Genomic DNA, 55,101 nt, shown 5'->3' with positions numbered 1-55,101 from the left:
TATCAAAACAAAATCTTTTTACATAACAGAAACAATAAGCTATTCCTATAAAAACATTCAAATACAGTAAATGTTTACAACATCTTTCTTACATCACAGCGGTAATTCCAAATGTCGTTTTCATCTCGTAATAGAGATTTAGTATGTTTTTTTTTAATTCTTTGACTGGAGCAATGTAGTCAACTGTACTTTGTCTATCATCATTGATTTTACACTTTGAAATAGTACATTACAAAATTAATGATAGCATTCGTTGACTTTTGGATACTTTATTTCTGTTATAACACTTTGCGTAGATGAGCATTTCCATAGAGGCGAAAGGACAATGAATTATTTAACGTTTATATCTAGTGTAGACTCCATTAATAGCAATCTCAGTGACAGTTTATAAGCAATTCGATGAGTATTGGTTACGCTGACTCTACTGGTGCGCCTGTTCCATGTTCAAAGTTTCTAGTTCTGGTTGCTCATTTACTTATGTTTATATATACGTTTTATATTTGCACGTTATTTTAGTCATTCCATGTTCTTTGTTGTGTGTGTCTGTATCCAATGTGTGGTCGTTGTCCCTGAATTGTATATTCTAATACGGGTTTCCTTGATTTATCTTACTACTGTATACCAAAAGATGAGACAGTACTAAGTTTTGTTTATAATAAAGGTTTGGTTATCCTATACGTTATGAATTGTTTGTATATTTTATGTTGTTTGTATATTCAGGTTATTATATATTATATTATATTGCTGAAGGAAAATGGATTACCATGTACTAGTTAACTAGAGAACTATTTTCCTCGACGGTTTTCTTGTCATTCATTGAAGACCCATTGTGGCCTTGAGCTGACATTATTTTATTTTTTTCATCCAGGTAGGGGGTTAACATATTCACCGTACCTATTCTCGTTATATTCACGTGAAAGCATTCACTGCAGTGAATAATACTTTTTTTTAACTTGATATCTACAATGGGAAGATAAAATCTTTTCAAATTGAAGATTTGTTAAGTTTTTATTTTGGTTGCTGTTAAATTAAAAAAAAAGTATTTAAAAAAGAATGATAAATACATCCTGTGTGAACCCAATTGACTTCATATTGGACCCAATAATACGAAAATGGCCACTGACAAGTCAGATAATATTGTGTAACGTTTCCACAGTCTATCACCTTGAGACAAATCTTGTCTGTTAAATAGGTTTAAAATATGTTTACAATAAAATAACCAAGTTTAAAAAAAAACCGAAAGAGGCTGCATCTGACAGCCCGCAACGACATGACGACTAGTCGTGAGTTATCAACATTATAACGATTAAAATAAACGGAGAAACACAGCATGATACCATAAAACAATTAACTTTATAAATCACGCGACTGTTTTCCTTTCCACTATTCTCCCTTTTCAATATCAAGAAGGATTATAGAAGAAAACTTTATATATCACTTATTGAATTTTTAATATTCAATCACTTACAATATTGAGCGTTTAAACAGAGTTAGATTTATGCTCACATGTACTTATAACCAATACATTTCATTTTTGCGATGTCGCATGTATATAGTACTTTACCCACTTTTAAGTTTGTTACTATACCTTACAATATTGATCATTGTTCTAGTTGGTCACAATGAATAGCTTACTATTATCAATGTTCGTATTAGAAATGGCATTCATAAAGGTACGTTAACACACATGAAAAGTTGCGAATTTCTTTACAATGTATTTCATGATATCTCAATGTCTTCATAGTATGCTATATTCTCATTTGATCAACAATGAAAGTTGTATCATTGAAATGGATGTTTTTAAATTACTGTTTGATAAAAGTAATTTAAAGTAAATATTTAAAATGGTCTCATTACTTCACTTAAATAAGAATACCACTATGATGAAAGAGGATGAAATCCTCATATAGGTAATCAATTTAACTTTTGACCTTAGAAGCATTGAGACCTTGATTTCAGTTTGACAGGAAGTTACTTACTACGAGATCACCGGGACTGCATAATTCCTCTGAATCAGCTTCTTGTCAATATTGTCTAACAGTAAAAATATCAAATAGAGATTCTTCCAAAAGTCTAACTGTTGGTATCAAATTGACCGTTTTTTTCTTCAGTTATTGTTAATAGATTCTACTTTATAATAATAAAACATTCGTCATTTGTGCTGAAAACCAAAATAGCTAAGTGACGTTATCATTTCCACTGTGATTACATATCATGATGAAAAAAATACGGAATATTTCCTTTAAATGTCATTGAATAGCCATTAATTATCGTTATGTCCAACAGATGTAGACAATCTAAACGTGCCGCCAACAAAATGTCCCGGTCTTAAACTGATTATAATGTCATGGGACTTCCATTCCTACAATTTTATAAATACGGAAAACTAATTGGCTTCGTTGGCGTTATCTGTTTGAAACATTGGAAATATTTGTTTGCAATTGAGGATTTTAATGTCTTTGGAAAAATATCCATTTAAAACGTTACAAAAATCATACCACCTGCATGGACTTTTTATTCTCCTTTAGCTATCTCCCCGAAAATTAGCTGAATAAAGAAACTTTGTATAAGCATGTAATTCATCCACTTAAAGCTAAACCTAACAATCACCGTTGTTTGTTGAAGAATTTACAGGCATGAGCGTGAACAACCAATGCAACTTTGTAGATCCCTCCTTATTCTCGACTTTGAAATGTTTCATTTTTTTTTCATTTCTCATAACCTTTTTTGGATCCGGACCTTCATGCAAAAGTTTCACATATTCCCAAAATTTATGGTCCTGAAAGAAAATATTGTCAAATAGCGACATCGCCATTACATTAACTTGCAGTTGTAAAGAAATCATTCAAATAAATATTGTACACCTATAAGAGTGAAGTCTAATACAACAAATCTTAGTGACATAACCTGACATTTTCCTCAACGTTTCATTTAGGTTCATCGAGTGTTTGAGGAAGAAGAGGGGAGGGAGTTGGTACTACAACCATTGTGAATAGAATGGAGAGTTCATGCTATGCTAATTGTAATTTTTTATTCATTTTAAATTTAAACAATAGTAATACAAGTAAATCATACAAAGAGTATGATGGTTTTTACAGCAATCCATAATTTTATTGAAAGGAACTGTTGATAAAAATGGGTACCGCCTAACAGAGACAAAATTAGTTTGTGTTATTCTTATCTAATTTCAAAATTGTTTTTAATACAATTTTTTAAAAATATGTTTAACCAACTAAATAGTCATTTCACAACAAAAGATTTTACATGAGATTTGATGACAAATGGCTCAATCAAATTCATGCATTAAAAACTCATTTGCTTTTGTTGGTTTGTGTGTATGATTTTAGTTACTTTGTGTTTTTTGTTGTGTATGTCTGTTCTTTTCCTCCGGCTTGCATTCTTTTGATTACCGCTATAACCTTGGTTCCATTGATTACTCATACACGTGAATCTTAAACGTGAGTTTAAAACACACACGCACACACACACAGACACACACATACGTATATTTCACAAACAACAAAGATTCACAACAAAGGCGAAGCAGCAACATACAACACATCTTAATGTAATACGTATCGCGTACTATAAAAAAATAACATAAACAACAATGCCGGTAGACAGAGCAAAACTGTTTTAGTGCATGGACATTTAAAAAAAAATAGAGCAATAGTGAGCGTGGGTAAATTCGGATTTAACATGTTTTGCTGCAAATACTTGGGACTTTTAATAATATTTAGTTTCACAATTGGAATGTGAGCACATTACGTAACCAAATTAAATGATGGTCCTTACAAAGCCTAATATTTCTCAAGGTTTTTACAGATAACCAATATGGAGTTACAATACCTCAGTATATATGTATGTATTACAAAAAATGCGGTATAATTTATGTAACTGTATACAAAGCTTAAAAATATTGCTGCTTACAACCTGGACAAAATTTCCGTTTCTACGGATGCTTATCTGGGAATCCAACATTTGTAAAAGTCAAAGTTTTGACTTTAACTAAATTTTGACATTTGAAAACTAAAATTAAGATTTATATTAACTGGAAATTCAAGTTCAATAAACTCAAATTTAAGTTCAAATTAAAACTTTTGACAATGCTACAGTAAAAAATTTATGATAGCTCAAACTTTCGATGTTTATAAATCTTTTAATTTAAAAAATATTTTTAAATTAGATTAAGACTTTTTAAAAATAAATTTCAATTTGATAAACAAGTGTATGTATTTGGATTATGAAAGGCAAACCACCATATTTGGTAGCATAGACATTTGAGGCGGAAAATGTGAATGGAGTCCCTCCAACTGAAACATAACAATACTGAGTTATTTGGAGTTATATTTGAAGAAAATTGTGCTGTTATATTGAAAATTAAAAATGATTTATGTTTAAGAGGAACAGCTTAAATGACTATAATGACGAAATCTTGGAATGATAATTTTTTTTTCAAATAAAAATGGTCATGGTCCATACAATAACGATATAAAGCAGATTGAAGAAAATTTGACTTAAAAACCTCGAATTAAGATTAAAATCAAAACATTGAAAAGTTTAAGTTTATGAGACTCAAATTATGACTTAAAATCAAAACATTTCAAGTTAACCTTAAAAAAGTTACAGTTTCTAAAAAAAAAAGTCAAATCAGATTAGTGGTAGTGAACAAATGGTATTGTTCATTATAGAAAAAAATAACATTTGTAAGAACTTTCAAAAACTTAGTTTAAGTACAAGGATCATAACATAACTGAGATTAATGTTAAGGAGCTTAAAAACTTTTGTATAGGGAATTTTGATCATTTTTACTTCATATTATACGTGCATTGAAATCAATCAAATTAATTTTAGATAAATTTATGAACAATAATCCCATAACTAATGAACCATGCAATATGAATATCTCATAAGATACGATCATAGTTCCTTCATTTATTAAAGATAAAGATGTTATATATATATATATATATATATATATATATATATATATATATATATATATATATATATATATATATTATTTTATTTATTGTTATGTTTCGCATCGTTTTTAACGATCCATCACCCCGAAAGAGTGATTGTTGACTATTATTTAGGCGATTATATATATATAGATATTTAAAATTATTATCGAAAGTATAACATTGAAAATTGACTCGACGATCCAATCGAGATATCCTATAGGACAACATAGAATTCAAATTTACATTGGGTAAAATCCAGGGCAAATTGAAATTCCAAATTAACCTAGGGTTCTGGATCCTACTGGTTTGCCCTATAACATTTTTATGCCCTGAGTTTAAAACAATACATCTTATGGAATATTCTAAATAATTTTACCAAAACTTTGCAGCATATGCAGTCAAAACATAAGTGTAAAAAACTTCCATTCAAATTGAATGTTTTAAATCCAGAACTGGTTCACAATATACACTTGAAACATTTATTTTTCCCATTTTAGCATTCGTGCATCGATTATAGTACGTTTGCTGAGCGTTTTGTGTCCTTTTAAACGCACAATTAACCCACGATAAAAGCGTGTTTTTAAACGCACAATAGAAGCATTGTTTTTTTTTGTATACATTTGCTTTCTCCAGTTTTTTTTTATATTTTCACTATTACTTTTTTTTGTAGTATTTCTATTAAAAATATTTTTTAATCTGTCTTCATTAATTGAAATATTAATACTTTTTATTGTTGACCTATTTTGCGTTTAAACACACTATAAGCGTTTCCTTATCGTGGGTTTCAACACACACTTAGCGCGTTCATTTATTGGCGTTTTGCGTGTATCTAAATATCTTGCATGTGGGAAACCTAAACGACTCAAGGAGTGTATTATTTCTTGAAAGTGAAGTAACTGAAAAAAAAAAAACTAACCACAAATACATTTCAGCAAGATGCTGTATAAACAGAGCCGATAAAACAAATATTAAAAAAAAATTAATATAATTAGAAATGTGCATTGAAATAACAAATAACCTAGTCATTAATTAATTTGGAAACCAGTCTCAAAATCGTTGTAACCTCCTTCACGATAACACTTCCAACAGAATGGGAAAAAAACGGATATGGTGAAACGAAACAAATGCACCAGCGTATAAGCTAAATCAAAAATAGTAAATACTTTCAGAAATCACAAAAAGGTCTTCAACACCTAAAATAAACGCTGGTCCCAATAACAGAACTAAGGTTCCTAGATACATATTTTTACATACAACTATGTCTAATACATTGCCTTTTTACAAGTAGACAGTGACTTTCTCTGTAATATGAACAATACAATGATCAGGCAGGGTTGCCTACAGATTTTGTGTTTTACTTCTGATGTCTGCCACAGAATCTATTCCTCGTATCATGTCTGAAGCCTTTTCCCCAATCATAATGGATGGAGCATTGGTATTACCAGAAACTATATCCCTCATTACTGAGGCATCAACAACACGTAAGCCAGCGATTCCCTTTACCCTGTTTTAAAGAAAGGTTCACAATATACTCATCAATATCCAAAAGGACAATGTTTTAACATACTTAACAAATTGACTGATGTGAAGTCATACACATGTCAGAAAGATGAAGTACAACAAATTTTATACTAATGTTACCATTTTTTACATTTCACAATAATTTCCAAAAACAACCTGGCAAAAAGACATAAATGATGAACAGCATCTACAATGAATACTTTACTTTTCTTAAGTGTTCATTTAATGAATTTGCAAATATTCAGATACAAACCATTTTTGAAAGAATTTGCCTATCATATGAGCCTGGAGTAGCAAGAACTGTCTGACTAAAATGTCTGAAGAAATTCTATACTGAAGACAGCAAACTTCATGTGTCAACTGAACAATATCGTTAAGATGACAAAAATCTTGACATATCAAATATATATCTGAAAGGTTAAATTTCATGAAGATATATCTAACATGTTTTCCATATATATCAGTTGCAGAAAACTTGTCCTTGGATTACCGATTTTTCTCGTTTTCTAAGACTGACCTAAACACAATTCACTGCTTCATGCATAGATCCCAATACCAAATATCTAACAATAATCTCCACTATAATCTAAAAAAATCCCTAATCCTACAGGTAAGGTGTGCAATATCTATGATGGGTTTTGTAACTACTATTTCCAGGCGCGTAGCTGAGGCCAAAATGAAGTGTAGGCAAAATTACGGCAGGTCCAGGGGGCGAAGCCCCCCCCCTTCCCGAAGCTCCGCGGAGATAGCGTTTTAGAGCTACATTTATGCCTCTCCTAGACGTATTACAAAAAAATGGCAAAATTAAGTGCAGGCAAAAGCGGTTTTGCCTAACGGCAGCTACGCGCCTGATTTCACCATTTAAAACCCCAACCCAAATGTACAGTAATATGTTCTCAAGAGCAGTCAAATCCTTCATGTACTATACAACCCACAGTTCCAAAACTACCCATAATACATGAACAACACAACCCACTATGTAAAGGTTACGTAACTACCAAATTCTACATGTATTATGCAGCCCACTAAGCTGGGGTCCATTATACCCAATCCTACATGTACTATACAGCCCACTAAGCTAATGTTCCATTACTACCCAATCCTACATGTACTATACAGCCCACTAAGCTAATGTTCCATTATACCCAATCCTACATGTACTATACAGCCCACTAAGCTAATGTTCCATTACTACCCAATCCTACATGTACTATACAACCCACTAAGCTAATGTTCCATTACTACCCAATCCTACATGTACTATACAGCCCACTAAGCTAATGTTCCTTTATACCCAATCCTACATGTACTATACAGCCCACTAAGCTAATGTTCCATTACTACCCAATCCTACATGTACTATACAACCCACTAAGCTAATGTTCCATTACTACCCAATCCTACATGTACTATACAGCCTACTAAGCAGGGAGTCCATTCACACCCAATCTTACATGTACCATACAGCCCACTCAGCTTATGTTCCATTATACCCAATCCTACATGTACTATACAGTCCACTAAGCTAATGTTCCATTACTACCCAATCATACCTGTACCATACAGCCCAATAAGCTAATGTTCCATTACTATCTAATCATACATGTACTATACAGCCCAATAAGCTAATGTTCCATTACTATCTAATCATACATGTACTATACAGCCTACTGAGCAGGGAGTCCATTCACACCAATCTTACATGTACTATACAGCCCACTAAGCTAATGTTCCATTATACACAATCCTACATGTACTGTACAGCCTACTAAGCTATTGTTCATTACTACCCAATCCTACATGTACTATACAGCCCACTAAGCTAATGTTCCATTACTACCCAATCCTACATGTACTATACAGCCTACTAAGCAGGGAGTCCATTCACACCCAATCTTACATGTACCATACAGCCCACTCAGCTTGTTCCATTAAAACACAATCCTACATGTACTATACAGTCCACTAAGCTAATGTTCTATTACTACCCAATCCTACATGGACTATACAGCCCACTAAGCTAATGTTCCATTACTACCCAATCCTACATGTACTATACAGCCTACTAAGCAGGGAGTCCATTCACACCCAATCTTACATGTACCATACAGCCCACTCAGCTTGTTCCATTAAAACACAATCCTACATGTACTATACAGTCCACTAAGCTAATGTTCTATTACTACCCAATCCTACATGTACTATACAGCCCACTAAGCTAATGTTCCATTACTACCCAATCCTACATGTACTATACAGCCTACTAAGCTGGGAGTCCATTCACAACCAATCTTACATGTACGATACAGCCCACTAAGCTAGGGTTCTATAACAACCCAATCCTAAATGTTCTACACAACCCACTATGCTTGGGTTCCAAAACTATCCAACCCTACATTTACTACAGGACCCATTAAGCTAAGGGCCAATCCTATATGTACTATACAACCCACTAAGCTAGGGGTCCATAACTACCCAGTCTTACATGTTCTATACAACCCACTAAGCTAGGGTTCTATAACTACCCAATTTTACATGAACTACACAACCCACTAAGCTTGGATTCTATAACAACCCAATCTTACATGTACTATAAAACCCACTTAGCTGGGATACAATGACTACCCAATCCTGCATTAACTACACAACCCTGTAAGCTAGGGGGTCCATAACTACCCAGCCTTACATGTTCTATACAACCAACTAAGCTAGGGGTCCATAACTACCCACTCTAACATGTTCTATACAACCCACTAAGCTAGGGTTCTATAACTACCCAATTTTACATGAACTACACAACCCACTAAGCTTGGATTCTATAACAACCCAATCTTACATGTACTATAAAACCCACTTAGCTGGGATACAATGACTACTCAATCCTGCATTAACTACACAACCCTCTAAGCTATGGTTCCATAAGCACCAATCATATATGTAGTATACAACACATTAAGCTATGACAGCATAACTTCCTAATTCTACATGTACTACACAACCAACAGAGCTATGGTACCATAACTACCCAATCCTACATGTACTATAAAACCCACTTAACCTGGATACAATGACTACCCAATACTCAATCCTACATGTACTATACAACTTAACCAATATTCCATAACTGCCCATTCCTACATAAATTAGGAATTGGTAGTTATGGAACATTAGCTAAGTTGATTGTATGGTACATGTAGGATTGCGTATTAATGGACCGAGATTAGTCTGCTGTATAGCCCTATAAAACCCTCTAAGCTATCCTTCATGTTCTATACAACTCACTAAGCTTAGGTTCCATAACTTCCAAATCCTACATGTACTAAACAGCCTACAAAGCTAAGGTACCATAATTACTCAATCCTACATGTACCAAACAACCCACTAAGCTAATGTTCCATTACTACCCAACCCTACTTGCACTACATAACCCACTACGCTAAGGTTCCATAACTTCCCAATCCTACATGTACTTTAGGATACAGCCCACTAAGGTAGGGTCCATTACTACCCAATCCTACATGCACTATACAGCCCACTAAGTTGGGGATACAATGACTACCAAATCCTACATGCACTAAACAGCCCAATAAGCTGGGGTCCATAACTTTACTATATAACCCACTAATCTAGGCTTCCATAATTATGCAATCCTACATGTATCAAACAACCCACCATTACTACCCAATACTAAATATACTATACAGCCCAATCAGCTTGGGGTCCATAACTATACTGTATAACCCATTAAGCTAGGGTACCATAATTACTCAATCCTATATGAACCAAACAACCCACTAAGCCGGGGACCATTACTACCCAACCCTACATGTACTCAACAGCCCACTAAGCTGGGGTCCATTTTTACCCAATCCTACATGTATTATACAGCCCACTAACTTCATACAAAACATGTAAAACACAACATATCTAAGCAATTTGTCCACTACTGTAGTATTGTCACCGAAGAAATTAGTATCCCATCCAACCGATATTCCATTATGTATCTGAGCTTGAAGTACCGTCCTGTAGTTAAATAATGGCCAATTACCATTGTACAAATACTATATAATACACTTTATTACTACAGTTAATGCATAGCAAACCTAAGCTAGGGTTCACTACTATAGTTTTATCATTGATAGACCTCATCCATCATGTACTATATAACCTACCTGAGCTGAGGATCTACTACTGCAGTTTTGTCATTGATAGACCTCTTCCAACATGTACTATATAACCTACTTGAGCTAAGGGTCTACTACTGCAGTTTTGTCATTGATAGACCTCTTCCATCATGTACTATATAACCTTCCTGAACTGAGGGTCCACTACTGCAGTTTTGTCATTGATATACCTCTTCCTACATGTATTACAAAACCTACCTGAACTGAGGATCCACTACTACAATTTTGTCATTGATAGACCTCTTCAATCATGTGCTATAGGCTAAAAACCACTAATTCCACTTCCCATAGGCTTCTATGCTAATTTCACAATATTCAATGGCTTCTCTGGACTTTACCTTAACTTTAACCTGCAGAGGACTATATATCAGCATGATTCTACATATGTCAGCTCACAATCCTCAGAATGGCATGTGGGGTTAGCAGACTTGCAGTGCAGTACTGGTCACCGGAAGTGAAGTGTCTATAAATAGCATGGGAAATCCCAGTGTTTTCACAAGATAGGGGTATATTTAGAAATCATTATGGAGATTAGGCTTCACATCACAAGAAGCAAAATGCACCTATAAAATGTACAGAAATGTTTTTTCTTTCAGAAACTGTTTAAATTTTTCAAATGAGATGAGAACTTTTTTCACAGCACTATGAGGAACAGGGGTAATTTCTGCGTAGGACTATTTTTGCGTACGTTCCAAATGCTCATTGGTTGAATTGGTGGTCTGTAACCTAAAGAGTCAATATCTGTCCTAGAAAAAATAAAAAACTATACAAGTGTCTTCCTACACACATACTGAATGCATTTGCAAAGTTTCAGTGAAATGTGACAAGCACATTTTTAATATTTGATTTTTAAATATAGGGTAACCAAGTTGTGCGAGCAAAAAAGTGACAATATTCTACCATACTTAAATGCATTAAACATTTGCAAAGAACTTTTTCTGACTTTTCAAATAAAAAAAATCAATCACAACTTGTTTTTTTAACAATATTAATAAAGAGATACCCTTTAAAAGTAGTCATTTTCTGAAAAATTGGTCTATTTTTAAAAATTTATGCCTGACATGCCTCCCCCTTTTTCTTGATCACAAGTCAAAAACCCTAAATCTTTAAATTTTCGCAAAAGGTGATATCTTTGGCTTTAAATTAGTAAATACAGTGTTTTCACAATAAAACATGACAAGTAAAGGGCACCTAAAGCAAAAAAAGTACTCAAAAATGGATTTTCCATGTTGCCATAGAGAAATCCTTATATGTCCTTAACCGCAGTAATGGAAGTGAGTTTTTCCTCATTTCTAATCAAATTTTTGCTCAAACTTACACAAAACTTGATTTCAAGTGCTGATTACCACCATATTTAGGTAAATATAGCCCTCAAAGTTAAATATTTGATATTTTTACTTAATTTTCTACACTTTTCACAAGATAGGACATAAAATTCAGCCAAAAAGACCAATTTTCCATAATTTGAACCTATAACTTAAAAAAATTATTGAATTGGTGGTCTGTAACCTATATAACCTACCTGACTTGGCGATCTACTACTGCAGTTTTGTCATTGATAGACCTCTTCCTACATGTACTATATAATCTACCTGAGCTGAGGATCAACTACTGTAGTTTTATCATTGATAGACCTCTTCCTACATGTACTATATAATCTACCTGAGCTGAGGGTCTACTACTGCAGTTTTGTCATTGATAGACCTCTTCCTACATGTACTATATAATCTACCTGAGCTGAGGGTCTACTACTGTAGTTTTGTCATTGATAGACCTCTTCCTACATGTACTATATAATTTACCTGAGCTGAGGGTCTACTACTGCAGTTTTGTCATTGATAGACCTCTTCCTACATGTACTATATAAGCTACCTGACTTGGGGATCTACTACTGTAGTTTTGTCATTGATAGACCTCTTCAATCATGTACTATATAACCTACCTGACTTGGGGGTCTACTACTGTAGTTTTGTCATTGATAGACCTCTTCCTACATGTACTATATAACCTACCTGACTTGGGGATCTACTACTGCAGTTTTGTCATTGATAGACCTCTTCCTACATGTACTATATAATCTACCTGAGCTGAGGATCAACTACTGTAATTTTATCATTGATAGACCTCTTCCTACATGTACTATATAAGCTACCTGACTTGGGGATCTACTACTGTAGTTTTGTCATTGATAGACCTCTTCCTACATGTACTATATAATCTACCTGAGCTGAGTGTCTACTACTGCAGTTTTGTCATTGATAGACCTCTTCCTACATGTACTATATAACCTACCTGACTTGGGGATCTACTACTGCAGTTTTGTCATTGATAGACCTCTTCCTACATGTACTATATAATCTACCTGAGCTGAGGGTCTACTACTGCACTTTTGTCATTGATAGACCTCTTCAATCATGTACTATGTAACCTACCTGACTTGGGGATCTACTACTGCAGTTTTGTCATTGATAGACCTCTTCCTACATGTACTATATAATCTACCTGAGCTGAGGGTCTATTACTGCAGTTTTGTCATTGATAGACCTCTTCCTACATGTACTATATAAGCTACCTGAGCTGGGGATCTACTATTGTAGTTTTATCATTGATAGACCTCTTCCTACATGTACTATGTAACATACCTGACTTGGGGATCTACTACTGCAGTTTTGTCATTGATAGACCTCTTCAATCATGTACTATATAACCGTAACTGACCTGGGGATCTACTACTGCAGTTTCGTCATTGATAGACCTCTTCCTACATGTACTATATAATCTACCTGAGCTGAGGGTCTACTACTGCAGTTTTGTCATTGATAGACCTCTTCCTACATGTACTATATAATCTACCTGAGCTGAGGATCTACTACTGCAGTTTTGTCATTGATAGACCTCTTCAATCATGTACTATGTAACCTACCTGACTTGGGGGTCTACTACTGCAGTTTTGTCATTGATAGACCTCTTCCTACATGTACTATATAATCTACCTGAGCTGAGGATCTACTACTGCAGTTTTGTCATTGATAGACCTCTTCCTACATGTACTATATAACCTACCTGACTTGGGGATCTACTACTGTAGTTTTGTCATTGATAGACCTCTTCAATCATGTACTATGTAACCTACCTGACTTGGGGGTCTACTACTGTAGTTTTGTCATTGATAGACCTCTTCCTACATGAACTATATAATCTACCTGAGCTGAGTGTCTACTACTGCAGTTTTGTCATTGATAGACCTCTTCCTATATGTACTATATAACCTACCTGAGCTGGGGATCTACTATTGTAGTTTTGTCATTGATAGACCTCTTCCTACATGTACTATATAATTTACCTGAGCTGAGGATCTACTACTGCAGTTTTGTCATTGATAGACCTCTTCCTACATGTACTATATAACCTACCTGACTTGGGGATCTACTACTGCAGTTTTGTCATTGATAGACCTCTTCCTACATGTACTATATAACCTACCTGACTTGGGGATCTACTACTGCAGTTTTGTCATTGATAGACCTCTTCCTACATGAACTATATAATCTACCTGAGCTGAGTGTCTACTACTGCAGTTTTGTCATTGATAGACCTCTTCCTATATGTACTATATAAGCTACCTGAGCTGGGGATCTACTATTGTAGTTTTGTCATTGATAGACCTCTTCCTACATGTACTATATAATTTACCTGAGCTGAGGGTCTACTACTGCAGTTTTGTCATTGATAGACCTCTTCCTACATGTACTATATAATCTACCTGAGCTGAGGGTCTACTACTGCAGTTTTGTCATTGATAGACCTCTTCCTACATGTACTATACAATCTACCTGAGCTGAGGATCTACTACTGCAGTTTTGTCATTGATAGACCTCTTCAATCATGTACTATATAAGCTACCTGAACTGAGCTTGAAGTAATCTCCTGTAGTTAAATAATGACCAATTACCATTGTACAAATACTATATAATAAACTTTATTACTACAGTTACTGCATAGCAAACCTAAGCTACGGACAACTACTGCAGTTTTGTCATTGATAGACCTCTTCCTACAAGTACTTTATAACCATAACTGACCTGAGGATCTACTACTGCAGTTTTATCATTGATAGACCTCTTCCATGATGTACTATATACTGTAAACCAACTAATGTTCTTGTTAGTAATCTTTCGTGAATTTTAGTCAATGGACTGATTCGCAAATACTAATTTTCCCGATATTGACATCACTGAAAATTAATATTCACGCATCTACAACTATCTTGTCAAATAAAATACAAATAAAAATGAGTTATCTTTCTTTGTCTTGTCATGTCTTCCTATGGCTATCCCTCCTATATGTTGGGGAACCACCATTTATTGTATAGTTAATGTTATTGACTTTGTCTTTTCAACTGCATATCGTTATTTATGGGTGAATGATTTTAATGCTATAAAACATTATTTTGTTGTATTTTTGTGAATTAAAAATAAATATTTTATATACCTATCTTACGTTTTTTCAGGTATTAAGATGAAAATTAAAATCAAAGAAAGATAACTGTATTTGATCAACCAGAAGTTGAAAATGTGATGGAAAAAATTGTACAAATGACACCCAACCTGATCAATCCAATTCCCCCGACTTGTTTGCAGATATAAACTTTCATGATTTTCACTGCCTCAGGAAAACCATGAAAGTTTATATCACGCGAAATTTCTTGGTTTGCAGTAACCTACCTGAGCTGAGGGTCTACTACTGCAGTTTTGTCATTGACAGGACCCATCCTACATGTACTTGTTGGATGATATACAGTCTGTGCAAAATGGCGTATACCACATTCAATAAATTCATCTGAGTTTTCCTTTAGATGTGAGCAGTAGTCTATCATATCATTCAGTGTAACCTCGGAAACACCTATTTTCTGTAAGGCTGGAGTTTGGGCCAACTTCTGGCATAATCTTACAGCTAAATGAAAATCAATACTTAATATATACAAACTGAAACACAAAACAGGGCTTCACATGTACCAGTAATATACATTTTTTTTTTAATTATGCATTATTTAAAGGATTGTACCATATATATAAAAAAAATCATAATTTTAATTTTCCTAAATTAAGGGAAGTATACTTATTAGCTTTGTCACTGTACATCAAAGAATATATATTATGTTTTTATTATGTGAGACTTAAAAGAGGAAAAAAAAATTATTCATTTTAACACAATAAAAAATGTGAGTAATGCACACTAACTTGATACCCTCACTGCCCAATTTGATGACATGCATTTTTTTACCGAAAATAAAGATATGGATCGAAATCTCAAATAGGAGGAGCACAATGGGAATACATATTGAAGATTCTGTAAGTTTTATTCAATTTCATTCAATGGTACAGGAGGAGTAACAGAAATGACAGGAATCCCCTGTGTCCCCATATTAACAAATTTGCGAGCAGAATAAGCAAATATGGTAGAACTCTATATCAGATGGAGACCAACTTCCTTATTTAAAGAGGAAAAGAAGTAATAGCCAACACCCACTATGAGGGACATGATGATGAATACCTGGATTTTTCCAAGAAACCAACCTGCTATGAGTACTTCAACATCTTCTTTTTTCTCCAGGTAATTAGGGTCTATAGCAGGGTAGACAAATGGGTCCTTACTTTTCAGTCTTATAACACCACGGCTCTTTGGATGGAGCAAGGTGGGGAACAAGGAAAGAGATATTTTAACATTGGATTTCAATATTTTCTCCATAGTCTGGAATAAAACGACATTTAGAATTACAAATAAATCTATTTATGTGCATGAACGAAAATATAAAATGTTATAAAGTTCTTTAATAATTTGATGAGTTGGAATAAAAAAAGTAGTATAACCAACCCAAATCAATTTTACCTTGTAGCTTTAACTATCTTATCTCAAAGAAAAAATGTGATTGCAACAAGTGACAGAAACTTCAAAACCATAATAACTCTTGGACTTTAAACCAATACACAGGTTGACAACCCTATGGATCAAACTAAGGAACTCAAGCCCCTGTGGTCTTCCTGTGATCTTCTGTGTAGAAGACTTGTTATATAATGAGTAATGAAGGGAATCAAGAATCTAGTGGAAATCAAAAGAATGTAATCAAGAAACAAAAACCAGACATGGAAAACAGACACACCCAACAAAGAACATAAAATAACCAAAATAATACATACAAAGTAACAAAAGTAAATGAGCAACTTGAACTCCACTAAAAACTGGTACATAAACCAGGTGCACTGGTAGGGTAAGTGTCCTCTGCTTTTCTAAAAAAAAAACCACCAAGTTGCTCTTAAAAAGTCAAGTCCAGGGTAGAGAAAAAGAAAACTATGACACATTAAACAAATCAGCTTTCAAGGTGCAGATAGATACACCGTAACCATTAACAAGTTCGTGATGACAACCATAAAACTTCTGTAGTGATGACTTCAATCTTGTAGCATTGTAGCAACATAACCCTGTTCCAGAAGCCTAATTGTAAGAAATCTAGCGTGATACAAAAAGTCTGCATAGTTATGGTAAGCTCTGGCATAATGTACGAGTTTTGATATGAAAACTCCACACACAGGTGCTGAAGGGATGTTGCCACATATGTGATAAAAGTTGACAATTCTGAATGAAAAGTCATTGCTTTTGTCATACAGTTTGGTCAATAGATTTCCTTTACCATCGATTTCAAAGTGTAGGTCAAGATATGAGGCTGACTTCACAGTGTCTGTAGTATCCTTTATCTCAGGTTCTTTGGATGGATGACTAAGATGCTCTCTATTGATGAAATGATTCTAGTTTCAGGGATTTGATATATCACATCTATCAATATAATCATTTGGGCATTTACAGATACAGCATGATACAACTCTGGATTGGATTGTAATTAAATACTTAACACAGCAAAAGTATCTAATCAGATTATAAAGAACTCTTAAAATGTGTGATATATAACTACTTCATTTAAGAAAATACTTATTTTTTACCCCTTTTTCTGTAATCATAAGAGTTAAGGGATGCCAACAACAACAATGATGACAAAGATGAAGATAGGATGATACATTATACAACTCCAATCTTTTTTCAATTGTATAAAAACCATTTGTTTTGGCCTCTTTCTGACCCTAATTTCTAATCATAGGTATAATAATAACCCAAAAAATCAATCTCAATATAATCTTTACAGCAAGGAACTTTGTGGTTCACTTTCATAATGATTCATACACTTATACATTTCGAGTTATAACCCAAAAATTGATAGCAACTTTACATTTGATGTATGAAACCTTGTTTTGAAATTTATCACCATCCCAACATGTGTTTAAGTTACCACATGAAAACTGAAATAACAACCCTATACCATTATTTATATGACACCAACATTTTTGTGGTTATAAAGTTTAAAATCCAGTTCCTTACAAATGAGAATGAGGATAGCTCTGTTTACCGTGTGATTCATGTTATTAGTGTTCATCTTCTCAAGTAATTTCACATCAGTTTCAACACTAACAAAGTGTATCTGTATATCAGGATAGGATGATTTATCTCCCTTTGGTGAATGTACAAACAAAGAACCTTCCAGTGCTGTTGACGTCAAAAATCCTACAAAAAGTAAAAAAGCAATAAGGAGAATTAACCAGCAATATAAAAAGAAACAGATTATAACCATTAATGAAGCCATGAGATGGTGTAAACAAACATTAAGTTTGTACAAAATGAATGTGTAGATCGATCATCATTTGTATTTTTATTTTGTACACATTATATACTCCTGAATAGAGCTACATAGTAGAGAGGTCCAAAAATAGAAAACGAATATTAAAGAATCTGATACACTATGATTCCAAAACAATGCAATATGAAATGCCAGATCAAAGTTTGATCCAATTTAAGCAGGTTTAAGACTAATTGGTGATATATACTTAGGTTTTTTCAGATGTGCTTTTTTCGGTTTCATCTGTCTCATATAAGTTTGTATACAAAATCCTTGGTCAAATTATAATGTTGACATAATCAGTTAAAAAATACACTAATTTTTTACAATTTCATTTCGGTGTCCTAATTAATCAAACTCCTGGCCATGATTATCTGCAAACTCTTTATCTCAAATGTCAATATTTTGAAGGCTAAACTGGCCAACTCAGAAGAATTAACCTGACCATGCAGACACTTTGTTCAATTACAAACCTCAGAAACCTAGAATTACTTCTATTGATACTTAATGCTTACATGAAATGTCACTTACTAATTATAGCCAGAATTACTAACATAAAAGCTTATACTAAATCTTGAACATAACAGTTGGTTATTGTTACATGAACTCCGAAGAGATAATTACAGATATGTTAATAAACATCTCTCCTTCCCTCTTTTGTCTAACCTGGATTTGACTTTTCATAGGCAACTTGGCAGGGGTTTCTAGAAAAGCAGAGGATGCTTACCCTACAAGTTCACCTGGTCCATGCTCCCAGTTTTTAGTGGAGTCGGAGTTGCTCATTTGTTTTTGTTACTTTGTATGTATGATTTTAGTTACTTTATGTTCTTTGTTGTGTATGTCTTATTCCCATGTCTGGTCTTTGTCCCTGGGTTGCTTTCTTTTGATTACCACTACAACCTTGGTTCCCTTGATTACTCTTTGATTACCACTATAACCTTGGTTCCCTTGATTACTTTTTGATTACTGCTATAACCTTGGTTCCCTTGATTACTCTTTTAAAACTTGAATATGTTAATACTGTTACCTTTTCCAAGTAAGAAGTACTTTAATACTGATAGAATACTAGAGGCTTTATCTACATCTATTCCATAAGAAACATTGGTTTTAAGGGAGTATCCAACAAACATATGGTCTTGTAAATGTTCTCCAACAGGAAGGTCCACTACCACTGGTATCTTAAATAATACATTACTGTGAGCAAAAAGCATTACCTCCAATACCCTATGTTCACAAACACAGTTTAATTCAGATGAACACATCTTAATGTAAAGATAGCAAATGGATCAGACAAAATAACACCAATATAAGCTTACATTGTCTTCTCCATAATGATAAAGCTTAACAAAAATAATACACATACAAACTTACATCAACAAGAAATGTAAACACATATTTTAAATTAAATATCTATACATCAATCAAAGACAATCGAATACAGCTGTATTTTACACCTTACATAGTAATGAATAGATGCTGTGTTTAAAAGAAAATAGGAATGCACCATAAAACTAAAATTCATCTGTGAATCTGTGAGTTTTATATCAGGTGTATCCATGTGTGAGTTTTTAATCAAGTGCATCTGTTTGTGAGTTTTAAAACATGTGAATCTGTGAATGAGTTTAAAATCATGTGTATTTGTGTGTAATTTTTAAATAATGTGAATCTGTGAGTGAGTTTAAAATCATGTGTATTTGTGCCTGATTTTTAAATCTTGTGTATCTGTGTGCGAGTTATAAAACATGTCTTTTTGTGTGTGACTTATAAATCATGTGTATTTAAATGTGATTTTTAAATCATGTGTATCTGTGTATCAATTACACATTGTTTTACAAGGATCTTTACAACCTTACATTCATTTCCTTGAGATGTTGTTTAGGGCCTATTCCAGAAAGCATCAGTAACTGTGGCGAGTTCACACTACCACCCGATACTACCACTTCCTTTTCAGCCATTATATTCATCTTTCTGCCATCTTTTACTACTTCAATACCTATAGCTCTTTTGTTTTCTATCAAAATCTAAACAATAATATACATAATGGAAGGACATTAAGGAGCACACTCACATACCTCATGCACCCATATATAGAACACAGATCTTGTGTATTACAGGTGTCAGTTACTGATCTTTGAAATCTTTTACCTTGCCCTTTCCCTTTTGCTCCAATGATCACTATATACCTCCTAGTATAAAAACTCTATGAGGGTTAATTTAATGACAATAAAAGGCAACTTGAAAAAAGTACTGATACATGTATCAACAAGTAAATCAACCACAAAAATTCTCAGAGAAATATTGAACATTATCATTGATATTGAACAACCTTAGATCAAATTTGATATAAAAAAAAGTACAGGATACAGTGTCACTATACCTTTGTGACCATGGTATGAACACTAATGTGTAAGTTTTCTCTGTGCATCACTGGTCTGAGATATGCTTTGGCTGTACTCCATCTTTGCCCATTTTTTACTGAAGCTTGCATCTTGCAAAATCCTAACAGTGAAAAAAGATATGTAACACTTTCTTACACCTGTATAAATCAGTTTTAACAAAACCCTCATTACCATTAGTTCTGCTTTCTAATCATTCTAACTTAAATACATTTAAAAAGAGAGGACAAAGCCCTTATAACAGAAATCAATATGAATTTAACATTGACTATAGAAGCAGTGATTTTAGTCTGATAGATGTTAACCTGTACCATTACAGAGTAACGGTGTTTACTAGTTTCCTATACTTAACAAGAACAAAATATTTATCTGTTTATAGCACACATCATAATTTTGTTAATTTTTGAAGAAAATAATAATTAGTTGATGTAGATTTTCCTACAGGTTACACACCACTAACATAACATCAGGATTTACTCTCATTCTACTCTTATCTGTCAAGATGTATTACACTAAGCAAAAAAACACACGAAATTTTATATTAGCAAAACATTTGATGATGTTTAACACCAGAAGTTGTTATTACTTGGGTATCACTGATGACTTTTTTTCTTAGTTTCAAAACAATTAAGCTGAAAATAATCGGAGGGTTCATAGGTATGATATAAGCCATAAGGTTCTACTTTAGGTCCTATGTTGTTTTTGATATTCATTACTGATTCTCTTAAAGAATTGAACAGTAGTATCAAAGGACAAAACAAGTAATTATACCACCTAAAATAACCCTCTCCTCGCATTCATCACATTTCTGATATGCAAAGAATTGATCACTGAGCTTAGAGGTGACTTGTTACATTAAATCAAAGCCAAATAATTGAATTCATGGTGATATTATGGGGTCTGTTTCCATGATTTTAAATGAAAAATGATTTCCAGAAATGGTCACTTATTTATCATCTAGAATCAATTATCAAATGTTCATAATACTTCAATATCAATGGCCTTCAAAATAAACATCAAGTAATTTGATGATAAAAAGAGTGAATGTCAGACCATGGTCATTGAAGGATAAAAAGAAGTTGTTAGCCTATCCTAGAAACTAGAAAAGTATTATGTGGAAATATGTCCAACTAACACAACTAAGCTGAACATTTTCATCAAGTACTTAGAAATATTCTGGTAACTGAAGTAAGTCTAATTTTGATTACTGTAATCCAATTTATTTTTGTGGATACTTTTTTCCATGTTTTTGTCGGTAACTTCAATTTCACCGTGACTTATTTTTACAAATCATAAGTGGATGCAAAAATTTTTAAATAGTAAATATGCATCAGTCAGTGATTTATGAATCCATGCCAATTATAAGGGCAGATATTGTCCTAAAATCAGAATAAATCTTTTAATTAATCATTATCATTGAACCAGTAACATACAAAAATCTATAATTTTAAAATTAACCCAAGGCGTAGTTTAACTTGAACATAATAGTTAAACATTCTTCTTGTACAAATTATAGACATTCAAAATGTTAATATGACGATTTCTTTTGAAAAAGAAAACTACTATTACCAATGAGTAAAGCAAAAGTTTGGAGAGTCTCCTACAAAATCTGAATGTGGAGAATGACAATGATACAGCAGAAACTATAGATAACTTAGCTGTCAAAGATATTATCTTACCTTGTCTTTGAAGGCTGACAAAGACATCAAAGACATCAATTTTCCAGTATATAGCCAAAACACACACAGTGATTCATTCAGGCAGTCACAAAGATCAAAGAACAAAAAAACATAATCCTTTCCGGATGGGTGAGGAGTGGAATGTTATGCCCAAGCCATGATAAATAAATCCCAAATCAATTGGCGCTTGTGTTTTTACAACAACTGAAACCTGGTGAACTATAAGTGTGTTTTGATAGTAATGACACTTTTATTGCCTTTAATATCAATAATTATGATAATAAAAGATTTCATGTTAACACTGCATATCAATGTACAAAATACTGAATTATTAAAATGATCATGAAATAGAAATTATTCACAACAATTTATTTTTTGTGATTTTTCTGTCCTTGTGAAAATCACGAAAATTAATCTCTCCTGAAAATTACTTGGTGTACAGTAGTAACTAATTATTTTACATTGATTTTCCCATAATACAAATTAGATACAAACTTTCATAAAATTCATTTTAGGGGTAAGTGTGTCCTCTATACACTTTGTTTGCCTTGGGGTATACAAAGAAAATCAACAATTGGCATTGTTACTATAAATATAACAAATATGTATCCATAAAGAACATTTGAACATATAAAGACAAGAAATTGATAGTTGCTTACCTAACATATCTTTCCCATTACAATCAACTGTTTTGTAGCCTGCTTCTTCAGACGCTGTCATATAAATATCTCTAAGGTCAGTAACATGTGATTCTGATACTGTCTGGTAACCCTCTTTACCATGGTAACCTGTAATACAGATACTGTCTGATAACCCCCTTTACTATGGTAACCTGCAATACAGATACTGTCTGGTAACCCCCTTTACTATGGTAACCTGCAATACAGATACTGTCTGGTAACCCCCTTTACCATGGTAACCTGTAATACAGATACTGTCTGATAACCCTCTTTACCATGGTAACCTGTAATACAGATACTGTCTGGTAACCCCCTTTACCATGGTAACCTGTAATACAGACACTGTCTGGTAACCCCCTTTACCATGGTAACCTGTAATACAGATACTGTCTGATAACCCTCTTTACCATGGTAACCTGTAATACAGATACTGTCTGGTAACCCCCTTTACCATGGTAACCTGCAATACAGATACTGTCTGGTAACCCCCTTTACCATGGTAACCTGTAATACAGATACTGTCTGATAACCCTCTTTACCATGGTAACCTGTAATACAGATACTGTCTGGTAACCCCCTTTACCATGGTAACCTGTAATACAGACACTGTCTGGTAACCCCCTTTACCATGGTAACCTATAATACAGATACTGTCTGATAACCCCCTTTACTATGGTAACCTGTAATACAGACACTGTCTGGTAACCCCCTTTACCATGGTAACCTATAATACAGACACTGTCTGATAACCCCCTTTACCATGGTAACCTGTAATACAGACACTGTCTGGTAACCCCCTTTACCATGGTAACCTGTAATACAGCAATTCTATAGGAAATCCTTAACACTACTGGGTATCCTGAAAAGCATCAATTGTAAGGATCAAATATTGTAAAGTGGACAAAAGATGGGCAATCATTTATATCAATTTGTTCTATGACCTCTGAAACCATTGTGGCTGTAATAATTCTGTACTACTTCCTTCCCTACAGTTTTCTTGTTACTTTTACAGATAAGGTAAAAAACTACAGCTGGTTTTATCTGATCATTTTGTCTGGAAACATTTTTCACTGAAAAATGCTCATTAAAAGTTAAATTTTCATAAGTTTCTTTTTATTTTATTGATATTATTCTTCATCACAATATCAAATAAATTAAATCCTCAATAAAAATATCTGCCCAAGGTTGAATAAAAATAGTTAACTCTTTAAAATTGCATCGCTTATATTAAGTCATATGAGAACACCAGTTATCAATTGCTTGATATCTGTCTAAATTCATTAATTGATATATTTAAACAAGAGTTTGATTTTATTGGGAGGTCCAAATGTACAATTTAAAAATAATCAATCCATACATTAAAAAAATCTCTAATTGCCACAGCACCAGAATATCTAAGGGCTTCAACCCTTAAAATTGATGTACTTTTTTATAATTAAATTCAAATTGAGATACTTTTTATCTCTAAAATGTGTCCCTTGACTTTTACACATTTATATTATCTCAATGGTATGTTCAAAGGTTGTAGATTTTATAAATGACAATACATTGGTACTACATGTACCACTAATCAGGTACATATGTGCTAAAAGATTAGATCAATTTCATAACTATTATCTTTTTTATCTTCATTGTGATCTAGTTTTTATCTTCTATCAAGTAAAATAATACATGTACATGTATACATAAAGATATGACTTAGTATGTATCCCTGTTCATTTTTTTTATCAATTGCAAGCTTGCAACAATGTTTTTAAAAAATCCCAGAATAATCATTTTGAGATCATACTTATATTAAAAATTGCCAAATGCTTGTGAAGTGGACACAGTACTGTATTCTGTTCCCAATATCAATAATTAAAAACAATGTATCAGTGATGCTTTGGAAAGTTTTAATGGAAAATGGAGCTACAAGCCAGAAACTTGACCAAATATGCAAAAACACTACTTCTTACATTATTTTTTGAAAGAGATAAATCAACAACTTAAATATTTCAACCATAAATACCTATTGTATAATGACAACTTTTGACAAATATTTAGCATGTCTCCAAATAGAAATACCATCTGCAATCTCACAATTTCATATGACATTAAGTTGCAATGATAGGATACTTTACAGTGTTATTTTGACATTTAAATGTAACAGCTAGTAAATCAACTCTAGATTTAGTCATCTTTTGAACACAAAAAAAATGTCAATAAGCCTTTAAGTGGGTATGCTAAAATTTTAAGTGAATAATAGGGTTGGATATTGGTGTAAAAGAAATATACCAGCTTGTAACTTACATTGAATTACAATTAATCCAATGAATGTTTTTACCATAATGCTAATAGCTTCTGTTTATATACAGTCTGAACTGTAAAGGTGTCAATACTAACTACCATATCTTTTACTATATATCTGGTTATTTGTATGAATAGACCCCTAGAATGGATGTTTATCATTATCTCTAACAACAATTCTAGTTAATAGATAATGGTATGCTGCAACATTTCCTTTCTCCATAATGTTCAAATTCAAATCTTTCCAGTTCAGAAATATAACAAAATGATGAAATCAATGAATGCTTGCCTGTGTTAGGGGTTATAGGTATCACAAGTATATACCTGAAGCAGACAGGTCACACACAATAGAAGCCAAATTTTGTGACAAATTTCTTTCTTCGTTTTACTTTATTATTTGATCTTTCTTATAATTTCATTTTTATTTCAAAACTGGACAGTTCTTATATAGATACCTAGAACAGTGAGCAGTATTTGGTTTCAAAGGAGAAGACAAATTGTTTACAAAATAAAACCAATGTAAAAAGTTGAAACACATATAAAATAAATCATTTACAAATATACTGCTAATAAGATAATGATGATGATGATTGTGATAGTTTAAAAACTATTTTGAATACTTTTTAAACCCTGTCACCTACAGTTTCTAATAATAATTGTTACCAGAATCCATATATTCTTCCATAGTAAAGTCCTCAGCTTTTATAAAATAAGGCAGAACATCTTTATAACTCCAGCCTTCACAACCTTCCTTAGCCCATTCATTGTAGTCATGGCGACTACCTCTGATGTAAACCATATTGTTTAAGTTACTGGTACCGCCTAAAATCTTCCCACGAGGCCAATAAGATCTCTAAAAAGAGTTATTGTGGAACAATTAGCCACTGTTTAATAGAAACTAGTGCATATCATAATATAATATACATTCCACAATATAATATCAATAGTCCTAGCATCTGGTGTGATAGACATGTCAGGTCACTTATACCTAGAACCTGACCTGATGGATATGTCAGGTCACTTATACCTAGAGCCTGGAGTGATGGACATGTCAGGTCACTTATACCTAGAACCTGGCCTGATGGATATGTCAGGTCACTTATACCTAGAGCCTGACCTGATGGATATGTCAGGTCACTTATACCTAGAGCCTGGAGTGATGGACATGTCAGGTCACTTATACCTAGAGCCTGGAGTGATGGACATGTCAGGTCACTTATACCTAGAGCCTGGAGTGATGGACATGTCAGGTCACTTATACCTAGAACCTGGTCTGATGGACATGTCAGGTCACTTATACCTAGAACCTGACCTGATGGACATGTCAGGTCACTTATACCTAGAGCCTGGCCTGATGGACATGTCAGGTCACTTATACCTAGAACCTGACCTGATGGACATGTCAGGTCACTTATACCTAGAGCCTGGAGTGATGGACATGTCAGGTCACTTATACCTAGAACCTGACCTGATGGACATGTCAGGTCACTTATACCTAGAGCCTGGCCTGATGGACATGTCAGGTCACTTATACCTAGAACCTGACCTGATGGACATGTCAGGTCACTTATACCTAGAACCTGACCTGATGGACATGTCAGGTCACTTATACCTAGAGCCTGGAGTGATGGACATGTCAGGTCACTTATACCTAGAGCCTGGAGTGATGGACATGTCAGGTCACTTATACCTAGAGCCTGACCTGATGGACATGTCAGGTCACTTACACCTAGAGCCTGGAGTGATGGATATGTAAGGTCACTTATACCTAGCAAATAAGAAATTTAAGAATGTAATACAGCTGAAGTATTAGTACTTGTGAGTATGTAGTTTTCTTTGCTGCCCTACCATGCATACTATTTTCTATTTTTGAAATTTACCAAGATGGAGAAAGGCAGGCCAATATTGTGTACAAAGTTTAGCCAAGGTCAAGGTAAGAAAACATAAACAATTTGTTGACCAAAACTATCTTTTTCACCATTACTGCTATACTTGTATAGAACATGTACTTGTATATCTGGCATTACAACAAGCTGAATGTATAAATTGTAAATAAAGGAAAACTTTCTAACTACCCTTTCATGCATACTCTGACAGGCATGTTTCTGAGGTTCTGTATAGTATTCCCAATCATACTGTGTCCTTTGAACACTAATGAATCCTGCTGGTATTTCAAACTCTTTAATACCTAATTCAGAACCACCTGCTTCCACCAATAAAACTCTAGAGTTCTGGTCTTCTGATAGACGATTGGCTACAACAGATCCTGCTGAACCAGCACCAACTTAAAAAAAAGATTGACATCAACTATTCATATCAGTTTAATCAAAATAATAATTAACCTCTTCACTTCATCTCTTTCTTTCTAAGTCATTTTCTCTATTGAATCATCAAGCAAAAGAAAATTCCACCAAATTTGTTTTTAGTTACGTCAGCAGTAAAAGGTATTAATATTGCCAAATGCTTCATTGAAATTAAAGCTTTGATGAGCTCGAGTCTCAAGTTATTTTGAAACATCCAATTCTTTTTAACTCAAGAAATATTGTATATATTTCATTTTTAGGGGCATTTTTGAAATGTGATCAATGCTACATTCTTTAAGTAATATAATACACATGTAAGTCAAGACCAAACGTAAATACAGCTGAATAAATCATGCTTACGTCATGATAAAAACAAAAAAACAAAAACAAAAACAAAAAATCCACACATGAATGAGCATCTAATTAATACTGATAGAATCACTAATTCATCTAGACCAGCTATCTTCAGTTTATATTGAATCTCTTCAACTACTCCTCTGTTACAGATGGTAACAGTTATATCTTTAGAAAGCATGTTGAAATCAGTTTTACCACTGTAGGTAGAAAAATAGTTTCAATCAATTATAGGCTGAAGGTGAATAGGCTTCTTCCATGAAATCTTATTGTAGAAAATGTAATTGCAAAATTACAGAGAACCTATCCTAAAATTTGATCTTTTGCCTAGTGGTTAAATTTAATCAAGTATAGACCCTTTTGTGCTAACTGTAGGACATTTGGTCAGCATGCACAGAGCATGCTCAATATACTCTTCCGCAAGGAAAATTCTTTTGTTCTACCCAAGCCCTATCTTGTGGAAGTGTATATTGAGCATGCTCATCAACTTACCACAAAAGGTTCTATTGTTAATCACATGCAATGACCACACATTTATTCTGCTCTCATTTCAACTTCTTTTGTAGAAAGTCTGGGAATGAAATTAATAAAATTTCAATATGAAATTTTCGTGAGACTCCTAAATATTTGGGATTTAATTCTGATTTGAGATGTATTAGATTATATATACACAAAACATTTGGCAATAATTTGATGAAACCGAAAGTTTGTAAACCCCATTTTCAATTAAGAATTTGAGTTTCAGATAATTTCTTTTTCTTTGAAATTCTGTTTTCCAATTTCAGAAAAAAAATAGTGTAAAAATCACAAAACATAATTTATGTTACTCAAAACTCATTCCAAAAACAAATACATATAATGCTCACTTATATATCATTTATTCAATACCTTCTTTTAAGCAACCAAATTAGATAATAAATTCATCACACATACAGGGTTTTGTAGCTCACTAAACTGACTAATTTATCAGGTATAAATACTACCTATTATGTAATGATATGAAGTATTCAGAGGCCTTGTAAGGTAAACATCAGAGGGCTGAATCACATAGAAATATCCTATTAAAGCTGAGACCAAAGGAATAACAACTGGCATCCATGTCATACACATTCTGTCTGCAAGTAAACAAAAAAGTTAAATTAACACCTAAATATGTTTGACATCACCGAGTAAATGAGGTAAAATCATTTGGTGATGTTTAACAGATTTAGATGTTTGTTTTATAGGAGAGTTCTTTGTGATGTCATCACTTACCTGTGTTTTGGTTTTGGTTGGGGAAAAATCCATTGAGTGGCATGGGGCATCAACTTTAAATCATAACTTTTTCATTTTTAAAGATAATTGAAAAATTCTTTTGGTTCCCAACATTGTAAATAAAATTCTTTTGGTTCCCAAAAATGTAAATAAAATTCTTTTTATCCATGGAATTTTTAAATAAATATTCAGTAATTAGACTATATATACATAAGATTTTAATTAAAATGTTTTACAAAAATAGAGGTTGACATATAAATATCACTACAAATTTATTTTTCAAGTAAAAGAGTTATAAATTCACATACATAATATGAATTATTTTATCTATGAAACATTTTACAGAACCAAAATTGGATTTAAAATAAAAAAGTTTTGAAAATTGGGATTCTAATCATGAAATTGTCAATTGTTTATTTAGTTGTTTATTTATGCCAACCACTTTGGCACTTAATGATATGCAAATTAGTGAATATGACACCACTAATGAGATCAATGAATTCTCCTATAGTAATGTATATAAAGCACATAAACAATTTGCAACACTGACATAATCAATGAGGAAAAGTTGGGATGGAAAATTATGCACCTATGCACCTAAATGTATGTAACCTTCAAAAGTAATTTTGAGGTTGAAGAATATCTAATGCTTTTACAGCCTCGCGAGTAGAGGAAAAAATTCACAAGATTACCTATATCTACACAACAATTTAGAATTGAAAAAGGTCTTTAATTCCTCGACATTGCAGGACATGCCTCTGGTGTGACTCTGGCAAAGTTGATAATGAAAAACACTTTGCAAGCCTAGATGAACTGTCCAGTACTTCGACTGTACTAACTTACAGCCCTAGATTAATCCTACAAGGAGGAATGACATGGCCAGTGAAAGCTATATTTTATATAGCCTAGCTGGCCGAGTGGTCTAGGGCACTGGACTGTGTGCAGGCTGTGTTGCCATAGATGTCACAGTGGTATGAGTATGTTTAAAAGCACTAAAGGATGGTAAAATTTACATTGAATATTTCCAATAACCAATATTCTTCTTCAGCATAAGACTAACAAAGTTCAAGATCAAAACATTGATTCTGAAACTGAATTACGCTGTGAGTGATTGTACCTTTATCAAAGGCATTCATAAGCAAATGATAAGGAATCTGAATGAAAACAAGATCAGGGGTGTTTTTATCAAAAACTAGAATGAATTGAATGTGAAAAACAATTAAGAAAAGTCAAATTATGGTATGTAGTACAGTGTATTGATGTATAGCATGTAGTGCTATACCAGCTTTAGACCAGGACCTAACAATGAATTATTTTTTCTCGTTAATTCCATATGGAGAAATTGTTAGTAATTTTTTCATCCAAAAGCTTTTTTTTGGCTAGTTGTGATTATGACCTTTGATCATAATAACAATGTTCTGGAGACCCTGGGTGTGTCCGGCAGATCTAAGACAGTGACTATATATATATATATATTTTGGTAGGAAAAGTCTAGGAGTTGCATTGCCCCTTGGTGCCATTTGCATGTTGGTTACCTGATAGTTAACTAATCTGCATAGAACACAAGAATGGCATTCCTGATCTTGGAACCCCTAACAAGAAATTACACTGAGGTACATGTATGATCATCCAACAAACTCATAATCTTTTTGAATTGGGCAAAGTTCCGATTTGTTATATAAAGCATCATCCCTTGGTGTCCTCAAGCAATTGGACCATCCAAAAAGTGTTCCTTCTGCTCCGGACACAAAAATATAACAATATGATATTTCACAATTTAAATAATGGCAATTTTCATTTGGGTTATTGTAATAACTGAATTCAAATAGCTGGCTGTGGTTGGAACATATATATATTTTTCCCTGCTTCATCTCTGCTGTACCTGACATCCCACAATTGTCATACTACTAGTATATTGTTCTATGTGGTAAATCAGTCATTGTAGATCTTTGTTATCTGCTTATAATATAAGTTCAATGTAAAGTGATATTATAATTTGAATACATGTAATGTATCATGCCCTCATGGGCCCATTCATATGGATAATAAAAGCTCTTTTTCTTCTTCTTCTGGAGCATTCTTATTTAATGAATAATGATGTACCTTTGATGAAACCTCCTTTTCCATCAATTTTGGGGCTTAGAAAACCAATGTGCTACACCTTAAAGTAGTTCAGGAATCATTTTGATAACAAAAAACATTTGCCTAAAATTACCCCCAAAATTATGCTTGTTTTCACACTGAAAGTTTGCCAATTTGTCAAACAAATGGTTAAAAAATAATCCCAAAATAAGACGAATTATTTCCAAATTGGTAGTCGAAGAAAGGGATATGGTGTATCTGCTAAAAATTTCACTGATTAATTGTTTATGACTTTATCTTTTTCTTGACCTCCACTATAAAATTAATCATTTTAACTACAAATTTAAGGTTTTGTAGGTTATTAAAAATTTCACAATTTGAAAAAAATAACACATATTTTCCAAATAAAATAGGATAATATATACTGTAGTTTTGAAAAAAGGCAAACAATACACATGTATTACTGGAAAATAAGCAACATAATATTAATTTAATCTTACACAAAATTGTAATTTATTAGTGCAGGTGGTTGGCATGTGTGCATGATCTGTAAGGATAGCATGTTTTATGGGTTTCTCATTTCATTATAAAAATGGTAAAATAAAAAAAAACCAAATGAGTTAACATGTGTAAGCCATTTGGTCAGTCATTCAATATTATGCAAAACAATGTAAGATTAAATATCTGCTTTAATGGAATAAGACCTACATTGTAAGATTGTGCATAAAATAACAAAATATATCGATGAAATGCATGCAATTAAAATACTAAGTCGAATAGGCAAAAGAGCTAGCCAACTATATGGAATTGATAGACAGTTGTCATATTTAAATAAATATTATGTAATGGTCCAGGTAAATACCAACATCAATACACATAAAATATGATTTTTTTAAATATCAGTTAGGTTAATTATTTGTTACAAATGCTTCATTGTATTCTACCTGATCTTATTTCATCTGTTTCACCACGAACTGACCAGTGCCCTAGTTCTTAACCCGTTAAGGGCGGGACAAGGGAGATAATTTTGTTATTCGGAATAATTTTAACGGTATAGTCCAAAATGTGTAATTTGTATCCGAACCTAGACCATATTATCCCCGTACCCAATTACTATTTTGGCAATTTCTTCATTACATGATATTTCCGAGTGAAAGTTGGTACATATTTACAAAATGACATAATGGTTAGGGTAGATTTAATGATTTTTAAAATGTTTCTCAAAAAAAAAAAAAAAAAAAAAATGTAATTTTCTGTAAAATGGGTAATCCGAAATTCCCGTACCCAAAAATCTAAGTCCGGTATTTTTGTTATGTGTACAATTTAAATGCATATTTGACATAAGAACATCAGGATATTATCAGACTTTTCATTGACAATAATTTAAAATCACATCAGACTCTGTAAATGAGACTTCGTTTTTCATTCTGGATAAGATCGTATCCATTCTTTGCTGTGTAGCAGATGCAATTACTGCTTAAGATTCGACAGACTCAGATTACAATTCATACCAGCTTTAGATTAACTGTAAGAGGGACGACGAATGCAAAGCTTTGTAGCGCAATGTGGGTCGAATGTAAAGGAATCAATACAATTAGCAATACATTTTATTTCCCAAGTACAAAATACTTTTTAGCATACAGACGTCATTAAAATTGAGCAATCTCATTTCAAGTGGGGTAGGTATGTGGCAGTTGCACTAACCTTGTTGGAACAGCTAGGCTATTCGCAATGTTGAACTAGAAATTAGTCCTCAGACAATTATGAAAATTTGCAAAGTTATCTTATTCAAATCTATAAATATTCATTGATAAGGTGAATAGAAAAATCTGTTATAAAATATATCAATCTGGATAAAGTTTATTTTCATTTTCAGTATCTTTAGATTATCTAAATAAATTATCAATGACTTAAATCTCAAAACACAACAAAATTAATTAAACTGAAATAAGTTAATCAAGGGACATAAATCAAGCAGTTCTGCCACAGCTGATACGGAGTTTGACGCTAGATACTCTACGGAATTCAAACTCGATCACTTCTCTTTTAAAACAATATCAAATCTTTTCAAAACTTTATCCAAAATCTTAAAGTGAATTTTTAAAGTCTTAGTGATTTTAGAAAACCGTAAAATTTGGATAGGAAAGTGAGAAATAGACAATAATTAGTTTGGTACGGGAACTTCCGGTTTCACATTTTAGACCTTTTAACGTCAGAAAACCGATCACACAAGAAATATTAGACAATTATGCACCATTTTTTTTTATTATAAATAAATTTAAACGGACTTTCTCACATCACATGCAATTTTCAGTTCTCAACATGCCGTAAGAATGGATATTTTAGCAAAACATCATTTGGGTACGGGGAAAAGTTGGTACGGGTTCGGGTTACACCTTTTAGACCCTAACAATTTTAACAATACTGTTCCGAAAGAGGAAGCATGGGGATAGACAACAGAAAAATAACAGCAGTATTGAAGGATTTTGCGACACTAACAAGTAAACCAGAAGATTTTTTAAGGTGATGATATTGTAGTAAGACAGATACATATTCCGTTAGTCAAATTATTGTATCAAACATGCAGTCGAAGTGATGGTGCAAGTAAAGTGATACGGACTATTAGTATTATTAAAATTTAATCAGTTCCACATGTACATGTACATCAAATCTACATGTACATGTACGAAATGTACTTTCTAAAAACTAAACTCACAGGCAGATCTTATCAATAATTACAATAAATTATATACTTAGCCGTTTAATACAGGTACACTGCAATACAAAAACAAGGTCAATCATTCAAATGGCAAAATTACATGTAACATAAACTTGTCATATTTTGTTGTTATTTGATCAGGTACTTAGTAAAGTCATCTTTTATTGTCTGTTGGTGATATACGCCACTGATGAGCCGTTTGTGATTTCCAATGCAGATTTCAACTGCTACAGATTCTTTGATTTATAAATCTAAATTAGTTTTCGGTTGCAGTGTTCTAGGATTCCTATTTCCCGTTACCCAGGACAAGTGATAATTGGGTCAGGGAAAGTTAGGTACTTAGTTATACTTTCCTGTGGCAAGTTGAAAACTTCATATGCCGTAAGGATTTGTTTTGTTAGGAAAGCAGTCATTGACTGTGGGAAAGTTGATTTTATATGGATTTTTCCGGAGAAAACCTCAATTTCGGAAAAATCCTAGAACACTGGGTTGCATGGTTAATATGCCATATGTATGCAGCTAGTCCGACACAATGGGAAGTTCTTTCTTTTCTCCAAAGTTGGAGCCCTTTTATTGTGAACTGAGCACTAATAAACAAATCATCTTTTTTGGTATCTGCTAGAAAAAGTACATCAACACTAGACAATAGTATTAGTTTCAAGTAGTTCTTTAATGTGGCAGAATTTATATCTGAAGCTGTTTATATTGATATAAGCTAATTATTGTTATTATTTTCCAGTGCTTTCATAGTGCTTATCTAAAAATATTACTTCAAGCGCTGAACAATGCATATTTAATAGTGTTAAATCTAGGATTAGAAAAGGGTATGGTAATTTTTTTTCCAAAGGGCACTTTTTGTCGCGATGTTTGATTTTTAGGGCACATTGAATTGTTTAAAAATTGTTATACAATTTAAAAAATCAAAGACACATCTTAATTAAAACCTTTTTATTTGAACTAAAACTTAATTTGAGAAAGTTACATACCTGCCAACTTTGGAAAATCCCCATGGGTTTTTTTACATGGGACAACGTGTGAATCAATATTTTCGTGACATATTTTGCAAACTGCATGGGTTTTACTGTATTAATGTATGAATAAGACAATCAGTATAGCATTAAAGGGCCTTTTCCAGTTGAATTACATGTGCATGCTCTGTAATAGATTGAGGTTTGTAAGCCCCCTCCCCCTTTTTGTGTTGGATTCCTCCAAACCTGAAGGAAAGTTAGTATTCATGTTGTGAACTTGAAGTTTTACAGTTCAGCAAGTGTTTTGGGGTCTAAGTAAGTCTTAAGTGGAACTTGTGACAGCATGATGCTGTTTAGTTTCTTGAGTATAGACAGAGGGAAACTTGGGCAACTCTTGCATACCATGAGGTGCAGTACATGTATATGAGGAAATGTAAGAAATATTCAAGAATGTTGATAATGAATTTCCAAAATCATCACTATTTTAAAGGAATAGTATTTCTTTTAACTATTGCAAACAAAACTTTTGGGAAAAATACTGCATTGTTGAAACTACAGGAAATGAGAAGACTGCAGTGGAGGTAACTCATTTTGTATGAACAATGATAATTTTAAAAATTGTTTACGCATGTGGTTTTACAAATTTAAGATCTTTTAAAATGACAGTATTGTCAAATTAATTGTGGAGTAGAATTTAATCTTTAGAAAATGATTGGACATTTATAAAATAGTGGTAGATCCAATTGGGATTCATTTTCTAATTGTCAAAACCTGATCAGCTGATTGCTTCTCGGAGATTATTTACCTGCACAAAACATATCCTTACCTGTTTAGACAGCAATTAATTACCTTCTGTCAGTTTAATGACTCTTTTAATTAAAGAAATGAGATTGAAACGCGATTTTGTAGTTTTTAGGTAATTTTGACAAAATCCGGTTTTGTGTCAAAGGTAAATAACAAAAATGGTGGCAAAGTTTTATGGTTTTGAAAATGCTAAAATTCTAACAGAAACACATTTTCAAGACCAGAAAGGGCATTTGGCATGTAGGAAAAGGGGCATGGCGCTGCGCCATGCTACTTTGCTGTAGATTTAACTCTATTTAAAAAAATCACGAAGAACAAAGAAAAGATGCAAGAACCTATATATCGATGATATAAAAAAATCTATCTCTCAAAGTATCCATAGAAAAAAAACATTGAAAATTCGCCAAAAAAATAAACTCTTAAAGTATTTCTCTGTCTAAGATTCAGGCAAAATGTGTATAAGGTGTGGCACATGAAGAAAAAATACACAGAGAATTTACTGTCAAAGTGTTTGTAAAGATTGCCTTTTTAATATATTTATAGTTGAAATTTAGTTGAAATGCACTATGGGAAAATGATGGTAAAATTTGTCTGAACCTTTTCCTTATATAAGTAGTAAAAATTATCTAAGTCACCAATGCTTCAGGATAAATTTAAATAGCTTTTCAGTTGTTTTCTAGATGTATTTGAATATGTTTGAGGCAAAAAAGACCAAACTGAGAAAAATGTTGTGCCTCTCATTGCCTGATTCTTACACAGAATGGTACTTAAATAGTTATATATACATGTACAGTTAAGGAATTATAATGTAAAAAATATGCATAGAACTTGAAAAAAGTAGCATTTGCATGTGAGCTATTTTGAAAAAGCTTGTCTGAATAAATATGTTTCCAAGTTATTCTTGAATGCATTCACAGATTTGATGGTTCATAGTTCTTTTGGCAAGTAAATCTACATAACATTAGCCACTCTATCTTACCTTCTGTCATCATATGTTTTTGTTCTCACTGTTGGTTTGAGTATTAGCATGTTGTTTTCTGACCTAAGAGATCTGGTTGGCTTGTAGATGTTGATAAGTTCTTGCAGGTACACAGGTAGTTCTTGTTTAAGCGCTTTAAATTCATGAAGTAATACTAAATTTGCCTCAAAAAGTTAATTGTCAGCCAATGGAGTGATTTTAAGATTGGACTAACATGTTCATTTGTTTTCCATCTCGTGATTTAATTTGTAGTGGTGTTTTGTTACATTATTATCGTTGGGTTTGCTGGAAGTCCATATAGTACTGCAATCCAAATGAGACATCACTAAAGAGCAAACAAGTGTCTTTGTGACATCCACTGTGAGTAATTTAGTAAGCAATCAAAGCAGTTCTCACTAAAGTATTCTTCATGTCTTGTAGAAAGTTTGTTATACTGTGGTATCGTAAAGGGTAAACATGTCAGTTAGATCCATAGCTTGCAAAAGTTGCACTGGATGCCCCTCTGGTTACATTTGACAGGCTTTCTACATTTCAAACATGGGTATTTCACAGGACTTAGGTTATGATGCACCCCTTAGCAGTATGTATAAAATTATTATAGCATTTGTGTGGTTCTCTTCTGTATACAAAGCATGGTTTTGTTATGCTGCCATTTTTCATATTTAAGTTTGTAGGGAACTGTTTTTCTATGGCAGAGTTGTTGTTCAAGTCTGCATTTGTTAAGATTGAACATAAAAGCCAAGCAAGGTTTTCAGACTTCTCTGTCCTCAGAATAGTTTGTGGTAAATAGTGTGTTAAATGCAAGAAAATTCCAGCTAATGGGAGAGCAAAATTCAAGGTGTTTAGTACTGCTGCCATTGTTATTTTGATTAGGCCACCACTTACTAGAAAATGAATTTTTAGAAAAATTATTTTTCTGGTCTCCAGATTCTATAGTATAGTCTAATGAAAATTAATAATCCAACTGTATAGTTAGTTCATCCCACTGTGGTGGTCATAATATTTTAAAGGCTTCCTATAAAAATTCAAAACAACAATTGATGGTCATGTTTAGTTTTTATACATGTAGCCCGGATAGTAAGGAGTGGGTGAATCACAAGTCACATTTGTGGAAACAACTCCTTGAAAACCGCTCGATGGATTTTATTCATATTTTGTTGGATTGTTAGTCATCATTTGTAGTTGGTCATATTGCGCCGCCATTTTAGATTTGACAAATTTTACAGGAGTAATTGGATATTTGCACTTCAGTATTTTTGCAGTGGCGGGTGACATATTGCTACTAATTGTTTTGTTAGGGAACAACCATTTGGTCTGAGAGAGAGGGGGTGGGGTGCAGTGACAGATTTTGGAAATAAATAATATTCTGGCTTCCACTACCCAGAAAAATATTCTGGCCTCCATATTCTACAGTACACTAGTTAAATAACACTATAACAATAAAGTTAAAAAAGATAGCACTTTCTGTATATCCATTACATCCTTCATATCGTGCATTATAAAGGTAGAACACCGTTGCTTCTAGGAGATGATTCGACTGTCTTTGTGGGTATAAACCACTAAAATCCTCGAAAATCATTCGTAACACAGTGTAAGCCAATCATTTGCATAATACAAGTGATACTTAACTATTTCTAGACTTGGTTTAATTTTTGTTTTCGTGCTAACATATATACTCAATACTGTTAGACCTGGCAGACCAACAGGCAGAGTGCAAACCTAAAGTCCCCTTTGACCAAAATCTGGGAGGGGACTATGAAACAATTTCCACACACCACAATTGCACTTACCCTGGGTGACAAGAAAGTGGAACATCGGAACACTGTTAGAAGAGTGTTGGAGCACTGAGTGTCTTTAAATCAGGTAGTTATGTCTTGTCCAAGAATCCTGAAATTTTTATAGGGACGACCATCAGATTCTAAAGGGGAAGGGGGCTGGCAATTCTGGTCAGGTCAGAATATTTATTTTCAGAAATTTGCTAAATTATTTATCTTTACTATACAATAGCCAAGGATGTTAAGAAATCCCCTCAGTCTGTCATGTACATGTATTACACATATGAGTGCAAACCAGTCCAGCAAATCAGTTTCCCATGTTTTATTCATAATGCTTTCTGATATACAACTGATATTTGGTACATTGCTTTACATGACTTGATACAATTTCAAATTTGAATTTTGTTCTACAATGATTTTCTATATATGAAGTAAAGCTAGAGTAAGGCTGTTTCTCAATGCCAAATGCATAAATTATTTTCCCAAATTTCCCCATAAAATTCTCATATCCTGCTCATGGATTTTTCTAGCATTCAGCAGGATCCTGCAAAAGGACTCTTTCACAAAGAAAATTGTATCAAAATCATGTAATATTCCCAAAATTTTGACTTAACTTTCCTTATTTTTGACTCCCGAATGGCAAATTTTTTGATAATTTTTTTTCCAAAAATGCCTGAATAAGACATTTTCTAAAATACCCAGATACCAGTAAAACCCTTGCTGCTATTGTTTTTTGAATATGACATGTCAAGTCAGGGCTTACCAAATAAGTTGGAAAATTTTCTTTATATAATTCCAAAATCCACAATTTTGGGAATAATGTAACCATACTGTATGACATGTTTGATGATATATAATTGTCTTATGAATTTCCAAGTTTTGTTATGTATTTCAATATTTTTTTCTAAAATCAAGGCACCTTTTAAAAACAGTTAAAAAATCACTGTTCCGGTGCGTTGATGTTTTGCTCAGTAACAGCCTTTGGAATTAGAAAATTCTTGTCAAAACTCAGTTTTCTGCTCTCTTTTTCATCATGCTTGCAGATATACAATTAATATTTGGTCCATTGTTTTACCTTCACAAGTTACAGATCTTCTTAGAATGTGTTCTGGTCCATTGTTTTTTTTTTTGCTGAGTTGTGCACTTGGAAAATAAGTGCAAAAAGGTAGTATTTTGCACTTTTTCGTTATGCTTTCAGATATATGTTTGATATTTGGTACATTATTTATGTTGACAAGTTACAGATCAAGCTTGAAGTTTGTTGGGTCTGTTGAATTTTTGCTGAGTAATGGCCCTTGGACTTAGAAAATTTTCCTGTAAACAAATTACGCATAAAGTTTGTGTTCTGCTCTTTTCAATATAAATTTTTTCCAATAGGGAACTTTGTATTGTCATCCAATACTCTCAGAATGCTTGTTATGCTCAACTTTCCCTTTTGCAAGTAGAAAGCTTTAATTTTGTAAAGGATTTGTTAAGTTTGGAAAGCAAACTTCAAGTTTTGGAAAGTTTTTCCTTACATAGAATTTTCCCATGGAAACCTGAAATTTTTAAAAATCCTAGAATGCTGCATTAAAATCTGGACTAGCTTAATAGAAACAAGCTGCACAAAACCCACAGTAGTCTATCCTGTTTTAGGAAGCAAATTTGCCTCCAATATTTCAAAAAATATCTTTGTTATCTGGATATTAAACCACAAAAAAATATCTTTGTTATCTGGATATGAAACCACAAAAAACATCTTTGTTATCTGGATATGAACCCACCAAATACATCTTTGTCATCTGGATATGAACCCACTAAAAACATCTTTGTTATCTTGATACCAACCCACTAAAAAACATCTTTGTTATCTGGATATGAACCCACAAAAATCATTTGTGTTATCTGTACACTAACCCACTAAACACTAAAAAACATCTTTGTTATCTGGATACAAACTAACTAAAAAACATCTTTGTCATTTGGATACGAACCCACTAAAAACATCTTTGTTATCTGGATACGCACCCACAAAAACATCTTTGTTATCTGGATACGAAACCACAAATAAACATCTTTGTTATCTGGATACCAACCCACTAAAAACATCTTTGTTATCTGGATATTACTCCACTAAAAAACATCTTTGTTATCTGGATATGAACCCACAAAAATCATTTGTGTTATCTGTACACTAACCCACTAAAAAACATCTTTGTTATCTGGATACAAACTAACTAAAAAACATCTTTGTCATTTGGATACGAACCCACTAAAAACATCTTTGTTATCTGGATACGCACCCACAAAAAACATCTTTGTTATCTGGATACGAAACCACAAATAAACATCTTTGTTATCTGGATACCAACCCACTAAAAACATCTTTGTTATCTGGATATTACTCCACAAAAAAACATCTGTGTTATCTGTACATTAACCCACTAAAAACATCTTTGTTATCTGGATACGAACCCACTAAAAACATCTTTGTTATCTGGATATGAAAAACAGCTTTGTTTTCTGGATAGAAACCCACTAAAACATCTTTGTTATCTGGATATAAACCCACTAAAACATCTTTGTTATCTGGATATGAAACCACAAAAAAAACATCTTTGTTATCTGGATACGAAACCACAAAAAACATCTTTGTTATCTGGATATGAAACCACAAAAAAAACATCTTTGTTCTCTGGATATGAAACCACAAAAAACATCTTTGTTATCTGGATATGAACCCACCAAATACATCTTTGTCATCTGGATATGAACCCACTAAAAACATCTCTGGATACGAAAACACAAATAAACATCTTTGTTTTCTTGATACCAACCCACTAAAAACATCTTTGTTATCTGGTTATTAATCCACAAAAAACATGTGTTATCTGTACACTAACCCACTAAAAAACATCTTTGTTATCTGGATATGAAACCACAAAAAACATCTTTTTTATCTGGATAGAAACCCACTAAAAACATCTTTGTTATCTGGATACAAACCCACTAAAAACATCTTCGTTATCTGGATACGAAACCACAAAAAAATATCTTTGTTATCTGGATACGAAACCACAAAAAAACATCTTTGTTATCTAAATATGAAACCACAAAAAACATCTTTGTTATCTGGATACAAACTCACTAAAAACATCTTTGTTATCTGGATACGAAACCACAAAAAACATCGTTTTTATCTGGATATGAAACCACTAAAAAACATCTTTGTTATCTGAATACGAACCCACTGAAAAACGTCTTTGTTATTTGGATACGAACCCACTAAAAACATCTTTGTTTTCTGTATACGAACCCATTAAAAAATATCTTTGTTATCTGGATACAAACCCACTAAAAAACTAGGTTTGAATTCACTTGCTTCAGAAACTGTAGGCGGTCTGGCTAAATTGCTTCAAATACATTATTTTCAAGCTTTTTATAGCTGTTTGAAACTTTTTCCCCTATTACTTTTTTGCCCAGGTCTGTTTATTAAGATCATTAATAACCATGGCAACAAGGAAGGGATTTTTAAAATACAAAAAATAGGAGATGTGATATGATTTCCAATGAAACAGTCATCCACCATGAGCCAAGCAAGAAACAATTAAACTTCTACAGGTCAACACACAGTCTTCAATGATGGGCAAAACCCATTCTGTAAAGCAAGTTGTAAAACGCCCCCTAATAAATGAAGTGGAACTATTCTTAGAAGACAAAAAATAGCAAACAAAGGATTGCTCATAGAAGATAGTTGGTTTACAGTAAGTTAGTAGGATGATCAGAACTAATAATGGAAAATGTTATGAATTGGCACACAAAACGGTGCTAAAGTTGTCAACTTTGTAATACCACATACTGACAATTAAAACATGTGAGCAAATACAATAAAGAAGTCATAATTGTACATATTCTAGCATTGTTTAAGTTGAAAAAAATAATCAAAAAGGAAATTTCAAGAACAATTCTTATTATTATTACCATTATATTCTTATTCAGCTGATTGTCTGGTTTGACATTATGAGGTTGTAATGTAAATTTAACCCATGGTAACTTTTATATTTATATACAAGTCCTTAAGTTATTCTATCTCATTATAGCAAAGAATTCTAATTTTTTTAACTGTTACATGCATGTACCATGTAGGTGATCATGGGAATTTTCACTTTTACAGTTGCCATGCAAAGACACACGACAAGTTTAAGGTTTCTACAAAACAGATCTATGACTTCTGCAAAAATTGTGAGAATAATCGTCAAAAACAGGCAGCTCTGCCAGAGCTGATTATTAAACAATTCGACGATGAACAGATTTGGCAACAGCTTGAGTTACAAAACACTACTTCTCTTGATGGACTTGTCAGTAAAGTTGCAGGAATTCTGACAGGGAGGAAAACAGTAAGTTTTCTGGCAAGTGATGTTAATAATAAGCAACTGAAAACAAAAACTAGTGAAAAAGATGTAAAATTTGATAAAGAGGAAGAGGATGAAGTAGGAGGAAGTGATGAAACAGATGAAGAACTAGATAAGATTAAAGCACATCTAGAAGCATCAGATGAAGATGGAATGGAGAGTTTTAGTGACATTGGTGATGGAGATGATGAGGATGCTAATGACTTTGATTTTGAAACTTCAAATATTTTATCATCTAAAGATAATGAAAGTTCTGAAAGTGAGGACCATACAGATAATGAAATCAACAGAAAAAAGAGAAAGAAAACAAATAAGAAACAAGGTAGTGGTAGCATTGTAGATGATAAATTTTTCAAACTCGCAGAAATGGAGGCATTTTTAGAACAAGAAGATGCCAAAGAATTAAAAAAACAGAAAAAAGCAGAAAAAGGAAAGGATGATGAATTATCTGATGATGATGAAGATGAGGAGGATATGTTTGTTGACCTCCAGTCTGAGGATGAGGTAACTATTACAGCATGACCCTTCATCCTTCATTAACTCTTAGTTTAAGAGAACCCTCCATATTGTTATGTTACATTTTTTAAGAGGTCTTACATTTATTGCGACAAAAAGCTGAAAACAACAGTGGACCAGAAATTAAAATACATGTACACAATCATGTGTATTAAGGTTGCATTTTCAAAGTATTTAATTAACTCCAGTCCTCAGTAGATAATATCAGGAAATCTGTTTTCTTTTAAGTTTTTTATTATGAGGTCACATAAGGAATATATAATTTTATGTTAAATTATTTAATATGTATGCCAAATAATTGTGTTGTGTATTGTAACAAGAAATGTTAGAAATACATAAATATCATTTCTCTATATATAAATGTATACCCAATTACATGTATTAAATCACTGAAAGTAGAAAGTAGGAAAGTTTACACAACCCACATTACGATATACTGTTACATGTAAGGGTATCTGGTTTATGTTGACCTATAATTTACAAGATAATTAAAATAAATCATAGATTTTTCAAATTTTTAGGTTTTTTTTCCATATATGTTCATGTACCTATATACAAATGTAAGGCAAAAAAATAATAATAGTCTTGCAAGAAAAAAAAATAGGGTAGGTTGGGAAATTTATTTTATTTTCAAAAACATTTTACATTGAGTTAATGGGGCAACAAAATGGTCATAAAATGTTTAGGGTAGGGGCAAAAAAATTGGGTAGGTAGGGTAGCAGAAGACTTATTTTTTGGGGGCCTAGTTAAAATCAAAGTAAGGGGTGCTTGATTACTTGTCATCCAGTGAAAAAAACTTATTTGATGAATTATAACTTTTCATACTGAATGGAAATTCATGCTGTTAATGCACATTGTACACACACATTATACATGCACATGTAACTTGAGTTTAAGGTTTCTAAATAAATCATACATGTATATAATGTCAATGGTTAAGTATTATTTTGAATGAACTGTTTTGTAGGCACACTATTCAGATTTCTTTGATCTTCCTGATGATGATGGTATAGAAATTAAAAAGAAGAAATTCAAAAGCAGGTATATGTAGTAACTGAAAGAAAAAAAGTTTTGTTAATTTTTATTAAAATCTTTTTGAATCCAAATAAAAATGACCACTTTTAATCTGACAAACAATATTGTTACAATAAATACACACTTCGACAAACAGTTCAGCTTTTGTACTTAAGATAACTTTTGTGTAACATGTAAGTTAATGAAGGATAAAGGTTGACTTCTAAATCTGTTTACAGCAAAAATGATTTAGAAACTGCAGGTAGCAGTGATGGAAAAGATGAAGAGGACCAGTCTGATGAGGGAGATGATGATTTAGATGAAAGTGAAGATGAGGATATGCATGATGATTCTTTAAAGCAGCTGAAAGGTCAGAGGTCAGAGTTGTTTGATAGTGACAGTGAAGGAGAAGACGTCAATGAAATTCTTGGTGGAGCTACAGAAAAATCGACTTATGAGAAAAGACAAGAGAAGGTATGATAACTCTCTCCATTGTTAGGTAGGCCATGTTTTTTTACAGTTGTTCAATAGTATTATCTTCCACCCTTGTTCAATTTAGCAAGTTATAATGATTGAAATGGGATGTAATTTATAGTGATTTAAATGTCCAAACACCATAAGCAACATGTTAGAGTGATAAAAATGAATATCCAGCTGTAATTTTGGAGTCAGACTCAGACATTTCACATTCTTTTTTAGTGTGCAGTAGTAGTAAATAAAATTGAAAAATAAAATAAGATGGCAAACTTAACTACCAACTGATCCCTACTCCTACTTAAACATTAATTTCTCCCTAAACAGACACTTGTTTCTTTTTTATCTAAGAGTAGTTTGAAATTCGGGAATTGCTACCAATATTTTTAATGTGACCATTTGATGAGTTTCTAAATTTCTTGAATGCAGATAGACTGTAATAAATTTAACTCTGCATATATATACAAATTACATGTAGTTTGAATATACATTTTTCTGATGGCATTTATTTTCAAATAAACTTCAGGAGATTCTTTGTTCATTCATCTGTGCATTTTGCTTATTCACACCGAAAAAAAAAAAAAAACTATTTTTCAGCTGAGAGAAAAAATAAAGAAAATGGAGGCTGCCAGTCTTGAGGAAAAAACTTGGCAGTTAAAGGGAGAAACTTTTGGTACTTCTAGACCTGAGAATAGTTTGTTAGAGGAGCACCTGCAGTTTGATCACATTGCTAAGATACGTAAGTTTATCTTATAATGGTGTGGTCATAACATTGTGTTTCTTGTCATTTTAATATAATGAAAGTATTAAGGTTCTCTTCACTTTATCAAGTTATTTTAGAAAATATTTTGTGGGATTAATTGCTAGTTTAGTTTAAATTTTACTATTACAATTTTAAATTTATCATTTCCTGTATCTAATGATATTAAATGCATGTTTTAAAATGAACATTATTCATGTACAAATTATGTTCGGGTATGAATAGAATTTTAGCCTTTTGAAGTAAGATGTAATGATAACACAATCAATATTGTATAAAGATAAAAAAAAAGAAGACTGATCATAGCCAGTAGACTGAGTAAGTTCAGTAATGATATAAAGTTATCCAATAAACTAATAGTTTTCAAATAACTAGAAATATTTCATCATTAACAAGATGATTGTTAAAATCAGTCTTATAATTGTTCATGCATTATCTTCATGGAAACTGAAGTGAGAAATTAATAAGTTTTATAAGTAGATACTTCCATGCTATTTTTCTGAGAGAGCTTAGTTGTGCTTCTGTTGTGAAAAAAAGTATTTGCTGAAAAGTTAATGTTCAAACTATTTAAAAAATGTAAAATATATTTGTAGCCAAAGTGATTACAGAGGAAACAACAGAAAGTTTAGAAAGTCTTATAAAACAGAGAGTAAAGGACAAGGTATGATAATAGCAGGAAAACGAAGTAATTCTTTGGCACATCAGTCTATTGATGGAAGCAGTATGGTAAACCACTCTGTGTCCAACTGGCAACATGTCATACAATGACTCAGGAATGTACTTTAAAGGGATTTTAATGATTCTTTTATGATGGGAGTAAAGCTCCATGCTTATTTCCTTGTTTCATTTTATGTTTCTGACTGAGCACAGAAATAAGACTAGAATTTTAGCACGCTTAATTCAACCTCTCTATAACCAGTCTGTATAAAATTTAGACACTTCCTATGGTAAAGATAATTCATGGTACAGAAAAATCTACCATACAAACAATGATCTTTCAGTCTTTTCTGTTTTTAGATCTGTATTTACTTAGGAAACCATACATTCATCTTCCTCTATAAACAACCAAGTCAAGCCATTTCAAGAATGATAACACTTGCAAATTGCCAATTTCATACACATTCTATATAATTTTTGTCTCAAAAGTGCAACAACAAAATACAAACTAAGACTTCTTGTTATGTGTTCTGTAACTGTTCCTGAATAAAAAACAAAATTGTCTTCTGTGTGTTTTTCACATGCATGAATCACCTCCTGTCTGTTTTTTTATAAAGACTTAAGTGTTCAGTTCTAGTTGTAGTGTAATATTTATTTTAACCATTCTCTTTTCACACTGAGCTCTTTTGTATTTTAGCTTCGTTACTTTGATATGATAAATTCCAGCATTTAAAGATTATAGAGGTTATTCACTATTACATGTATCATCATATGTAGTATATTGTAAATACATCAAGTTTTATTTTACTGATGATTTATTGTATTTTGTTATTTTATGCTATAGGCTTGGGATGATGTGGAGAGGAAAGTGAAGCCTAAAGAAAACCCATTTGAATATAAGAAGAGAATAACGCTAGACCAAGAGAAGAGCAAGCTAAGTTTGGGAGAAATCTACGAGCAGGAGTATATCAAACAACAGCAGGTTGGTCTGTGTTACTTATTGTGGTTCTAGTAAAGGACACACTTAAGCTTTGTTCTGATTGTTATGAGTATTTATGGCCCCCTGCCACAATGCATTGGAGGTACATGGTAATGGTCCCTGTCTGTCCGTATGTCCCTTTTTCTGTGCATCTGTAAGTCAGTGTGTCCGAAGTTTGTGAATGCAACTCCTTTGTTAACCACATGGTTATTATGTTTCGAACAGTTCTATGGGAGTTATTGAACTTTTAACGTTTTTTTTTATACATTACTTTTGTGAACACAACTTGACAGATTTCCTTCAAGTTTTATAGCATTGTTAGATACATTATGTGGTTGATCACAAGGCCCTGCCATTTTGTTTCCAACAATTTTATGGAATTTTACATACTACACTATAAGAACACTTTGTGGATGTAACTCCTCTGAAACCGCTCAAATTTTATTCAACTTTTGTAGGATTGTTAACCATTTTATGCATTTGATCATATTGGCCCTCCTAACAGATTTGACAAATTTGACAGGAACTATTGGTCTTACTTGAATTTGTACACATTGTGGCCGCAACTCCTCAGAAACTGCTGAACGAATTTTGTTCAAATTTTGTATTATTGATAGTCCAAATATGTAGTTGATCATATTGCCCCGCCATTTTGTTTTTACAAGTTTTAAAGTTTACAGGATTTATGTGGCTTTTGCATTTTACTTTTTTTTGCTTTGGTGGGGTACATATGGCTACATGTAGCAGTCTTGTTTTTTCTGTTTCTAATTTATAGTTACTGCAAAGTCATAAATATTATTGCAATGTTTTTATTACTACACAAACAAAAAAATGTGATGGGTTTTGATCTCAATAATTCATACCTGTGTCCTGTAATTCCTGTGAAATTCAAAATCTTACACACCTGCTAGGAATCATTCACACAAAAGACATAATAATTCATAAATAATAATAAAAAAATTTAATATAAAAAAGGCAGGATGAGTTTCAGTATTTAAGGATTGTTTTCAATTGCTGGTTAGATTATAGGATATAAATAATGTATGGTTGGTATATACTGAATAAACTACAAAGGGGTTTATCTTACAGGGTAAATTGAAAACAATTCTTATATTTTTATTCAAAAATGCCAGAAAACAAATATAAAATCTCAATATTTTGTTTTTATAATATGGAATTAACATTTTTTTAACGTGGATCAATACTGTCAACTGTCAATATATTGCACCATATGTAATTTATGTGCATACTTTTTGTGTATTGGGATACCCCATTGAAGTAGTTCAGTTGTTAAGGGGCATGGCTGAAATACCAAGTTAGGTTATATGAAATGAACAATGTTGTCAGTTGTTCAATAACACTTAACTATTCAATACTTCACAAAATCTGAAATATAACAAAATTAAAATTGTATTTCATGTAATAAGTTCAGAATTTTCAGTATTTATACTTTTATGAACTGAGAGAATAACTTTCAAGTTGTAATGGAGCTATGTTGGTTTATCAATTGAAATGTAAGTAAACTGTGTCTTCAAGAATTGTGTTTTGTCATTGAAAGCAGTGACATTATCTTATACTTATTTTTTCCATTTACTAAAAACATTCCTCATATAATAATATTCAACTGACATTCCATAATGCAATGAAGGGACCTAGAATAGTGTTCCACCATCTGTCTGAAACTACATTGTATTATCTGGTGGATGCAGCTCATCTGAAACTGCCAGACCTACAAGTATTTTGTTCAAATTTTGTAGGATTACTGAGCACAAAACATAGTCATACTACATAGTCATTTTATGATAGTTATTAGACTTGAGTTTCCCTAGTACATTTAACACTATAGTGACACCTTGTGGACGAGTAATCAAGGGAACCAAGATTCTAGCGGAAATCAAAAGAATGTAATCCAAGAACAAATGTATCCAAGAACAAAGACCAGACATGAAAAACCAACAAACACAACAAAGAAAATAAAGTAACTAAAATAGTACATACAAAGTAACAAAAGTAAATGAGCAATTCGGACTCCACTAAAAACTGGGAGCATGGACCAGGTGCACCGGTAGGGTATGCATCTTTTGTTTTTCTGGACACAACTTCTCTGAATCTGCTGGATGGATTTTGTTCAAATTTTGTAGGATTGTTAGTCAAAATATGAATTTTATCTTATCCAACTACTATTTTTTATTCAACAAAAGGAAGGTATGGGACTTGGATCATTGTCCCCCTCGATGCATCACGAGGGGACATAGAAATGCCGGACGTCTGTCCATCTGCCCCTGTGTCCGTCCCTCCGGGTTTTCGACATTTTTTTGTTATGCTTTTACCAATTGATTTTATCTTTTGTATGTAGTCTTAACTATGAGAAGTTACAGATTAACTTCGACTTGGGTTATGGTTGAATAATTTTTACAGAAGTTAAGGCCCTTGAACTTAGAAAATTCTTTGTATGGGGAAACATTGGAACGCTGTTCTTTTATTTCCTATGTAACCTCAAAAGTGGTAAAAACTCAACATTTTTATACTATCCACTTACTGAAGCCAGAGGGCAGTGTTTCTTTTTTTTTTCATGGATTATTTTTTTTTATTTGATTTCCTTTTTACTGCCTTAAGGGACAAATAGCCTCTTTGACCATAGAGATAATTCCTACTTTTGTTATAATTAGCATTATACCTCCATATTACATGCATATAGCAATTTTAATGATATACAGTTTGTACTTTTATTGGGTTTTCAAACTATTGTGGCAGCAGACGTATGGCTAAAGTAGCAATATATATATCTACTTGGTCCTTTTTAATGAGGGAACATTATTAATGTCTACGTCAAAAGTAATGAGAAACATGTTAATTTTACAAAATGTAAGATGGTTGTTTTCGGTGTATTTATCTTAGTATTTTGCAGTGCTGAAAATGTGTATGCCTTTCTGTATTTAAGTTCTGACAAAATCTGAATGGAGAGATTTTATTTCATTTTTTTCTTAAGAAATTAGATTGTCTTTGCATGTTTTAAAAAAATATGTATATCAGGAAGAAGAAGATGTCAAAACGGATCCAAACCATGAAGAAATAAAGAAAATGATGCAGTCATTGTTTATTAAACTTGATGCACTGTCCAACTTCCACTACACACCAAAACCTGTGAGTTTTATTTTAAATGTAAACAGATGATTTAGGAAGAAGACTATGGGGGATATAAACAAGTTATTACATCAGAATATCTTATTTACATTATTCCTGTAGGTATGCAATATGTTGGGATCTATTTTGGGAAAAAATTGACAACAACTTCCTGTTTAATTTCTTTATATCATGGTTGAGCCATCACTCACAGATTTATAGACTTCTTGTTTTCATAAGCTAGCTTTGTTTTTTGTTTTGTTTTGTTTTTTTTTGGTGACATGTACATTCCTTTATGTTTATGTTGTAATTAATGTGGAATTAAGGAATAACCAGAGATTCATGTTCTTGTATGAAGGACACAAAGGACAAAATAATTTAGGGAAGCCAAAATAAAAGTGATAATCAAAGACTTAATTCTTGACTTTCAGCATGGTTTTTTTATTATTATTACACAAGCCATGCTCAGATAATATACTCACAGTTAGTATATAGTCTTTGCCACCTGTAATGACATGTTAATTTATATTTTAAGGCTGCACCAGAAATCAAGATAGTATCAAACATGCCTACTATAGCAATGGAGGAGGTAGCCCCTGTCAGTGTTAGTGAGAACAATATCTTAGCTCCAGAGGAAGTCCAGGTAAGCTCCAGACTGTTGGTGAGAAAAATGCTTTGCCCTAGGGAACACCCAAATACCAGTAAGCCACAAATCTTATATTGTATTGGTTTATTTGTGTTGTAAGTAAAATCACCATACCAAGAAAGGAAGGCTCTGGTTGATTTTTGGGAATGACTTCGGGGAATTAGGGGCCAAAAAAAAGGTCCAAAAACAAAAAAATGCTCTTTTATCTGCACAACCTGATGTAAAAGTGTTTGGATCTCTATGAAATTGCACTACATGTACAAGATATTTTACTAGAAAAGAAGGTTTTTGTTTGATTTAAAGGGTAATTTCCCCTACATTTTAAGAATTTGGGGCCAAAAAAGGGTAAGAAATAAATATTTTTTCCAACTTTGTATAAATTTTCATTTCTGTTGTGCGATTGCAAGTTCAAAGTTGTCAGAATCTTTTACTGTGTCAAACATTTAATCAGATTCCTTATTCAGGGCTGTATCAAGTTTGAATGCTGTGTCCACACATGTCCCAACTGTTCCAGGTTGGACCTCTCCAGTCATATCAAGCTGTGCTCAGTGAAGTATTTCATACTCATTTCCAATGAAGTGGAGACAGGGCTATGAACTCGTATCAACCACTTAGAATTAAAAGACTATAGATCATTATTGTTTTTCATATGACCACAACAATTTGCTGTCATATAATGGTATCATGTTGTCTTTGTTATCATTGTTGATATTTGGCTATAAATTGAGAATATTACCTCAAAAGGAAGACTTGGATTCATTTTGGGGGTTGTTACTTGAATCATTTAGGTATTAAGGGCTAAAAAGGGGTCAGAAACCATAACTTGCATTATATCTGGACAATAACTTGACTATAAGTGAATGGATCTCTTTGAGTGCCATGCCACTAAAGGTGCCATATCTCAAAAAGGAAAACTGGCATTGATATTAGGGTTGTGACAGACCGGCTATAAATTGAGGACCAAAAAAGGGCCAGAAACAAGTATTTTCATGACATCCAGACAATAGCTTGACTAAAAGGGAATGGACCTCTGTGAAATTGTACCACAAAGCTCAAAAGGAAGGCTTGGATTAATTTTTGAGTTGTAACTAGAACAGTTTATGATAATGGTGTGTCCATACTTTCCCCAACTAATAATTTTGAACATGTCACACTTTATGTTTCTCTTGTTTATTTCCTGTTAATGTATTATTTTAATATTCATAATGCTAAAATACCTTGTAAATCTAATTGTCAAATTATTGATTCAAGGACAAGTTGGTTGGAGAATTAAAGGCAAAAACAGAGAAAACAGACACAGATAGAAAGAGGGAAAGAAGATTAAAGAAACAAAAGAAAAGAGAAAAGCAAAAAGAAAAAGAAAGGCGAGAAAAACTAGTGGAGAAACTAAATCCAGGTCTTGGAAACAAATACAGTAAAGAAAAGGCCAAGAGAGAGTTAGAGAAACAGAGTAAAATGGGGAAAGGTGTTACAATGATTGAGGTAAGTTGTATTCAGGGAAAGATGTTTCCATGATTAAGGTATGTTGTATTCTGGGAAAGCTGTTATCATGACTGAGGTAACGCACATTCGGGGAAAGCTGTTATCATTATTGTACACTTCGTAGAATTGAAACAGAAGGAATGGTTTATTTATGCATATTTAAAAATATGAATTTAAAAAAAAATAAATAATGACTCATTCCATATTTGTTACATTGAATCAGATGTTATTTGCTTATGAAATTCATTTTTGTAAATGCTCACATTGTATGATTTACCTTTAGATATTAATTTTCATGGTTTTAACAATGTCCCCTCTGTCAGTGGTGATCTGTATTTGTTATGATACAACTGATTATGTACAAATCAACTGTATTCACACTTTCTTGTCTATTCTTTCAGGATAAAAACAAGAAGACTAAATCATCATTGACCTCATCAAAGACTTTCTTTACACAGCTACAGGAAGAAGTCAGAACACAGATAAAATCTAAAAAGGCTGAGAAACGAAAGAAAGATAAGAATGGCAATATAGAATCGAAAAAATTAAAATTATGAGGAATGAGAAGTTATAGTGTGTTATTTTATGGAATAGGTTATATCAATTAAACAATGCAGTATGAATAAGTAAAACTGTCAAATATCTATTTTTACACTTTAATTATTATATGAGTTTATAAAATCACACATTCATCTTATTAATATCAGTTTACTTTCTATTTAAATATGGAAATAGTTTTATATGATTTTAACTAGATTATCAAGTTTACTATAATTTTACACATCACACTAGGAGTCTCCATCTTCCATAATAAAGGTATAGAATATAAGTAAATAAATGTTAACATAAGAATAACTGACCTGTGAAAACTTCAAGTCAACTCAACCTTCTACAAACTTTGAGGTAAGAAATATGGCTATCAACTAACCAACACAATAGAAATTTACTTCAGAACTCAACTACATAACGTCAGTGTCATGATTGACCTAGGTTCACTCTAATTAGCATGCTATAAATAAGTAAAACACATGTACTATAAAATCAAAACATACAGGTATTTCTAAAGGTAAATCAAAGTACTGAAATACTAAATACTGGTCCATGATCATCTGAAGTAAAACAAGTCAATAAATATCATATAGTGCATCAATTATAGGCACAATAGTCAAGTACACATAATGAAAAAAACCCACTGTACTACACTAACTTTCAAAATCTGTCACTAACATTTAACCCTAAAAAATGTCATAGATTCTCAAAATGCAAGAAACCTTGCAACGTCATTTGGAATAAAAATTCACAACACACAGCATGCATTATAGGAGGAGGTCTCACGGATTCCCACTGGTCGAGACATCAGCGATATAACAATATAGCAGTGAATTATTGTTACACTCCTTGAGATGTTTAGGTTTCCAGCACACACCATACCTGAACACACGCTAAACGAATGGTTCTATCATGCTTAAACGCACGATAAACGAATGCTCCTATCTTGCGTTTAAACGCACGATAAACGAATATTCCAATCATGCATTTAAATGCACTATAGACGAAAGATGAAAAATAATAATATTAACAAATGATGAAAAAGAAAATAGTTATCGTGCGTTTAAATGAACGCAAAACGTGTAAACGCATCATAAAAGATGCACAAACACTAAAATGGCAAACCTAAACGTTTCAAGGAGTGTATTTTAGTGCAAATAGCTTCATCAGATTTGTGCCCTTGAAAGGAGAAAAATAATGTTTGTATCAGGTCATGACAATCGTGGTTATTTCCAGATTTACGGATTTGCTTTGATATTGCCAATTTGTATATGGACTTTCATTCTTCTGCCTATTTCTCTTGACTTAGGCATAGAGTTAAGCTATCTGTGTCGTGATATTGTTATTACCCTTAACTTTGTGAATAATCATGTTTATTACACCATGTGTACTAGTTGGTATAGTGCAATATCAATTGTATATTTCGTCATTTTTGTGTATCCTACAACTACAATCATGTGCATTGTGTGAAGAATGTCCTTAGAATTAGTGTTGATTTCCAGTTTCATGATGTGTTGCAATTTGACAATGAAAATAATGCTACAAAAAAAGAACTGAGCAGATAATTTTTTAAAAATAAAATAACCATAAGACTAACTTGTGGTATTCTGTTTCCATTATTGGTATTTATAAGATTTAATGCTGCATTTTCTTTAAAATGAACTAAAAGCAATGTACGTTTGGAGCTTTCTGACTGATACTATTGTACAGTAACTGCTCACTGTAGTACAGAATACCGACTAATGTTTACATCAACTGAAGAAAATATTAAAAGGACAACAAAAACTCATAAAAACAGTCGGGTATAGATTGGTGTTATTTAAGCCAATACAATAA

At 32.7% G+C, this 55,101-nt stretch overlaps 2 protein-coding genes across 4 annotated transcripts; one reads left to right on the top strand and one right to left on the bottom strand.

Annotated features, from left to right (window-relative positions):
• Nucleotides 1-3,012: 3,012 nt before the first annotated feature.
• On the bottom strand, nucleotides 3,013-32,464 carry LOC148622963 (glucose dehydrogenase [FAD, quinone]-like). Of its 3 annotated transcripts, none has more exons than XM_088573350.1 (12): nucleotides 32,374-32,464; nucleotides 29,077-29,208; nucleotides 27,512-27,720; nucleotides 26,100-26,289; nucleotides 23,130-23,258; nucleotides 20,773-20,894; nucleotides 20,249-20,416; nucleotides 19,423-19,573; nucleotides 18,129-18,283; nucleotides 16,249-16,423; nucleotides 15,397-15,625; nucleotides 3,013-6,471 (listed from the first exon to the last, which is right to left on the bottom strand). In XM_088573350.1, the coding sequence occupies exons 2-12, from the start codon at nucleotides 29,201-29,203 to the stop codon at nucleotides 6,306-6,308; spliced, it is 1,821 nt and encodes a 606-aa protein (XP_088429476.1). In that variant the 5' UTR covers nucleotides 29,204-29,208; nucleotides 32,374-32,464; the 3' UTR covers nucleotides 3,013-6,305. The 3 variants fall into 3 exon arrangements, with proteins under 3 accessions (XP_088429476.1, XP_088429478.1, XP_088429479.1); XM_088573352.1 differs by lacking the exon at nucleotides 32,374-32,464 and adding an exon at nucleotides 32,138-32,158; XM_088573353.1 differs by lacking the exon at nucleotides 32,374-32,464 and adding an exon at nucleotides 28,586-28,664 and having other exon boundaries at nucleotides 29,077-29,211.
• A 1,374-nt stretch (nucleotides 32,465-33,838) lies between these two features.
• Nucleotides 33,839-53,283, top strand: LOC148622962 (U3 small nucleolar ribonucleoprotein MPP10-like). Its single transcript, XM_088573346.1, has 11 exons — nucleotides 33,839-33,952; nucleotides 42,828-43,569; nucleotides 44,549-44,622; nucleotides 44,835-45,069; nucleotides 45,667-45,808; nucleotides 46,423-46,490; nucleotides 47,331-47,468; nucleotides 50,499-50,609; nucleotides 51,124-51,231; nucleotides 52,486-52,716; nucleotides 53,118-53,283. Exons 1-11 carry the CDS (start codon nucleotides 33,873-33,875, stop codon nucleotides 53,271-53,273), a joined length of 2,085 nt encoding a protein of 694 aa, XP_088429472.1. The 5' UTR covers nucleotides 33,839-33,872; the 3' UTR covers nucleotides 53,274-53,283.
• The last annotated feature ends 1,818 nt before the right edge of the window (nucleotides 53,284-55,101 follow it).

Source organism: Perna viridis, chromosome 3, assembly GCF_037379345.1.
Source record: "Perna viridis isolate PV_CMFRI_1.1 ecotype Kerala chromosome 3, ASM3737934v1, whole genome shotgun sequence".
In the NCBI taxonomy this organism is placed as follows: domain Eukaryota; kingdom Metazoa; phylum Mollusca; class Bivalvia; order Mytilida; family Mytilidae; genus Perna; species Perna viridis.
The sequence above is the reverse complement of the archived record's forward strand: the minus strand, read 5'-3'. Positions and strand labels throughout refer to the sequence as shown.

Bases quoted from the DNA above. Each gene is read 5' to 3' on its own strand.
- LOC148622962 (XM_088573346.1), top strand. From the start codon at position 33,873: ATGGGGATAGACAACAGAAAAATAACAGCAGTATTGAAGGATTTTGCG. The intron at 33,953-42,827 runs GTGATGATATTG...TCACTTTTACAG, and splicing joins AAACCAGAAGATTTTTTAAG to TTGCCATGCAAAGACACACG. The intron at 52,717-53,117 runs GTAAGTTGTATT...CTATTCTTTCAG, and splicing joins AAGGTGTTACAATGATTGAG to GATAAAAACAAGAAGACTAA.
- LOC148622963 (XM_088573350.1), bottom strand. From the start codon at position 29,203: ATGTGTATGACATGGATGCCAGTTGTTATTCCTTTGGTCTCAGCTTTA. The intron at 19,574-20,248 runs GTAAGGTTGTAA...GTATTATTTAAG, and splicing joins AACATCTCAAGGAAATGAAT to ATACCAGTGGTAGTGGACCT. The intron at 15,626-16,248 runs GTTGGTTTCTTG...ATTTTCATTTAG, and splicing joins TGTTGAAGTACTCATAGCAG to CTGTAAGATTATGCCAGAAG.